Source organism: Urtica dioica, chromosome 10 (assembly GCF_054948205.1).
Source record: "Urtica dioica subsp. dioica isolate 48M chromosome 10, U.dioica_male_clone48M_v1_H2, whole genome shotgun sequence".
Lineage (NCBI taxonomy): Eukaryota > Viridiplantae > Streptophyta > Magnoliopsida > Rosales > Urticaceae > Urtica > Urtica dioica.
Window position 1 is genome coordinate 19265661 of NC_142765.1, and position 69675 is coordinate 19335335.

At 40.1% G+C, this 69675-nt stretch overlaps 7 protein-coding genes and 1 long non-coding RNA gene across 10 annotated transcripts; 3 read left to right on the plus strand and 5 right to left on the minus strand.

Moving 5' to 3' along the window:
- Positions 1-3620: 3620 nt before the first annotated feature.
- LOC149383766 (uncharacterized) lies at positions 3621-5610 on the minus strand. The gene is made up of 4 exons (XM_089627908.1): positions 5121-5610; positions 4364-4854; positions 4196-4280; positions 3621-3649 (listed from the first exon to the last, which is right to left on the minus strand). The coding sequence occupies exons 1-4, from the start codon at positions 5608-5610 to the stop codon at positions 3621-3623; spliced, it is 1095 nt and encodes a 364-aa protein (XP_089484034.1).
- Positions 5611-17102: 11492 nt separating this feature from the next.
- LOC149383767 (RING/U-box superfamily protein) lies at positions 17103-18980 on the plus strand. The gene is made up of 3 exons (XM_089628395.1): positions 17103-17412; positions 17560-17623; positions 17738-18980. Exons 1-3 carry the CDS (start codon positions 17335-17337, stop codon positions 18580-18582), a joined length of 987 nt encoding a protein of 328 aa, XP_089484521.1. The 5' UTR covers positions 17103-17334; the 3' UTR covers positions 18583-18980.
- Positions 18981-20556: 1576 nt separating this feature from the next.
- LOC149383768 (protein EDS1L-like) lies at positions 20557-23560 on the minus strand. Its single transcript, XM_089628394.1, has 4 exons — positions 23061-23560; positions 21586-22293; positions 21145-21512; positions 20557-21041 (listed from the first exon to the last, which is right to left on the minus strand). Exons 1-4 carry the CDS (start codon positions 23379-23381, stop codon positions 20756-20758), a joined length of 1683 nt encoding a protein of 560 aa, XP_089484520.1. The 5' UTR covers positions 23382-23560; the 3' UTR covers positions 20557-20755.
- A 1859-nt stretch (positions 23561-25419) lies between these two features.
- LOC149383769 (protein EDS1L-like) lies at positions 25420-28574 on the minus strand. The gene is made up of 4 exons (XM_089629122.1): positions 27956-28574; positions 26852-27619; positions 26419-26783; positions 25420-25900 (listed from the first exon to the last, which is right to left on the minus strand). Exons 1-4 carry the CDS (start codon positions 28271-28273, stop codon positions 25609-25611), a joined length of 1743 nt encoding a protein of 580 aa, XP_089485248.1. The 5' UTR covers positions 28274-28574; the 3' UTR covers positions 25420-25608.
- Positions 28575-42128: 13554 nt separating this feature from the next.
- Positions 42129-45079, plus strand: LOC149383770 (uncharacterized). 3 transcript variants are annotated; one of them, XR_016301658.1, is made up of 4 exons: positions 42129-42516; positions 43075-43239; positions 43596-43712; positions 44790-45079. It is a non-coding gene; the product is annotated as an uncharacterized LOC149383770 (long non-coding RNA). The 3 variants fall into 3 exon arrangements; XR_016301659.1 differs by having other exon boundaries at positions 43145-43239; positions 44790-45078; XR_016301660.1 differs by lacking the exon at positions 43075-43239 and having other exon boundaries at positions 44790-45076.
- Positions 45080-45157: 78 nt separating this feature from the next.
- LOC149383771 (uncharacterized) lies at positions 45158-46023 on the plus strand. Its single transcript, XM_089628340.1, has 4 exons — positions 45158-45195; positions 45275-45624; positions 45688-45810; positions 45897-46023. Exons 2-4 carry the CDS (start codon positions 45331-45333, stop codon positions 45960-45962), a joined length of 483 nt encoding a protein of 160 aa, XP_089484466.1. The 5' UTR covers positions 45158-45195; positions 45275-45330; the 3' UTR covers positions 45963-46023.
- Positions 46024-46185: 162 nt separating this feature from the next.
- LOC149383772 (uncharacterized) lies at positions 46186-50199 on the minus strand. Its single transcript, XM_089627909.1, has 8 exons — positions 49241-50199; positions 47848-49152; positions 47401-47416; positions 46915-47091; positions 46522-46829; positions 46357-46374; positions 46307-46313; positions 46186-46248 (listed from the first exon to the last, which is right to left on the minus strand). The coding sequence occupies exons 1-8, from the start codon at positions 50197-50199 to the stop codon at positions 46186-46188; spliced, it is 2853 nt and encodes a 950-aa protein (XP_089484035.1).
- Positions 50200-55446: 5247 nt separating this feature from the next.
- Positions 55447-58138, minus strand: RR5 (response regulator 5). The gene is made up of 5 exons (XM_089628626.1): positions 57623-58138; positions 57413-57489; positions 57074-57151; positions 56770-56840; positions 55447-56020 (listed from the first exon to the last, which is right to left on the minus strand). The coding sequence occupies exons 1-5, from the start codon at positions 57774-57776 to the stop codon at positions 55687-55689; spliced, it is 714 nt and encodes a 237-aa protein (XP_089484752.1). The 5' UTR covers positions 57777-58138; the 3' UTR covers positions 55447-55686.
- Between the last annotated feature and the right edge of the window lie 11537 nt (positions 58139-69675).

Here is a 69675-nt window from a genome sequence, read left to right on the forward strand (position 1 = left end):
GGTGATGATTATTTATGGTAGCAATTTTTTTTCCTTTTGTTGCAGGTGTGTATCGCGCGGGGGAAGAGAAGAAGAAGAAAAGAAGAAAGAGGAGAGAGAGAGAGAGAGAGAGAGAGAGAGAGATAGAGAGATTTTATATAGAAAAAATTAAAAATTAATTCAATATACTAAAAAATAATATTCTACCCTCAATTGAGGTAACATGTGACTAAAACGTGCGTATCTTATGGATGGTAACTGCTAAATTTTGACGGAAGGGGCAAAAGTTAAGAAAAATGATAGTTCATAGTAATTTTTGTTGAAAATCGAAATTGAGGGTGCACATTGTTAATCGACCAAGAGTTCAGGGTGTATTCTTGTAAATTATCCTTAATTTAACTTGGATGGAGAGAGAGAACCCATCCTATAAAGCTATGTGAGCATTGTTATCTACAAATGATTTTGGGCAAATTCCCTAGCATGTATAATTCATATTTAAGTAAATAATAATTTAAGAACTTTAATATATTATAAACGGACTAGATATCTAACTCAAATTAAGCTCTCCTTGAAAAAGCCTAACTATTGTTTTAATTAGGTAAATAGCCAAATTCACTAACCAACAATATAATATTCCTATTATGTCCTTAAGTGGCCGAACCCGACCGCCATTCTCTGAAACCAAATTCTCCAGACTTGTCCCATTCTCGGGATTTCAAAATATGGAATATCATATTCTCACGACAATCACAGTAAATCCAAAAGAGAAAAAAGAAGCTTATTAAATACGTCATTATTGACATGGTCGTAAAAGCAATCATCACCGGAATCTTCATCATCGTTGTGATCCGTATCCAGCCCCTAAAGTTCAGGCTCGGCAAGATCGGCCTCCAAAACCTAGAATATTCCGGCGATCCGAGTTCACCGTCTATCCACCTCGGATTTGGCGCCGAGTTAAGGATCAAGAACCCTAATTTCTTCAGGTGCTACCACGAGGTGGCGACGATGTCATTTTTCCGCGACGGCATCGTTTTGGGACAAACGATGGTCTCTTGGCTAGGATGGTCGGGCTGAAATCATCAAATGAGGCTCCGATTTCAGCAACGGTGACTGCAAATTTAACGGCGGAGGAGATCGGCGAAGCCGCTGTTCGAGATCGTTTTCGAAGAAAGATTGTCACAGTTAATCAGATTAACTATCACGGTTAATCCGCAGACTAGACTTGCGACCTTCGAACGGCCGGATCGGCGCAACCACTGGGACTCGCCGCTGTTAGAGATCGTTTCCAAATGAGGATCATCACAGTTAATCAAATTAACTTTCACAATTAATCATATTAACTATCACAGTTAATAGGCAGAACTGGGTTTGCGACCTTCGAGCGGTAGGATTGCCTTAACCGCTGGGGCTCGCCGCTGTTCGAGATCGTTTATGGAGGAGGATCATCACAGTTAATCAGATTAACTATAACATTTAATACGCAAAAACTCGTCATCTTCGCCTTGGCTGAGGCGAAGCCAAATCGTCGACGATTCGATCTATCTCCAGCTCGAATTGAGCCACCGCGACCTTTCGATCTAGCTGATCTCAACAATTCGATTTCCAAAGGAGAACTCGGATCTTTCGATCCGATGACGACGATGAGGCTAGGGCTCAAAGAGGCTCGTAGCGAACTCAAAGAGATCCCGGACTTTCCAGCGAGGTATATCCAAAACAGGATTGCGGTCACTGAGATATCGCGGCAAGTCATTGTTCTCCACGGCGAGGTTCGCAAATCCACAATGGTGGTTATGACCGGAGATAGAGAAGAGATTTGGTTATAGAATTCTAGGGTTCGTCACTTTCGATTTGTTCCAAGACATAGACCATGATTTTGTGGACTTCGTTAAAGCGTCTGCTTGAGGGTGTTTTAGGCACATTATAAATTATTTGAGTAATTGCTTAATATAACACAAACTTTGGCTATTATTTTAAAAGACTCCCCATTAGGTGACTACTTATTTACAAAACTCTATATTATATTGCTTTTATTACTAGTTCTCAATAGACAATGGTGAAAAAATGGACACTACAGAAATGTGATACATTGGTGAGTGCCACAGAATCTTAAGTCACTGGACCGGATCATTTTCTTGGGCTCACATAAAATCTGCGGGCCTAGTGGGCCACCCAAGCTACTTTCCACAAAGAAAATGGGAATATTTGGGAATTGGATCTCTAAGTATTAGCAAAATTGAATATATGTCCCAAAATCAACCAAAAGTATAATTACAATAAATGTAAGAGTGGACCCCGTAAATATATATCAACATCAGTTTTTATTGACATCGATATCATATATTATGAATCTGTTGATATATATATATATATACAAATTATGAGTTTATTAAAAAAAATCATTGATTTTGGAAAAAAAAAATCTTCAATTACTATTATTTAATTCAAGTCCCTATAAGTTTATATATTTGTATTTGAACATTATTGTTGAATTGTAAATAATAATCATTGACTTGTAAATTAAAATAAGAGTTAATGGCGACATAAATACTCAAAGTAGTGTCACTTTAATGCTTTATCTTTTTTTTTTCACGGGAAAAATACTCAATGTTCGTTTTGAGTATCTCCATTACTACCCCGGAGTTTATATTAACATATATCCTATGTGGCATTTTCGAAATGAGAAACAAAAATATGTTTTTAACTAAAAAATGAATTAATTTATATATAAAATAATTAAAAGAAAACAAACTAAATAAGGTGACTTTAAAAAGCCCCAATTTCATAGAATTAGGGTAGTATCTCATTTTTTTCCTGCGTGGTTCTTTCTTCTTTTCTTCTTTGGTGATTGCTTCTCCGAAATCGGAAATGGCTGATGAGCAGTGGTCGTCCTCATCGCATGGGAAGAATCGCAGCACAAGTAAGAGGATTTCGTCATAGAATAGTTTTTGTGGCATTCCAGTGACGGAGAAAACGTCGTGGACGATTTCGAATCCCGGAAGGAGGTTTAGAAGTTGCTACAAGAGAAAAGTGAGTTTTTTTCTTTTGAGTTTTTACAGAATTAAATGGATGTTCGGTTTGGAATGAGGTTATGTTAGTTTTTTTTTTTTAAATCAATTTTTTTTTTCTACAGATCAACGGTGGTTGTTCGTATTTTAGTTGGGTGGACCCGGAAATTTGCGACAGATCGAAGCAAGTCAGTCCCGGACTTTTGCGAAGATTGAACACTTTGGAACTCGAGAATGCAAAACTCAGGTGCGGTGTTGAAGACCGACGATGTTCGAACTGCCAAATGATAAATTAGAGATCATTTATGGCTGCTTTTATGCCTGGATTGTTGACTATTTTGTTTGTAATTTATATGATCGTCTAATAAAAGATTAATGATTTGAAGTTGTTGTATTTTTTGTTGTGTAAGTGGAATCTGTAGTGCTGGTGTTGTACTAAGCTTTATGATGATAATGAATTGGAGATTTTGTACTGAATTGTGACATACATCTTTTGATTTTGGAGTTCAAAACAAACTAGCTGAGCATGTCAAAACAGCTATAAAAAAACCTCTAGCTTCAAAACAGACCTCCAAATCAGAATATGCTCATAAATGGCTAGCTTTTAAAATAGCTTTCCATATCAGTAACAGAGTTTCACATATAGAGTTTCATTGTAACAGGACCTACATATAACAAAATAGAGCATGTTTCTAGTCATGTGTATGCTCTATTACATTAGCTTTTCAATAATTAAGTAGTCACAAAAAAGAGCATGTTTCTTGTCATATGTATGCTCTATTATATTAGCTTTTCAATAATTAAGTAGTCACAAAAAAATAGCAGTTTTAGCAGCTCTAAAACATAAAATGTTGCTGCTCATGGTGCTGCGTTTGATGACGAAGCCTCTCTTGCTTTCTATATCAACATTCTCTCTTTTCTCTTTACTGTTTCAGGATTAGGGTCACTTTTAGGTGGTCAGCCCCTCTTTGTTGTTGGTTTAATCTGCATAGTCACGAGCTAATGTTAAGATAAAGCAAATCAAACATAGTGACAAATCAATTTTAGGTTAAATTACATGCATGTTTTACAATTGGATCGGGGCATGTCTTCTTTGAGTGTCCTAGCTTCTTGCAGTTGCCACAACGATTTTGTTGGCCTTTCCTTGACAGTTTTGTGGCATGTTCGGGAGCAGACTCATCGTTGCTTCTGTTTCTCTCTTTCCAACTTACCATTACCAGCTTGTGTTGACTGACAATACTTGGCTTGTCCCTTGTTCTTCTCAATGACATCCATGATACGTTTTCCAACTTCGTGCTTCCATTTTTGAACCTCTAATTTTTATTTTTTTTGGAAAAATGACACATGAGCCAAAATCTTATCTTCTCAAGTAAGGTTACAATCGGCTTGTCTCTGGCAGACATTATTGCAGCAGTGAAGCTTTCACATAAGTTGTTCACTAGCATATCACATTTCACAGTGTCTCTGAAATGTGATTTTCTCCATTCTTTGGGATCCTTCTTCCAGAGCCATTCGTACGCCTTCTTATCTTCTTCCTTGAGCACACCCATTTTTCTACTAAACTCTACACGGGTCATTTCTTGAGCACAACCCCACAACATTTGCTTCAAAAGCAAGCCACTATGCTTCTGCTTGAAGTTAGCGTGAAGGTGCCTCACGCAAAATCTGAACTCAGCTCCCGGATAGACCTCTCCCAATGCATTTTCCAAGCCTTTTTGTCTGTCACTCATGAACGTGAATCTGCTTGGATTCTGAATAATAAGGTCTTCACTAAGCAACTCTAGAAACCAAGTCCAACTCGATGCGTTTTCCTTCTCAACCACAGCAAAAGCAACAGGAAATTGTGAATTGTTAGGGTCAATACATATTGCTGCCAAAAGCATACCCTTGCAATACCCCTTCAAGAAGCAGCCATCCAAGCCTATGATTGGCCGACACCCTTTATTGAACCCTTGTTTACAAGCTTCTAAACAGATGTATACCCTTTGAAATACTATTTTTTCATTAATTAGAGTTGTTTTCAGTATAGCACTTGAACCTAGCAGTTGATAACGCTCAAAATTAGTAATGAACATATCAACTTATATTAGAATACCATAATTAGTTAGAATTGAACATTCAAAGTTAGAATTGAACCTGAGTTGGTGGATGTTAGTTGCTTGCAATAGTCCGCGAGGATGGCATATTGATCTCTCACCGACCCCTCCAACATGTCTCTAGCGTTTTTCTTGGCCCTGTAGAACATAGTCTTCGTCACGTTTCTCAGTTTTGCAATGGCAGTCATGTCTTTGAAGCTCTGATAATCCATGTTCGGATTAAGCCAAAATTGCTCCAAAAAATGCTTCGCTAACCACAGGCTCGTCAGATGCTTATTTTCGAAGACTATCCCACGCTCGTGATTGTCTATCAAAGTATTCACCCTCACAGTATTGGTGTCTAATCCCTGAACCAGAGAATACAAAAGCCATTTGCATCCCTTTCCTTTACACTTAGCTCTTAGTCTATTTTGATCATTTGCCAAAAACTTGAATTCTCTATCTTCCTTTATAAACACCTCTCTCAGCACATTCCTTAAATCTTCAATAGATGGAAATTCCATTCCAAGCTTGAATGTGAAACCATCCATACCTGACCGTGGATTGTATTGTCTTCGACTCCGCCTCACGCCATCATATTCTTCTCATTCGTTGCACAAGCTATCAAGGTCACTCCTAGACCTGAAGCCATCATAATCTTCGCTTTCGTCAATATGTTGGTCGTTATTGCATACTTCATCGACGACCGTACGCTAGTCCGAATCATTCACCGTGTTCTGCGTGTTCGGCATTTCCTCTTCGTCGCCTTCGTCGCCGTACTCTTCCTCAGCCAACAGAAACTCTTCATCGTTCCCACTTCCATGTTCGTCTTCCATCTTTGTTCCTAAGCTCTTCTTCACGCTCGATTTCGATATTTAGCTTTTTAGATTTTTTGTTTTGTGCTGTCTATTTGGGATTTTTAGGTTTTTAGGTTTTTTTTTTATAACAGGTTTTATTTTATTAAGTTAGTAAACATGTTAATAATTAATAAATACGAAATTTGAATTAAAAAATTGAGTATTAGCATAATAATAAGGATAAATTACAAGAATACCCCCTGAATTCAAGGGTCGGTAACGAACTGCCCCCTAAACTCGAAATTTCCACAAAAATTGTCGTGAACTATTGTTTTGCTGCGGCGTTGCCCTTTCCGTCAAATTTATTCTAACTCTGTTAAAATTTTGGTGACGTGTATATCAAATGTGATTTAAAACATGTTTAATTAATAGAATCCTACAAGATATGGAATTAAAATATGGTATTAAACGACGTGGTATTAAGCAAGCGAAAAAGAGTAGAATTCAGGGCTATTATCGTCATTTCATTCATCATATTCGCCTTCTTCTTCTGAGATTCCACTTCAAGTCTTTGTTTCGAAGAAATCGATAGAGAGAGAGAGAGAGAGAGAGAGAGAGAGAGAGAGAGATAGAGAGAGATAGAGAGAGAGAGAGAGAATTCGCGGCGGCGGTGATAATCTAGAAATGGGAGAGGAGAGAGAAGACCCACAGGCTCTGAAGAGAATAGCGGCGGCGGCCTACGATTACGACAACGATCCACGATGGGCTGACTATTGGTCAAACGTCCTCATCCCTCCTCACATGGCCTCTCGCTCCGACGTCGTTTTGCACTTTAAGCGCAAGTTCTACCAGCGTTTCATCGTCCGTACTCTCCTCTCACCCATTCTAGGGTTTTATTATTGTTTTTCGCTTATAGTATCTTGATTGTTGACTGATATGAAATCCTTTTTGAATTGGCTCGGACATCGATTCGATTTCCTTTAATTTAATCGAGAAATTAGGCTATGTTAAAAATAAATTTGATATTCATGTACTGAAGTTTATCTATTTAAATACTGTATTGTTGGTTTTTTTTCCTTTCATTTTTTGTCTTGGTAATTCATAAATTTAATTTTTGTGTGGTATGCTCTGAATTCTGAGGTTTACTCAATGAAAAATCAATTTGTGGGAGTTGAAATCACCAAAAACCACCACAATTACAAACGCCATTCCAAAACCTATGATACCTATTCTTATCCCTCACAATTATCTCCCTCTCCAAAACTGTACTCAAGAACTCAAAAGCCCTATGGCAATCCCTGCAAATCCTCAAATTCTTGACAATCCTCACAGCCTTCCCCTTTGGAACTCACAGTCTCCCTGATCGTCGGCGGCGGTTCCCAGTCCGGCCAAGGCTCTGGAATCTCCGGCGCGGTGTTTAACCTCACGACGTCGATCGTCGGAGCGGGAATCATGGCTCTCCCGGCGACGATGAAGGTTCTAGTGTTAGGTTTGGGGTTTTATTTAAATAAATGATTTATTTAATTATTTAAGCAATATTATTAATTTTTCCTTCAAATAATAATCACGTGAGAGTCATGTGCTCATTTTAAGAGAATATTTTTGACAGAAGGGGCAATACTTTAACAGAACGAGAGTTCAGGTGATTTTTTGTGACTTTTTCGAGTTTAGGGGGCAGTTCGTTACCGACCCTTGAGTTCAGGGGGCATGAGTGTGATTTATCATAATAATAACTAATACGTAGGATATCTGTTAATATAAACCCCGGAGTAGCAACGGAGATACTCAAAACAAACATTGAGTATTTTTCCCGTGAAAACAAAAAAAAAGATAAAGCATTAAAGTGACACTACTCTAAAATAATGAGTATTTATGCCACCATTAACTCTTAAAATAATAAAAATAAATAGGTTAGCGGGTCAAATTTTGTGTCAGCAGCAAGGTTTGGAACTCATAGTATAGTAGTAGCGTGAACTTTTCGCCGTGTGTATATCAAGCCTAAATCTCAAAGTCGAACATATAATTTTAGTTGATGGCAAATTTTAACAACCTACATGTTCCCTGATGATGTTATACAATTAGGGCTCATGGTAAAGTTCAATACTTATTGCCATCATTTGATGTGTTAGGTGTCTTGTAGCATTACAAAAGATGTTTGTGACAATGTGAGTAATACTTTGTTGTTCTTGCCAAGATATGGTTGAAATTATTTGACTTGGATGTTGATGAGAAACGTACGCTTAGGAATATTACTTGGGTCCACAACAAGCTTGTGGTGAAGTGAAACTGAAATGATAGTCCAACTTCACATGATCTAACTTTGTTTTAGGGCTTCAACATCAAAAGCCTTGGGTTACAACCAGTGACGGAGCTAAGAAAAAACTAACTATGAGGGATAAATTTTTTAAAAAAACTCAGGAGGGACAAATTTGAAAAACAAAATCTTAGATGAGACTAATTTGTAAATTTTTAAGTTAAATTTTTTTAAATAAAATTTAGAAATGGGTCAAAAATGTAAATGTAAATAAAAAATTGAAGAGGTCACTAGGCCTCATGTAAATTCGTGCCTGGCTACAAGACAACGCTCACATAAGTGAAGGTGTCAAGGAGAGATAGGACTTTAACTTCTTGGGATTATAGCACAAGTATGATTTTTCCAATAATTTTTTTTACCAAAATTCAATAAGCCTATTGTAATCTAAAAGTATAATTTTTCATTTTGTGTATTTACCTTTTTATCCCTTTTCTTATTCTATCTCTCTCTCTCTCATGCATGTTTATAGTTGCTGAATCTTCACGGGGAATAAAACCGTTTGAAGATTTTTTTTTTCATTTGAAGAATATGGGAATTAAGATTTATTGATATTTTTGTCGATAAATCTTCAACAGACCCAAAATCTTCAAACGAATTCCCATAATCTTTGAAGATTTATTGACATTCATGTCAATAAATTAACAAAATGTCAATAAATATTCAAACGAACTCTCAGATTCTTCAAATGAAAAAAAAACATTAATAAAATCTTAAAAGAGAACGAAAGTGAACACCGTGAGGATTCAACAACTCAAAAACAAAAAAAAATCAGCCACGCATGAGAGAGAGAAGAAAATGATTAAAAACGTAAATACACAAAATCGATAGTCATACTTTTGGATTAAAATAGACTTATTAATTTTAGTAAAGAATTAATGAGAAAGTCACATTTATGGTATAATCCCTAGCTTTTTATAGTTGACTTTGGAATTGAGAGGAGAGCCAAATGGAATATGAAAATTTTGATTTATGGAAATTTGTAAATATTAAAAAAAAAAAAAATATATATATATATATATATATATATATATATATATGTAATTAACAAGAGCTTGGTCCTTTAACGGAAACGTATTTCATTTTTGCAGATGACGCTATTCTATACAAACTAATAAAAACAAATAGAACAAATTAGATGTATATATACACTACATTGAATTTCGTTTAGTGGTGCTTACTTTTAGATTTTTCTTGTATAATGTTATTCTTTATATGTGACGGCTAGAGAACTTCTAGACAATAGTGAGATGAAACTCAAGACTCCACATAATAGGAGAGTCATTCAAAGTCACTAGAAGATGAAGATAGAATTGTCGTGTGCAGGAAGCAATTGACGAGTAAGAGAGGAAGGCGCTTACATGCACATGAAGAATAATTGATTATGCTTAATCAAAGATGCGTTAGTGTAGTCTGTTAGCTATAATTGATGTAATCATAGTTAAAGTTAGTTAGAGTTAGTTCCTACAATATAAGTGATATAAAACTCAGATCGATTGACTGAATTAGTTAATGAAGAAAATCGTCATACAGTTCATCTTCATTCCTCTATATTCTTCCCCAATTCTCAAATCCTTTCACAACATAATTAGGATAAATTTTGGGATAAATTATTCCATAAATTTAAACGGACTTAATAGTAAGAAAAAGAAAATAGTGACCAATCCATCTGTTAAAGCTATTATTTGTTGTGATAATTGCTTTTGATAGCCGATTTTATATTTTTATCGTAAGTGCTTAATTTTTTTTTCTTCTTTAAATAGCATTTTTAAGTTGTAAATAGTAATTTTTCTCAATGCTTATAAAAAAATATTTGTTTTTTTTATTTTGGACTCTATTTAATTTATTTACTGTCTATAATTTTATTTATATAAAAAATAAGTATTTGTTGTTTGAAAAAATACTATTTTTCGAAGGATTTTAAATAATTGATATATTACAAATGTTGCACCTTAAAATCATTATTTTTGTAACTTTCCCAGTTGGGCTTCTTGAATGTAATATGTAGTAGACCCTTTGATTCCAGGCCAATTGGCCCAACCCAATATTTTTGTTGTGTCAGACGGTCTGAGCCCAAAAATAAGTCAATTTACTATTGAAATTTGGGAAATTCCACAATACATCATTTGAGATTTGAAGGATGTAATTATTTTAGAATAGCTCACACTTTTAATCCATTATAAACATCTCATTTTCATTTCAGATGATTTTTTCATTAGCCTAAATGAAGCTGTAAACAGTGTAAAAAAAGTTAAATAAATTATAAACAATAAAAAAAGTTAAATATAAATATAAATAACAAGGAAAACATAACAATGTAAAAAAGATACATATGAAATAAAAATAATAAGGTATATGAATATTAATTTTGAAAAGAAGGAACTTGATAATGTCCACTTCAAATTACAGGCTGACCGCTTGTAATAAAAGATGGTCAAACAAAGGGGAATCCATCTTTGAGCTTGAGCATAAAATAAAGGATATATTAGGAAAATAGTCAATTTAAATATTTGATATTGCTAAATAGCCAACGTTTGGTAAATTTTAGGTAAATAGTCATTTTCATATATTTACAAACGTAAATCTTAGATAAATACTCACCTATATTAGGTCACGTCATTATTTATGACTATTTATCTAAGATTTACCAAACGTTGGCTATTTAATAATGTCAAAAGTATAAATTGGCTATTTTCCTAATTTTTTGTAAAATAAAATACACATAAATATAAATTTCAAGCGATTCACCCAATAAAAAAGACTACATGCACTTGACCTTCAATGAAAAAATTCACTTATTAAAATAGAAGACTACAAGCTCGGATCTCTAAAGTTTCTCACTAGAAATCATAAATCTATAAGACGATAAATCTATAACGGCTTAAATACATAGGCTAATCTCAAATGGCCGAAGAACCATGTTGCCAAGGTTCAAGCGAGTCCCCGATGCTAATCGAAGATCGAATTCGATCCTCATGTGGTCCCCCAAGAAGTCTAGAGGAGACTTAGCGTGTATCACACACACACTCCAAACATGTTTTTTTTAAGGACTGCTTTGCCGTCAATGGGGATTGAACTTACAACCTCCACTTTGGAGGTAGTGTGAAATTACTAATTAAGCTATGTTAAATATCACACTCCAAACATGCGATAATGGAATTATTCGTCAATTGCCTTAACCTTGTAAAAGATTTTTTTTTTTTTTTTTTATGGTAACAAATGTCTCAAGGCGCAAATTATAGTGATAAGTCTTAAACTCACATAGAGCCTTGAGATTCGCCCCCTCATAATTATTACCAAACTATTTATCTGAAGCTCTAGTGTAAAATCAAAGTAATTAGTCGTGACTCGTGGCACACACTATTACTAAGTACGGATGTGTTGGGACGTTAGGGCTCACAACGTATCTTGTTAAGTTTTAGTCTATACCGAATGAAGACATCTTTTTCATTGTCATCATACTGCATTTGATTTGATCTCTTTCTATTAGTTATTGTGAGTCTTTTCGAAAGATTAGTTACAAATTTTAATGTTTTTTATATCTTTCGTTTTTATAAAAAAATGTGCATAAAATAACTGATCACCTGTTTTTAGAATTAAAATCATTATAACCTAAGTCCTTATCGATTTTTAGATGCTATGTTCTTGTATCTTCAAGTTTCTAGTGTGTTCTCTTAATCTAATAAAATACACCGTGCAATAAATAAAAACAAAACAAAATGTTTTGGTGCTTTTTTTTTTCTTATTTTCTTTTCTCTACATCTGTGTAAATTTTGTTATTTTTATATATTTTTTCATAACGTATAATACACAATTAATTACATTGAATTTTCATAACAAATTACAAAAAATTCAATAAGAAAAGTTTTATTAATGGTGAGTATACTCGGACAAGAAGATTTTCATGTCGTTTTGCTTAAGATATGAACCCTCACCGTTTGGATCCATTTTTGTAAACTCACTTTAAAATTGGAATCAATATTGTAATTTAACTTTGTCACATGATCACATCCAATCATCAAAGAGAGAGTGTGTGTCATGTTTATCCAAAACAACATTATCCTGAAATGAAAACTGCATACAGTTTCAGTTTAAGATTGCAAGTTGCTGCCATAAATTTTTGACTGAAAAGCGTCTACGAGGTACACTTTAATTTTAATTAATATTTATATCATATATAAAGTTTTTATTTTATATATATGCATATCTTACCTATACATTATTTGATACGGACTATGGATGATGAACGCTAGTCTAGAAGGGAATATATCACAGCTGAGTCACCACCAAAAGAGCCAATATATATTGTTACTTTTGGGTCAGAAGCTGGAAGATATTTATTTCTTTCGCTTTTCTGATACTTTGAAAGATAGATATTTTTTTCTGAGTGTGACACTTTTTTTTATCTTTTTTTATATATATATTTATTTTTTTCTGTTTGATTATCATAAGAAAGACGATTATCTGACATTTTGAAAACCTTAATTTATGAAAGAAATACTTAACACCATGTGATGTATAATATTTTTTTCTCATTAATTTTGAAAATGACACATATATACCTTATGTTTTAATGAAATATCGAGTTTCATCTTTGGTTTTCAAAAATGTCGATAGCATACCCTCTGTTTAACTAAAATGACGAATTTATACTCTGAAATAGACAACATTGCCACAAATCTTATTTTTATTGATTTTTCATTGACGTTGACTATAATATTTATATGTAAACACCAATTATCTTTATTCATTCGCGTCATATATGTAATTTACATAAAAACTAAAAAAATAAACAACAGTCTCTAAATCGTGAAGAATGCAAAAAAGAGGCAAAATTGTAAAAATCGACAGTTGATAATCATCAAAATTACAGATTCGAACAGAAAATCCATGATTCAGAGTTGCAATTCGAACACAGAATGAAGTCATCTCTTGGGAGATATGAATTTTATTATTTAATTTCAATTTAAAGTTATTTTTGTTTCAAAATTGGAAATTTGAAAGTTAGGATACTGTTTTGGATTTGATTTTGTTTTTCTTATATAAGAGTTAATATCAATGAAAGGGAGATTTGTGACACTATTTTTCATTTCAGTGTATAATTTCGTCATTTTAGTTAAACAGAAGGTATGATCTCGACATTTTTTAAAATCAAATGTTAAAGTCGACATTTCACTAAAACACAGGGTATAAATGTGTTATTTTCCCTTAATTTTGTCCATAAAAGAATTGGACAAAGAGTGTCGTTGTTGTCACGAGACTGGCTTTTTTTTCGATCAAAAAAAAAAAAAAAAAAAAAAGAACTGGCGTTTTTTTTTTTTTTTTGCCTCCCAAGTTTGGCAGTGGCAAAATCCCAGTTGCCATCATAAATTATATATTTGAGATTTCAAACCCCAAAAGGGATTTGAAGTCTTTGAATATTTTTTTTTACAAACTTTATTCATTATTTTTTTTATAGGAAATAAATAGGTACATATATGTATTTTTTTTTTCTTTCATTCTTTATTTCTTTCTGTGCATAATACATATGTGACATATGAATTTCTTAGTTGTACATTGGTGGTGCTTGTAAAATTATATATAAACTAACGAAACGGTAAACGTATCATAATTGGAACAAGTTAAAAGTTTGCATTTCCATCTCCTGGATTATAATGATAAAAAAAATTGGTTAGTCATCTTTTTAATATCCTTAACCTACTTTATGACATTACAATCTGAAGAAAGGGAGAAAAAAAATGAGCTGGTTGGACTTTTTGAAAGTTGACTATAGTTATTTATTTGACATATAAGTTTTATTTATTTTTGGCTAAGAGAGTATTCTATGTATCTATATATAAAATAAAACTATAAATAGCGTATTTATAGGAGCCTATCAATATATTGCCATAAAATTATTCTCACCAACAATAGAAGAACCATACACGTAAAAGCATCCGTGTCCTAGCGGACCTAGCCACACAAGACTTTCATTCATACTATAGTATTAGAGATTAATAAGAGAATAACTACATTTTGACCCCAAAAAAAAGTATAATAAATAATTAAAGTTTGCACAAAGCTAAATAAATATCCAATAACCAATTATTTTCCTTTTCGATAAAAAAAAAACCCAATTATTTTCCTCATTTTACCCTCGTTACTTATTTTGCCTAATCTCGTTTTAGTAATATGAGTTTGTTACATTTCAATTATGTTATATCAATTTTAAAACCTTTGATCTTTCAAGATGTGTAAGACAGTAAGAGCATCAATATTTAGTTCGGTCTATATCTTAAATGAGATATTTTCGTGTACCAAATTATCGGAAGCCTTTACTTTTCTCGGATATTTTTTTTCACTTCAAAATATTCACGGTCCTCACTTATAGGAGATTCATATTGTTTTATCAACGAGTTGAAAATCATATATAGTTACTATGTTTTAATTGATATTATATATATATATATATATATATATATATATATTCACAATTTATTTTCATTTTTTGGATTATTACTGTTCATGTATATCTTGTCATTTTGATATTGACATAACTTATTATTTCTTATTTTTGGATTTTTTTTGCAGTAACCTAGTCTATTGTAAGGATACGTGGATAGACAATAGTATGAAGCAATGCAATGGATTTCAGAGTTCCAAGTTGCACGCTTTCAAGTCCCCGATATCATAGAGATTGTTGACGGCTGAAAATTACCAACAATGAAGATTCAATTGGTAGTCGTAATCAAATGCTGAAATAATAAACATAATGAACACACGAAATTATAGAGGTTCAGAACGAATTATGGCTACATCCTATCGTATGCCTTCCTAGTGTATTTTGTCACTGTGTTCTAAGCGAGTATAAATATTTGAGTGCAAAAATCACTTAACCTCCTTTGTCATCCAAGCTTCAAAGGAGCCTTAAATAGACATGTAGCGAGAGTTACATTCCACTACTTGAAATAGATAACTAAATAGCTAGCTTTTGTGCGGTGTTCTAAGTATCTTTGGAGTTAGATGAGATAAGTGCTTATGAAGTAACCGTTGATGCTCTGTTATGCTTCGTTTGCGAAGTAACTCTCGATGTCCATATTTTATGTAGCCTCGACCAACTAAAGTACTAAAATTATTATTTCTTCAACTGACTGAGTTATCGAACATTGATTTTTCTTTAATGATCTCGGTTGTTTGAGCTCGTACAATTGAGTTTTGCCTCCTAAAAAACATGCTCGAATAAGATTGAGTTACATCGCAAAGAACCAAAGTTGGGGGTATCTTCGTTGAACATTAGCTCAACTTTATTACTCTTTGAGTCACTATAACATGTATAATGGACATTGACATCCCGACATGCCTCGATGGATACCAATCGATGGCTGATGATCAGGTTTGTGGGGTTGTCATGAATTGGTATGAAGCGATTTTGATGTTATCACGGAAGAAACTTTAGCAGTTAAGGAGGGGCTCCTCTTCACAAAATATTGCGATGCCAAATTAGAGTTTACCGAGTGGAACAACCTGATCATCACAAAAGTTATAAATGGAGGTAGTTTATTGGCTAACATTGAGTATGTCCTTTAAAGTACTGTAGATTGTTATTTGAGTTAAAAAGTGATATTTAGTTGTCGTCGTATTCTTCGCAAGAGTGATTTAGCCATTTTGGTTATTGGCAATTGAAACTTTTACTAGTTTGAGAGTCTAAAAATATTAATTATTTATAGTGCCTAACTATTTATTTTAAAATGTAATATTTGGCTTTTAATGTAATAAAGCTAACAAAATTACAAAATGCAATATATATTATAGTTGGATAGTTAGAAACTTTGAGATGCGATGCGACGTGAAAAGTTTACACTATAAAGGTCATATTTGTATCGTGTTAAAGTGATAAGTACATTTAAATTTTAAATATAATGAACTGGAATTTAGGAATACACGATGTAAAGTTGGATATGCAACTTAGATTAAGATGTAAAATTTGTTCTATACGACATGTTTACGTGGGATATAGTCTAGCCACAATTCCAAAGATAGATAAAGTTAGTGGGCTTGGCTTGGTATATAGGTGATATTTTTCTATTAAAAAAATAAATTAAATTGGTTGGCCTTTGGCCAATAGCTATAAAATATATATACATATATCACTCGGTCTAAATTAAAACTACAATTGGAAACGTTCATGTGAATAATGCTGACACATTTGTGCCAAAGCGCAAATAACATGAGAAAGAAGATTAGTTGTCTGTCATTTAACTTCTAATAATTCATTTTAGTTTTATATAAGTATTCAATACTTAGATTTAAAATTTATTTTTCAATACTTACACATTTAGAGTATTTAATTTGGTGCATAATCTATAGATTTTGTAACATTTTAATTACCTAAATAACTTTAAAAAAATTATAAACTAAAATATATCGTTAACATTATAAAATAAAGTAAGTAAATTATTTTTACACTCAAAACACTAAACAAAATTGAAACAATTTTAGATTATTATAGTATAATTTAATCTTGATGATACTTTGAAAATTATAAACAGATTATTTAGTTGTGTGTAAATTTTTATTTAATTTATATATGTGTAGATTATATTAAAAAAAAAACTACAGAATTGATAGATTAAAGACTATAATGTAAAAATATAACATTTAAAGACCAAAACAAATTAACTATAACAATTCAGCGACTATTTAGCGCAAAATAAAAAAAAAAACAGAAGCAAAAGTAAGAAAATTTTAAAATCACCGACGTTCTTTCAAATCGTTGAGGAGACACTAAAACGTCGTCGTACTGTCTCCCTTTGTATGACTTTACAACAAGAACCCTGATGCCTAACAAATATCCCTCTCGGCTTCTCACCCAAACCCTCCACGCCGCGTTGGCAAATCTCGCAAATTGAGCCGAAACTGAGGGTGTTTTTGTAACTTTCGGCTATATATATAAACTAATTCGGGTCCTGATTTTTCAGTGTCAAAAGAAAGAGGCGAGAGGAGCAGAGTTTTTTCCGTTATCCATTCACTTTCTCTCTCAAGAACACGAACACACAAACGCGCAATTTCTCTCTCTACATTAATCAATCTGTCTGTTCTTCTCCGATTTTCGCAAGGGTTTTTGAGGCGGATAATATCTTCTATCTTCTTCGAAGGAAATCTTTTGAAATTCGATTAATTTATCAGCCATGGTTTCCGATTCGATTGCGAACGCTTCGATTCCCTCGGCGGCGTTTAACTCGAAGGACATGGGGAAGAAGAAGAGGGTAATTCTCTCGATTTCAATCTCAATTTCGATTTCAATTTCATTATCGCTCTTTTCTTTATCGTTCTTCGAAGTTCTTGTCGTTCAAAGGTTCAATTTTTTTTTTTTTTTTTTTTCGTTTGCCTTGCTATATTGCGACTTTTTCCAGGCCAGGACCGCGAAATTGAAGCAGTGCAAGCTCGATGTTCGCCGCGAACAATGGCTCTCGCAAGGTACGATATTTGATCTAATTCGTCGTCTGTTATCTATTGCCTCCTCTATTGCGATTAAATTTTGGGGCTTTTTCCGGTTTGTCGTTCAATATATCATTTCGAATCCATTATCAGGAACCGCGAAGAACAACAAGTGCTGTAAGGACGATCCTAACATCCTCCGCGGCGACAGAGGAGGATCCAGAACGGGAAACAAAGAGAACAACCAATCCCTGGGGAATTTGGAGATCAGGCCGAGGGGCAAAGAGAGCCCGGAGAACCACAACAACAACGACAGCGATTCGGAGTCGCTCTCGAACAGCCCTACCAGTCCGGCGAGCAGCGTTTTGGGCGGGAACGACTCGGGGACGAACTTCACCGGCTCGTCCTCGTCCTCATCCTCGTCCTCGTCATCATTCAGCGGCAGGTTTTGCTCCGGAAGCATCAGCGCTGAAGAGGAAGAAGATGATGAGGACTGCTTGGACGACTGGGAGGCCGTGGCCGATGCCTTGGCCGCCGAGGACAAGACCGCCGCCGCCGCGGCCGAGGAGTCTCCGCCGGAGCCGAAGCCGGATTCCGGAACGGCGGCGGCGCCTCCGCGGAGGGCGTGGAGGCCGGACGACACGTGTCGCCCCCAGAGCCTGCCCAACTTGGCGAAGCAGCTCAGCATGCCGATATCCGATCACCACCACCACCACCGGCAACAGCAACACTACGGCTGCGCGGCGGTGCCGTCTTCGTGCCCGATATGCACGGAGGATTTGGACATGACGGACTCGAGCTTCTTGCCGTGCCTGTGCGGGTTTCGGCTCTGTCTCTTCTGCTACAAGAGGATCATCGAGGACGACGGGCGTTGCCCCGGCTGCCGTAAGCCGTACGATCACAACAACCCCGCTCAGGCGGCAGAGCAAGGAGGACGTGGCGGCGGAGGATTGGCGGTCCGGCTCGCGCGTTCTTGCAGCATGTTTACGAGGACTTAAGTGGGTCGGTCAGTTCTTTCCTTTTTCAGTAAAAAAAAAAAAAAAAGAAGAAGAAAATGTACCTTTTTTATGGGATTTTTTACTCTTTTTTTTTTTGCTTTCCATTGTCGGTCCTAGTTCTGTTTTTGTGCTGTGGCTTTGTGGTCTTTCTCAGACTTTTGATCGTCGTTTTTAGCTTTAGTTAGATAAGTGGGCACAACGGGTTTTGAGGACTTGAGAATTGAGCTGTGTTTCGCTCTTGAGTTTGGTTCTTGGTGTTCCTGGTTCTTATCTGTTTGGTACAATGTGCTACTAATGTAGAAGACTCGATGGTTGGTATGTGAATAGATATGGTGGTATAGAAATTCAATACATGATGGAACAATAATAATAATACGCTACGTTGTGGTTTTGTTTTACGTGCTCCTAGTTTCTATAAAGTGTTTTATGGATATTATTCTTCTTATTCAGTGCCGTTTTTTTCACCTTTTTTTTTTCTTAGTCTGGTGATTCTTTATCTGCTAACTTCAAATGATGGCATTCTTTTTTCTAACGGCTTGGTTGATGTTATAACACAGATATTAGATAGGCGAAAAACATATTTCTCATGTCAATCAATAGGCTATCCAGGCTGACTTGGATAATCTATCTCAAAGAGAGGTAGATAACATTTCCTATATATTTGAATAACTTTTTTTTCCCCAATTTCTATTTTTAGAGTTGTGACTCATTGCAGTTTGACAATAGTGGTGTTGACCCAGATGAGTATTTGAATATATCTCAATTCAGGTTTAGGAGTTGTGTCTTCTGGCAGTAAGGGTAATAGCTCGAAACTTGCGCGTATTTTTTGAGTTTTCTGCTTGTTTCTTACTTTTATCATGTTGGTTTTAAATCATTTAGGTTCGATGGATTAAGGTAGAGGCAATCGATTGTGACTCGTAGTTTATGTTTTAAATGAGAGGTATAAAATTTATGGAAACTGATGGTTTGGTAAATCTTTTTTCTTTTTCTTTTTCTTTTATTAAAAGAAAGGGTTGTCCGTAGGTCCCTCGGCTGAGCCCACAACATTGTGAACTGGAAAACCTAGCAATTTCTCTGGACATCTTGAATATAATCCGAAAACCTAACTACTAGACCAACATGTCTTAGGTATTGATGGTTTAGTAAACGACTTTATAGCAGTTATAAACTTATGGCAGTTACAAATGAGATGTGCCTTTCAGTGCCAATAGAATTGGGTTATATCTCAAATTCGAGTTAACTGTGGTGATCTGTTAGCTCTTCTATAGCATCAGAAGTATTTGATGTTCGCATCTATTGAAGGTCTGTCTCTGACATAAAATTTCATTTCAGCTATGTATGTCTTTGTCAATAATGTCTTTATTTTTTCCTAACAACCGTGGGTGATCTCTTTTCTTCTAGCAAAAAGCATAGAAGGCACATTAAAAACTAGGAATCAGTTCTGTGTCTCTGAGTGTCCAGGACTTCCCATCTTTCATGGTCCGGAAAACAGATATGGGAAGAGAGTAAAAGAACAAGAAGAAGAAAAAAAAAATGAAAGTGGGGTTTGTGTTGCATCTGTTGGTAGAATAGAAACTAGAAGCTCTGTAATGACGAATGGTAGTTTGTTTTTAAATGGACTCAACAAATGTAATCAATCAAATCAGTTAATTAGTGAAATTGGGGTCATCTCATTAGGCCACTGGGTACACAAAATTTCATTTCAGCTTTGGGAGTTGTCTCTTTAATAATATCTTTCTTTTTCCCAACCACCTTGGTTGATCTCTTTTCTTCTACCAAAATCATAGAAGGAACATAATAACTAAGAATCAGTCTATTGTCTCTAAATTACCAGGAATTTGAATGACGTCATAAGTAAGCTCTCTTGTAGTCTGAAACTTCCCTGCTTTCATGGCCCTGAAAAACAGGGTATATTTTTATTTTATTTTTTTATTTAAAAGGAAGTTGGGTTGGTAGAGACTAGAAACTCTGTAATGACAAACTAATGTACTCTGATCAGTAGTTAATGGAACTTGTCATCTCATGGTTGTGTTCAATATTCAGCATAATTGAACATTTTAAAGCAAAAAAGTAGCACAGCAAACACAAAACAATTCAGTAAGAGTACTTGAATTTTACACACGCAATATCTTATTTGGAATGAGATATCAGATATCATATGATATGATTCATATCAACCACCGAGCTTGAGCTCTTCAATCTTCTTCAAGAAAATGCCCCGTTCCGGACTCTCGTTCCACTGCAAAACATTGGTCCGCAGCTTCGACGCCTTCTCGGCAAAATCGGAAGCTCCACTCTTGAGGCTGATCGAGAGCTCTTCGATCTCGGCCCAGAAACACGACACCCCACACGACCCCTCTTTGGCCCTCAAGGAGTGCTCGAGCCACCTCTGAGTGAACCGGTAACGCTTTGGCCGAGCAGTGATCATGTACGGCCCAGTGTCCTCGTTCTTCAAGTGCCTGTAATCAGTGGCAGAGCCATAATTTTTATTCACTAGGGGCATCTTTGGTAAAAAAAATGTATATAAACTTTATATAAATGTAAATTTAGCTCTGCACATGCCTATAGTAATTTGCCACGTCTAGTGGCTCGACCAGGCAGCGGAATCGGGTCCCGAGCTTTATCCACTTATCCGAGCCCTCGAACTGGTCGGGGAGCTTGTAAAACTTGAGCATCTCGACGATCTCGTCCCACATCCCCGTGAGCTCGAGCCTCTTGACGTTCGCCTTGAAGTCCTCTTTTTCGCACTTCATGAGCTTGAAGGAGTTGAAATACTCAACTCCCATGTGCTCGCACGCCCTCTTGTACTGCTCCACGGCTTCCAGTGCTCGCTCGATATCAGCCACCTTCGAATCCGCTTTCCTGAGATTTCTAGTCTTTTGCTTCTCCGACTCTCCTGCCGCGAGTAGGCATAGCCTGCCTTGCAGACACTGCATACAACAATAAATAAGTCAACCGAAAAGTTAAAAAAAAAAAAAAAAAAAAAAGAGAATCGAGACTCACCAGTCCGAAATGTTCTGCGGCGTGAATAAGTACTCCGGTCATTTTTTCCTCTTCTGAACCCGATCCATGGTAAAACTCATGGTTCTCGATCCTCCCGAGCAGAGCCTTGTAGTGAGAATGATCCACGAAGCCCTTCTGCGCGATCGTCCGAAAGTCTTCTTCGTTCTCGGGTTGAATAGAGTAAAACAAGAACTGCAACGTCGCCTCCGAGTTGTCGAGCCACACGAGCTTCACTCCATCATTTTCTTCGTCGAGGAAGACGTGGGTCCCGAAAGGCCTGTAGGGACTTAGCTCGACGAAACCCGAGACTTTCTCCACGAGCACGTTCGTGCTCTCCATCAGCTTGCAAGCCGCGCGGCTCGTGACGACCAACGCGCTGCTGAGCACGTTGAAGAAGAGCTTGCCGACGTCTGTCAGGTGTGGCTCGACGCATTTGAAGGGCGCGAGGAAAAGCCGAGGCATTATGTCGTGCCTCGTGGCGATGTGGATAAAGTGGCGGGCCCAATTCTCGCGTCGGAGGGCATGGGAGAATATGTGGCAGCCGATTAGGGGCGACCCGAACGTGATGCATATAGGAGACGGGCTCCGAATTTGGACCGTTGATTTTGCCAGATCTTCTAAGAGCCAGATCGTGGCGAGCACCGCGATAGGACCGCCCGATGAGTGGCCCGTGAATACGATCTGTTTCTTGTGTTTCAGGGCATCTACCTTTGTTGAGTGAAAGAAGGAGCACAAGCCAAAAAAAGTTAGTACTAAAAAGAGTTTTTACAAAGGCTGGCTATTTGACATGAGACCAGCCAATGTTTTAATTGTTGAAGTTTTGATGCTATTGAAGGCAGTCTATAAATGAACAATTTGATGAACCAATGCATTTTCCTTGATCAGCAATTTTCATGATGTGTTTGAAACTAATTGATTAACAAAACAGCTAAAATTTCAAGTTTTTGACAAAATAGCAAAAATTATATTGCGTGTAGTTAATTTTTTGACGATTTATATAAGTAATTTATCACTTAAAAAAAATTAATGAGCATTATTATTGAAACCTGAAAATTGTACATTTTGACTATATAACATTAAAGACAAACCTAGACTATTTTGGAAATCAATTGAATTTTAATTAGAGATTTAGCTAAAATACCCTCAAATCTATTAATTTCAATTAGTTATTTAGCCTTAAATACTCTTAACTAATAGAAAAATTACATTAATTTATTTATTCCTACTTTGCTGAGCATAAAATATATCAATCAATAACATACTAATTATTTAGAAAAATTACATTAAATAATTTATTCCTTCTTAGGTGAGCATATAATATATCAATCAATAACATGCTAATTATTTACAGTACTACTATTGACTAACCCAGAAGCCTTTTGAAATCTGGTGACAAGTGACTAATTCCAATCCATCTCCTAAACACCATATTGACTTCAAAGATTAGCTTGAACACCAAATGCATAAATACATACCTTCTTCCGAAACTCTTCGTCGAGTACTAACTGAAATTTGTTCTGAAACGCTTGGTTGACTTTTGCTAGCTCGTTGACCCCGATGCTCCTCAGAGAAGGAAACAGTTCAGAGTTGATAGCAGTCTCCCCAAAAGGTCCTTTGAGATACCAATTAATTACATCCCACGACCCCGGGAAGCTGAAAATTACTTCTGAGCCATTATCTTGAACAAAGAACAGTTTCTTTGAGGGCTTGTGAGGTTTTGTGGCCTCAATACAAGCCCTGTTGATGAGCTCCTTTTTGCTCTCCAACATCCTTCCAATATTCTCTTCGATTTCCATATTTTTCCTCCTGAATTTATTTTTGTTTTTTGTTTTTTGTTTTTTGTTTTCTGGGATGTTGTTGTTTTGATTTAAGAAGATGAATGTGCAAAGGGAATCATTGCCCTTTGATTATTCTTTGGTAAATTTTTATTTGTATTTTTGGAGTACTATTTAATGGTTGAAAAGTTCAAGTATGGGGCCTAGTTATAAACTTACAAAGCCAATTGTCTTGAGGCTGTATTATTTATTTGGAAGACTCGTTGACTTGGTTGCTACTTGGCAATTACTTGGTTGCTACTTGGCAATTACTTTTTGTTAAGCCGATATTTGGATTAAAACTTATGCACACGTGGCGTGAGCGGCCGGACTTGGCCATATGTCTTCGAATCCGTGAGATTAGTGGTGAAATATTACTCTTATCAAGTGAAGAATATGATAATCGATTTTTCAAGCTCTTGGACACTTTTGTAGAGGGAATATAATTTTGCTTAGAAGTCTTTGTTTGTGAGAGAGAGAGCGAATCTCTCTTCTCCCACTCTAGAGAGAATGAAAGTAAATTGTTAATTTTTTTTGTATGAAATTGTGTGAGAAGAATGACTTTGATTTCTCTTTGTTCTCTATTTTTGTCTAAAATGTGTTTTTTTGTTAGAGAAATGGTTGAGTAGAGAATTTAACATAGTCTAATTAGAGAGAGAAAAAATCAACGTTTGACATGTGTTTGTCTTTGGTATTTATAGTGAGGAGATGAGAGTTAGGGTAAATCCGTCATTTGGCTATTGTTAGGAACTCCACTTAAAATGATCTTTGACCTTTTACCCTTGGTGCGTTGCACGGCCTTCTACTCTTAGCGTGTCGCATGATTTTTGCCTACGATGCGTCGCATGACTTTTGTCTTCGACGTGTCGCATGACTTTTGTCTTAGGTGTGTGGCATGACTTATTGTCCTGGATATGTCGTATGATTTTTTCCTTCGACACGTCGCATGACTTTTGTCTTAGGTGCGTGGCATGACTTCTTGTCCTCGGTATGTCGCATGACTCTTGTCTTCGACGCGTCGCATGACTTTTGTCTTAGGTGCGTGGCATGACTTCTTGTCCTCAGTATGTCGCATGACTCTTGTCTTCGACGCGTCGCATGACTTTTGTCTTAGGTGCTTGGCATGACTCCTTGTCCTCGGTATATCTCATGACTCTTGTCTTCGACATGTCGCATGACTTTCTCCTTCGACACGTCGCATGACTTTTTCCTTCGACGTGTCACATAACTTTCTCCTTGGACCCCGTCGCATGACTTTTGCCTTCGATGTGTCGAATGACTTTCTCCTTCGACGCGTCGCATGACTTTTGTCTTCGACGTGTCGTATGACTTTTGTCTTCGACGTGTCGTATGACTTTTTCCTACGCATGATTTTTGTCTTAGATGTGTCGCATGACTCTTGCCTTCGACGCGTCGCATGACTTTTTCTTTCGATGCATCGCATGACTTTAACCTTCGACTTGTCGCATGATTTTTTTCTTTCGACGCGTCGCATGACTTTTTGTTTCAGGCATGTCGCATGACCTTTTATTTTAGACATGATTTTTGTTTTCGACGTGTCGCATGACCTTTTCCTTCGTGTTTTTCCATGTTGTCTTGATCTTCTTTGGGAAGGGCCTAATGAGCTATCCTCCTTTCGTTTTGAGTTGGACTGTTAATTACTCCGTAACACTTTTTTAGTCTGAAAGCTCTACTTTTTTTATTCTTCTTTTTTTGTCCAATTGTAAGATAGAGACCACACAGCATAACCCATAATCGACGTTGATAATATGATTAATAATAATACTAAACATATTAGAATAAAAATAAAAAGGAACTATTCCTAGAATCCTAGTCTACATTACAAGGCATGCGTAGATATATTATAGGAAACTTATGTCTCCCTTTTACTGTACGACGTATTAACATACTTTTGGCCTTTTGTGATACCTGTTAACTGTCTATTTAATTATTATTATTATTATTATTACTATTAATAAATCTATTGCAAGTTCAAACGAAAGTCGGGGACTTAACAATATAGCTCAAACTTAAAAATAAAAATAAATTCTTTATTTTTGAAGCGTAATTTTTTTTAAAGCAATTATGCTTAAATATTTAAAGTAATTTGCAATATAATATGCATAATATATATAAGTGCTAAAGAACAGATCAATCTTAGAACCAATTTGCAATTTTCTTTTTTCTGAGTCAACGCAAATGATTCATATCAACCACCGCGACGGTGAACAAGCTCTTCAATCTTCTTCAAGAAAATGCCCCATTCCGGACTCTCGTCCCACTGCAAAACATTGGTCCGCAGCTTCGAAGCCTTCTCGGCAAAATCGGAAGCTCCACTCTTGAGGCTGATCGAGAGCTCTTCGATCTCGGCCCAGAAACAAGACACCCCACACGACCCCTCTTTGGCCCTCAAGGAGTGCTCGAGCCACCTCTGAGGGAACACGTAACGCTTTGGCCGACCACGGACCATGTACGGCCCAGTGTCATCGTTCTTAAAGTGCCTGCATTGCCACAATTTTTATTCACCAGGGGCATCTTTGGTAATATAAAAGAGACGAGAGCCTCCTCTCACGAATTGAACAGTGTTTCGTGATTTGTTTTTGAAGAAAAAATAAGAGATTGGACTATAAACACAAGTAGTGTTCATTCGTACTGGATTTTTTTTTTTTAACGGAAACATAAAAATGTTTTAAAAAAAACTTTAAATTCATTTTTTTTTTCAAACTTATATTTTTCTAAATGGAAATTGATTTTCGGCCCGATTCACGAGCCCCGAACAATCCACTCACGTGATGACACGTGGCAACAAACTGCCACGTGTCATCACGTGAGTGGATCGTTCGGGCTCGTGAATCGGGCCGAATAGCATTACTCTTTCTAAATACATCTCTATATATTTATTTTTCAAACTAAAATATATTAATTATTCAACAAAAACGCGCTGGGCATATATTGCTTGTAGATACATTTAAAGTAATAATAAACATAATTTGAAAATAAATTTTAGCTTTGCACATGCCTGTAGTAATTTGCCACGTCTAGTGGCTCGACATGGCAGCGGAATCGGGTCCCGAGCTCTATCCACTCTTTCGAGACCTCGAACTGGTCGGGGAGTTTGTAAGATTTGAGCATCTCGATGATCTCGTCCCACATCCCCGCGAGCTCGAGCCTCTTCACGTTTGCCTTGAAGTCCTCTTCGCTTTCCATGAGCTTGAAGGAGTCGAAATACTCGACTCCCCTGTGCTCGCACGCCCTCTTGTACTTCTCCACGGCTTCCAGTGCTCGCTCGATATCAGCCACCTTCAAATCCGCTTTCCTGAGATTTCTAGTCTTTTGCTTCTCCGATTCTCCTGCCGCGAGCAAGCATAGCCTGCCTCGCGGACACTGCATACAAAATAAATAAATAAAAATACGGAAAAGTAAAAAAAAAAACCCCGAGAATTATGACTCACCAGTCCGAACTTTTCCGCAGCGTCAATAAGTACGCCGGTCAATTTTTCCTCGTCCGAACCCGGACTAGTGAAAAACTTTGATTCCCCGATCCTCTCCAACAGAGCCTTGTACCGAGAATGATCCACCAAGCCCTTCCGCGCGATCGCCCGAGCGTCTTCTTCGGTCTCGGGTTGGATAGAGTAAAACAAGAGCTGCAACGTTGCCTCCGAGTTGTCGAGCCACACGAGCTTCACGCCGTCTTTGTCATCGTCATCGAGGAAGACGTGGGCCCCGAAAGGCCTGTAGGGACTGAGCTCGGAGAAACCCGAGAAGGTCTCCGTGAGCAGGTTCGTGCCCTCCATCAGCTTGCAAGCCGCGTGGCTCGTGACTTCCAACGCGCTGCTGAGCACGTCGAAGAAGAGCTTGTCGACGTCTAGGGCCGGGCCCGAGACCTTCTTATTGGGCTTCTGGGCGACGAACTCGAGGGCTCGAGCCAGGTGTGGCTCGACGCAGTTGAAGGGAGTGAGGAAAAGCCGAGGAATTATGTCGTGCCTCGCTGCCACGTGGACGAAGTGGCGGGCCCAATTCTCGCGTCGGAGGGCGTGGGAGAAGATGTGGCAGCCGATTAGGGGCGACCCGAGCGTGACGCATATAGGAGGTGGGCTCGGGATTTGGGCCTTTGATTTCGCGAGATCTTCTAGAAGCCAGATCGTGGCAAGAACCGCAATTGGGCCGCCCGATGAGTAGCCCGTGAAGACGATCTGTTTCTTGTGTCTCACGGCATCAACCTTTTTTTTTTTTTAATAGAAAGAAAGAACACAAGCCAAAAGGTCAGTGAATGTTTTCAAGTGTTGAGAAACTCTTGAGACAGTGCATTTCTTTTTTTGGACAAACAATGGATTTTACTTTTGATAGATATGTCACATGAATTCCTACTTTAGTGAGCGTGTATATCAATCAATAACTTGCTAATTATTGACAGTACTATTATTAACCAACCCAGAAGACTTTTAAAGACTTGATCAAATGACTAATTATAAATCAATCTCCTAAAATACACCCTATTGACTTCAAAGATGATGTCTTGGAACCATAAATGAATATATATATATATATATATATACCTTCTTCTGCAACTCTTTAACTAATGACTGAAATTGTTCCTGAAACGCTTGGTTGACTTTTGCTGGTTCGTCGACGCCGATGCTCCTCAGAGAAGGAAACAAATTGATGTCGATCTCAATTTCCCCAAAAGGTCCATGTTTATACCAATTATTTACAGCCCACAAACAAGGGAAACTGAAAATCACTTCCGAGTCACAATCTTTAACGATGAACGGTTTGTTTGGGAACTTGTGAGCTTTTGTGGCCTCAATACAAACCCTCTTGACGATACTCTTTTTGCTCTCCAACATCCTTCCAATATCCTCTTGGCTTCCCATATTTTTCTTCCCGAATTGATTTTTTTTTTTTTTTTTTTGCTGATTGTGTTTGGTTTTTCTGTTTTCTGGGATTTGTTGCTATAGATTTAAGAATATGAGTATGCTAAGGGAATAATCATTGCCTAGTAACTCTTTGGTCAAGTATTTTTGGAGTACTATTTGTGGTTGAAAAGTCTGGGCCTTTAAGAAAAGCTAGTTGTTTTGTGTTCTAGAGAGTCGCTGTATTATTTAATTGGAAGACTAGTTGACTTGGACTTGGTTGCTACTTGGGAATTACTTCTTTTAGTCTGAAAGCTTTTTGATTCGCTGCTCTACATTTTATCTTTTGTTTTCCAATTATAAGATAGAGACTACAAAACTCATTGTCGACGTTGATCAAAAGAATAATAACACAAAACAAAAAATAAAAATAAAAAACCTAAAAGGAACTATTCCTAGTCTACAAGGCACGCGTAAATTTTAGTAAACTTAAGTCTCCCTTGTACTGTACGACGTATTGAATACTTTTTGCCTTTGTGATAAGTGATTACTGTCTTTTTCTTTTTCTTTTTTTGAGAAAAGTGATTATTGTCTTTTTAAATAGAATAAATTGGTGTGCATCTTGATAAATATAAAAACGTAACAATTTTTCAAGATTCTATTCAAGCAATGACAGCCAGTTTTTAAAATATTGGGGGGCTGGAAATGTTCCATTTTTATACGGTTTTTGAGCCATTCTAGACGTCCGATGTAAAATTTGTGGTTTAAAAAAATTTCTGAAGTACATTAGAAACCATTTTGTGGACCAAGATTACATTCCACTTGATCTCTCGAGGATCGTGGAAGCTTTTTTTGATCTTTTCAAGGTATACGAGGCGAAACTCCTACCGCAATACCGAGCACAACCATCTCAATCACAGACGCAGTATCCGAGAAGACACCAATACACGAATGTCTTCGTCAACGCGCCCGCGTACAGCCCATCACCTCAACAACAAGAAGCTGGGACAAGTCAGACGAGGTCGAGCGCAACCGACGCACGGTCCCATCCGGAGATCCAAGAGTACGATCGGAACGATTGGGTCAGGACGGATGACGAAGCCATCGACCTCTTGGTTTGGTGGAGACAGAATGCGAGGAGGTTCCCGGTCTTGTCATCTATGGCACAAGACATCCTCACCATCCCTGTTTCAACCGTGTCATCTGAGGCGGCTTTTAGTAGCGCGGGCCGCATCATCGACGATAGAAGATGTAGCTTGAAACCGGAGTTGGTCGAAGCATTGACGTGCGGTAAAGATTGGATTCAACATAGAAATCGAGCACAAGAAACATTCATGTGCTTCGATATTCTTGACGATTTTGAAGTTGATTTCGCAAATGTAAACATAAATGGTTAGACTAACTTGTATAACTAAGGGATATCCCGACCCTTGTCCGGGATAAATTTTCAAATAATTAACGAGGAAAGGGGTGCTCTTTTTCCTCGCCGTCGCACCTTTTTAGGGGTCGGTGAGGTTTTTTAGGAGGCCCATATTTAATTTCACATTTTTTTTTATTATTTTTCTACACATTTACTTCAAAATCTTTTCAATTACGTCCTTGTATATAATTATTTAACTTCATTTAAATCTTCATTTCTACCCACTTAATTTAAATTTCTTTCAATTACATCCTTCTATTTAATTATTTAAATTATTTTAAAACGTTATTTTTTTTTTACACCTAACGGGGTCCCGACTTCCCGTTAGGCGAAATCCCGCTCCCGTCCCATTACATAACGGGACGGGACTCCCGTTTGATCAAATAACGGGAGGGGATCACTGGCGGTAGCGGGAGACGCGGGAGATCCCGCTAGGCCAGGTTTAAATGTGATACACAGAACTTTATTTTTATGCTTTTTTGGTATTCTAATTAAATTTTTTTCATTAATTTCAGTTCTTCCGTGAATTTTTTGGCCAAACTGTCAGTTAAGTGCTCACGTTTTTGGCACGTGTTCACTCAGGTTAGGGCAGCAATATAATATCAACTTCGACAGACACAAAAAATAATGTTTAAAATTGTTTTAAAATTCAATGAATTATGATAACATATTAAATGGAATTTGAAACGTTTAAATTATAATTTATTCACTTAATTTAAAAAGAACGTGATTCAGCGTCGTTTGGCTGGTTATGGTCTGGTTGATACACTTTTTTTACTGCTTCGATCAACATGCTTCAAGATATGTTAAGACATATTGCCTTCTGTGCGCAGACTGTATTTCTAGCAAGTTTCATGTTGTGCCAGAATGATTCGCAAAATTCTTTACTCGATGGATCTTCGCACGTGTATGAGTAAGGAAACCCTAAATTGACTTCTTGTCTTGTATGACTACTGTAAAAGCCGAGTGCTACACCCTTAGTAATTTTGACGCACACATTAAACTGTTAGGGTTCTTAGACGTGCAAGATTGGCAGACTGGGAAACTAATGGTTTAATTCGTGTGGTGTAATTCTCTAAACATTTTTCCAGCTATCTGAGTGCTTGCGAAATATTGAGTTTGTGATTGCGTGATTGAAGTCTTCACGTGCGTTGACATTGAAGGTGACCAGACATCGGGAGCGTGTTTGAAGAGTGGAATTGAGAGTGATCTCAAATTCAGGGGGAGACATGATTTGGTATTCACTGGTAGTAATAGGAAAAGGACATTGAGACTGGTGTTGTTAATATAAGTCCATTGTTATACTATCGAGTACTTATTGATTTAGAGAACTTATTTCCACTGGGTTGAGAGCCCCCCCAGAATAAGTGACGTTGCACCGAACTAGGTTACCACTATTTGTGCCATTTATTTTACGCACTGTTATTTTTCCATCACTTCATTGAAATAAGTTGTCGAACACATTGATTATGCATTGTGTGTGATATCTTGTCTCTTTCTAAACAAAATTTCACCTAGAATCTTGAGCTATAAAAAACTCTCTTCTAGCCCCTTTATGGATGCTAATGGGAAAATATGACCTCGTTTCTTTAGCGGTTGTACAAACGGGGAAGAGAAGTTCTTGAAAAAAGATGTCAATGAACAATGAGTCACGGCGATCGATTGAAGTGTCCAGAGACAAGTAGCTAGTCAACTCTCATTCTCTTCGATCTATCACCGTTTTAGACTCTGATCAAGCTGACTTATGTGCGAATTCTTTATCTTAGAATACCTCCAAAGTACATGTCTTTATGTGACCCACCACAAATAATTTTTTTTTCCGATACACAGATTGCTCTAAAATCGAGGAATAAAATAACGGATCAGTTGTCACCTTTGCAGCAACTGCGAATCTCGAACCCATGTCTTTTTTAGATGCATATGGTGAAGAAAATGATAAATCAACCCGCTTTGGGTAGAGAATGATGGACATTGTTGCTTAGAATGACTATGACTTCCTCTTGGCCTTTTTTTTTTTTTTGAGGGAAGAAGCTTTCATTGAAAATCACAGTAGGAACCGAATGTCTTTTTGGATACAAGGATAAAGCCACGCAGGGCAATCAATTGGCCTTTTGGAATCATCTTGCCTAGTATTTTTACAATTAATGAAGGGCTGGGATTCTTTAAAAAAAAAAAAAGATGTATAGTAATATTATAATTTAATTTGGCTTTTGCATATTTTCAGATTGCAATATTTTCAAAATGGCAGTTATTTTAAATCATTTTAAAAATAGCAATTTTTTAAATAATAAACAATTGTTTTCTTATAAATAAAAGGATAATTTACAAGATTACCCCCTGAACTCGTGCTTGATTAACAAAGCGTACCCTGTACTCGGATTTTCAACAAAAAATACTCTGAACTCAGGTTGATGTTGACTTTTGCCCCTTCTATTAAACTTTTTCAGTTACCGTCCAATTGAGGTGCACGTTTCACTCACGTGAGCTGAGTATGGAGGGTATAAAGGTATATTTGGCTATATAATTGTATTTCATTTATTAAATAACTCGAAAATATTAAACCTAAAGATTAAAACCGCCCAAAAAAGTCTGAAAAATAAAACCCCAAATCGCAAATTTTTAGGGTTTCTTCGAAAAAGGATAATTTCGGCGTGGATTCCTCCAGGTTGTTCGATGCGAAGCACTGGTGGTGGAACGAAGTCCCCGGCCAAGAAAAAGATGTCTCCGGCCAAGAATAAGATGAAAGGAAAGTCCCCGAAAAAGAGAGCGCAGTCTCCGACGAAGAAAAGGGATTCCAAAAGTAGCGCAACAACCCATAAGTTACCAAAATAGGGTGAGAAAGTGTTATTAAATAAGAAATGCAGTAGGGACCACTATGTACGGTGGACCTGAGATTGTTGTTGCGAAGCCTTAAATTCGAAACACTTGGGACCACATTTGATGTGTTTGTCTGATGTTAGTGGGTTTGTAGGTTTGAAGCTTCAATTTCGAAATAGTAGGGACCACTAACTTCAGTTTTTGGCTTTGTGTTGTTGGTTGTTCACGTTGGATTCATTGTGAGAATCCTTTGTTTATTGATTATTTAACCTCTATCAAATGTGTTTTATTTACTAGTTTATTGATTAATTAAACTTTGGATATCCTTAAACTTTATCTGATGTGTCCTTTTATTTAGGATCCTGTTATTCACTAGTTTAATGATTAATTAAACTTTATCTAATATGTTTTAGGATCCTATTTTTATTTACTTGTTTATTGATTAAGATGACTGTATGTAACGTGTTTTATTTACTTTTTTGTTTGATTACAGTGAATGGGTCTGGTAAGTTCACATTTCAAATTCACCATGGTGGTAAAATGAAATTGGTGAATGATCGGTCGTCTTACGTCGAAAACAAAGTAGATTTTGTAGACTACATGGACATGGATCGGTTATCGATAGTGGAGATCGACGGGATACTCATTAAAGACTTGGGATACTACGGTGGAGCAATGTATTACGTCATACCCGCGTATTCCGATGAGCTTGTATTGCTTTATTCAGACCAGGCCTTGATGTCCATCGTAGGCGAGCTAATTGAGAACACGTTTGAGGTGTTGTTGTACTTTGACCACCCCATTCAAGAAGGAGGAAGTAAGTCGGTGCTGCTATTAGATCAGAGTCAACATGATGACACTTCACGTCCAGTTGAAGAGACTCAGTCAGTAGTTGAAGGGAATCAAGGATCAACGAGTCCAATTCCAGAGAGTCAAGTTCTTGAGAGTCCAATTCCAGATAGTCAAGTTCCAGAGAGTCAACCTCAAGCGTCCCAGAGTCCACCTCAAGCGTCCCAGAGTCAACCTCAAGCTTCCCAAAGTCAACCTCAAGCGTCAGAGAGTCCACCTCAAGCTTCACAGGTTCCAACACAAGATACTCAAGTAGAAGTGGAAGCAGACGAAGAACCAGAAGTGGAAGAGCACAAAGAAGCAGAGATCGAGGAAGATAGCGGATTTGAGATGAGTGAGGACGACGTGATCGTTGACGGAGCGTTGACGGAGCAGCTATAGATGGAGGCCTAACAGGCAAAGGAAAAATGCATCTCAGTGATGAAGAACCACTATCTGATACAGATAGTGACTACAACGACGAAGATGATATAGACTTGAAGAACTCGGACGCGTCTAGCGAAGAAGAAGCGAAGACCGATAAACGTCGTTCAGTTTGGAAGAAGGTGCTTCCCAAATTCCAGGAGTTTAGACAAGACACGGATATGACACAACCGGGACTCAAACTAGGATTAACTTTTCCTAGTGGAAAAGTATTCAAAGATGCTATTCGAGAGCACTCTATCCGATCCGGGAAGGAAATCAAGTTTAAGGTCAACGATTCAAACAGAGTTAGAGCTGTTTGTAAAGATAAGACGTGCAAATGGTTATGCTATGCCTCTTTTCTCGGTAAGACAACCACATTCGCGATAAAGACGTACGTGCCTGAACACACATGCCCGAGAACAAATGAAAACCGGTTTGCTACGTCACGATGGTTGTGTAAAAAGTATATGCCAACCTTCACAGAAAACGAGTCTTGGTCTGCTATTGGCTTCATGAACAAGGTACAACAAGACTTAGTCTTGAATTGCTCAAGACAAAAGGCGTACCGGACAAAGAAATTCGCTGATGCGGTGATAGAAGGCTCGTACAAAGAGCAGTACGCTAAGTTGTGGGACTACGGGTCTGAGATCAGGAGATCCAACCCCGGTTCCACGGTTGAGTTTCTAACCGAGTCCGATGCAGAAGGTAATCCTATATTCCAGAGGCTCTATATTTGTTACGCCGATTGTAAAGCTGGTTTCGTTGAAGGATGTAGACATGTTATCGGTTTGGATGGATATCACATAAAAGGACATCACACAGGTCAGTTGTTGACGGCCATTGGCATTGATGCCAATAACAGCATGTTTCCTATAGGGTTTGCAGTGGTTGAGTCCGAGTGCAAATCGTCGTGGGCATGGTTTTTAAACTTTCTGCGAGACGATGTGGGCATACACAATGGACATCATTGGACATTTATTACTGATAAACAGAAGGGGTTGAAGGAAGCACTGAGTGGGATGTGGGAAGAGGGTTCTGTACAGGCAGAGCATAGACATTGTGCACGGCATCTGCAAAGCAATTTCACGAAGGTAATGTACTAATTTTCTGATATTATTAATTGATGTCTTGATGGATTCACTCACTTAAATACTGAATTCTTGATTCAATGTCAGGTTTTCAAAGGTCAATTTCTTAAGAACAAGGTAATGGCAGCGGCAAAGCAATATTCCGTCCCAAAGTTCTTTCAAGAAATGGAATTGATCAAAGCAGAGGATCAAGACGCGTATGATTGGTTACTGGATAAAAACCCCCGTAATTGGGCCAGAAGCAGTTTCAGAACAACACCAAAGTGCGACATCCTGCTTAACAACCTTTGCGAGAGTTTTAATGGAACTCGGGCCGTGTTGCTAGCTAGAGGAAGACCTATTCTCTCTATGTTAGAGAGAATTAGGATGTACCTTTTGCAGAGATTCAGCAAACAACGTCTAGCTGCGGAGAAATGGACGGGCGACATTGGTCCTCGGATTTACAAAATCGTTGAACATAATAAAATCAGCAGTGGTGCGAACATAGCAATCTTGTAATGTATAAACTTTTGTAAACGCTCGACTTGTGAATTTTAATAAAATGGACGGGTTTTATTTCAAATTTTTGTTGCATATGAGCATCCTTAAATTTTAAATATCTTGAAAAATGATAATATTTAAGGTCGATGAAATTTCGGAATGAGAATATTCGAGTGAACTCGATATTATTTCCGAATAAAACCATTCGGAATAGACTCGGAGATTTAAAAATCTCGAGAGTAAAAATAAATTCCGAGATCCCTTAAATATATTCAGGATAACGGGAAATAATAATAATTTTCTCGGTTATTTTTCAAGATTATTTTTAATTAATTAAGGAGATGATTGTGAGATTTTATTTTAAAAGGACTTAGGTGCAACAAATGAAGGACGAAATGTTAAAGAAAGTTGGAAAAATGGAGGGTTTGGCAATTAATCTGGTCATGCCACATGTCCACACGTGGGACCCGAGTATTATTCCACGTAGCTTCCTCTCTCTTCTTCTTCTTCTTATCATGTCCATCTCATGCTTCCTTCATCTCCATCGCGACCTGCAAAGAAAAAAAAAAAAAAAAACCCAGATGAACGATCACATCGTCGATCCTTATCACTAATCTCCATCTTCTTCTTCAACCTTCTTGCTCTTCCTTGCACGTCTTCCATCGAGAACCCTTCTGCGTACGTCGACCGAGTGAAGAAAACACCGTCGCCGCGAGCTCGCCGAGAACGTCGTCGCCGAGGAGGACCAACGTCGGGGAAGGGAAAGCTGTGAATCTCGCTATTTGGACGATCCTCGTCCTCGCGTGATCACCAAGCTCCAGCGGTGGACGCGTGCTCCGACCGAGACGAGCCACCACTGCCGCGAGCTCGCCGTGACGCCGGCTGAGAGGAAATCGCCGGAGAAGGAGTGTGTGAGCTCCGGGAACCACGAAACAAGGTGAGATTTCTCACTTGGTTTTGAAATCTGAAACCTAGGGTTTATGATTTCAGATTTGGGAGTTTTTGGTTTGTGATGGATTTGTGAAATTGAAGTGAGTTTGATATGGATTAGTAACCGAATAGTATGGATTTGTGCTCGGAATTGTTAAATTGAGAGCAATTGTTTGAATTTCTCATGAATTTTTGGACGAAAATGATGAATTAGGTTTATGTGTTCATGAGATTTGGGGGTTTTTATTCTGGACGGATTTGAATGTTCTTGGATTGATTTATGCTCGGATTTATGGTTATTTGAAATTGTTTTGAGGCCGTGATGAGTTGTTTGTGAATTTTGGATACTTGAGATTTGTTTGTTTTGTGGCCGAGTGTTGTCTTGGCCGAGGGCTGTTTGTGGCCGTGAGTTTGGTCTCGGTTATGTGTTTTGGTTCACTAGTTATGTTGCTAAACTCTAAGCCTCGAGAACGATTTACATTGAGCTTGTTGTGTATTTGTTGATGAGTCGGGAATATTTTGTGACAAATTGAGATTCGTGCTAGTTGTTCGTTTTCGGATTCTAGGTTTGAGTCGGGAGTTGGACTTTAGGAATTGACTCGATGTTCATTTCTGAATTTCACAGCTCAGTCGCAGATCAAGTCAAAGCGAGCGAGAATCGGCGGAAACTGAGCGCGTCGAAGCCGAAGAGTAGTGAATTCAAAAAAAGATTTTAAAGCTCGATCTCACTCGTGAGTCGTTTATCGCTCTATAGCGTTAGACTCGAGTTTTAATTTTGGATTTGATATTGTATTCAGGGATTATTAATTATTTATTTAAGAATGTTCGAGAATTTAAATTCTGGTTAATTAATTCAGAATTCTCGGTTTGTATGATTTCTCGGATTATTCATTTAATTTATTTAAGACTCGTGAAAATAATGATTTGGATTTTATTTCGTACTCATTCTCTGGTACGAACTCACATGAGTCTTGAATAAGTGAATTAAATTCTCGAACCCCTGAACCGACTCGCAGTGAATCCCGATAACGAACTTTAAGCTCGTCAGCTTCTCCCGAATCATTGACTAATGAGATTTCAACTTCAGGTTTTAGTTTCTCGACGCTTCAGGATGTGTTAACGCTTCAGGATGTGTAGAGTCTCGGGAAGCGTGAAAAGCAAGGAAACTCCGGAAGTCAACAAGTTTTCAGACGATCTTTTCCAGGTAAGTGTGGAGACATAAGTCAACTACATACCAAGGGAATAACCCTGTTTGTTTGTGCATTTATTTGCTAGTAAACAAGAGTAGGTGAAAGCCCTAAAATGAATAAACTTAAAAGTTAAGGCTTCGGCCACTCTTGCTTGAAAATTTAGTTCGGGTACGCCCGTTAGGTTCAAACGCTAACTTGAACCAGCCACGTTTTCTATGTGTATAGTTAGACCTCTCTTCTAACTCTAGGAAGTAGGTTAGAATCGAGAGGACGGAAGAGTGATAAGACTCTCGAATTCAATCGGGAGTAGAGAGTTCGAAAGTCACATTTCGAGCTTTCAGCTTAAAACACTTAACGAGCTTCAAAGGGAAATAATAATTTCTTTCGGGGTTTATCCCGTTACGCTCTTCCGTATATAAGTTTAACGTGTACGCTGCTAGCCGCAGAGTACCCAAACTTTAATTAAACTCGTGTCGGTGGTACCCACAAGTCAACGACTTGTGTTTGTGGCAGACCTAGGTGGTTTGTATGGCGCTGAATACTCAAAACTGGGGAGGACCCAACGGTAACGGGAAGTCGCCACGAGCGAACCCGATGGTAAAGGGCAGTCGCCTCGAGCGAACCCAACGATAACGGGCAGTCGCCACGAGCGAACCCGATGGTAATGGGCAGTCGCCTAGAGTGAACCCATTTAGCAATGAGCAGTCGCCTCGAGTGAACTCATTGTCGTGCCAAGGCGGCACACATGCGCCGACGTCAGATGAAAATGGTACCACTAGTGGATCCCAGACAATCTTAAAACACCCAAGCCGCCGTAAGACTGCTGCTCGAGGTCTGAAGATGGCTTATTGTCGTTGTGGAGATCGTAGCAGAAGAGGATGTACGATCTTGCATAACGACAAGTAAATAGATAGAGTGTGATGTCACGCGTCAGTCATGCTCTAATGTTATGTTCTAGCTATATCTAGCAATCATTCTGCATCCTTGTGTATTTGCTTGCACGTCACATGGCATTAGTCGTTTTACTTTATAGATAGACTCCCACTTACTGAGTCAATCGACTCATAGTTTTATGACCATTGGTAATGTAGATAAGGGAAAAGCTGGTAAGCGGGAAACGAGATTGAAGACCGAGACTGAGCGCGTATTGCCTTGACCTATGGGCTATGGGGTTTCTTAATCGGGGGTTAGTGTCTTCTGTTAAAACGTTCCGGAACATATTTGTATAGGAGTCGCTATAAGACTCTAAATTATAAAAGCGAAAAATTTCTCCGAATTTTCGCAAACTATTTTATTATGTTTGATTTATGTGTTTATATTATGAGTTATGTACAGATTTGAGTTGATCGGTCGCGGCTCGTGGGCGAGCCGTCGCTCATGGGTCGTGACAGATTTTGTGGTATCAGAGCCCCAGGTTTAGCCGTTTCTGTAGACTTGGGATACGTGTTCTCGGTATAGGTCACGAGTATGCCATGTGATAGTGTTGTGATTAGACTCGACCTGTCTAGAGATAGGTTCGACATGACGCAGGATGAGTTGCTAGGAGATAGATCTCTCATCCCCGGTGAGATTCGTATGTACCTCAATAGGGTCACGTGAATTCCTTCGACCGCAAGTACGTTCAGTGTCGTGGGAGACACCATCACTTAGGGACCGGTGGACCGGTCTGTCTTGTGGATGGATGAGTGTCATCTCGACGCTTCACTGCTTCCGTACGAGTATCGCGATGACCCCTCCTTATTGGCCAACGTTGAGTCGATGGACTCGTTTCACCGCTGACGGCATTAGAAGCCGAGATTGTGAGATGTTCTTAAAGGTGATACAATACACGTTCGGGGCCAGGGGAGATAGACTAGTGGGAGGAGTAAGCTTACGGATTCTACCAGCTCGGGATTGAATCGGTTGTCCGATGCGGAGACCGACTCGTCCAAGAAATTGTGGACCGGTGTCCGATGTGCTCGAGGATAGACTCCAGCGAGGTATCAAGTATTGGGAGCTGTGTGTAGAGCTTCAATATCTGATGCTTGAGTCTGATTGTCCCTCGTTCGCTGTCTTGCGAATGCAGACTGAGTTCCTCGTCGTGACGCGATGTGGTATATGAGTACCTCACCCCTAATGATTGCTTTTCCGGTGGTTGTTCCGCATGATGACGAGAAGGTTGACTGTGACGAGGGAGATTCCGAGAAGGATTCCGCTGAGCCTTCGGACAACCCAGCTGCGTAGACGTTTGCTTGTCAATCACGAGAGTGGTTGCTTTGTGTGCGTAACGAGAGAACTAGCATTTTGTGCTTAAGTCTCGTTTGACTAGCTCTTGAGAGGCTAGTCCAGGTTGGTTATGCATTCTCGATGATGTGACTTGGATTTTATCCATGCCCTTTTCAATGAGTAGAATGGAGCAGGCATGGGGCCTAGACGGGACCCGTTTAATGCCGAGAATGTTACAGCGGCGGATCTCACGGAGATCAGACACGCGCTGGAGAGACAAGCTGTTGATGCGACCTAAAGAGATGAGATGAATCGGAGGCTCGCGCAGTAGCTAGATGAGCAGAACCACACGATCGCAGAACTCTTAACGACGCTGAACGCGCCGCCTCAACAGCACCCAGCGCCTCCAGTTCCAGGAGAACGACTAGAAAATCCACTGCAAGTGCCTATGGATCCTCCTGAGGAGTTCAACATCCAGATTCCTGACATCGTTCCTCCTATGAGCGAGCCGGTATACGAGAGGTTCTGTGAGCAGAGCCTCCGACATTGACAGCCATGTTGATCTAGATGCAGCTGAGAACTGGGTCAAGAAGATGCATCAGATCTTCAACTACATGCAGCTATCTGTTACCGAGAGAGTGGCTTGCGCTGTGAATGAACTGGAGGATGAGGCTAGGGGCTGGTGGGAAGTGATGACGTGGTTCCATTTCCTCAAACTGTTCCATGGGAAGTATCTGAGTGAAGCTAACTTGTCGGACAAGTTCGTTATCGTGTTTATTGACAACATCCTGGTTTACTCGAAAATCAAGGCAGAACACCAGAAACCAGCAGGAATGCTGCAACCACTTGAGATTCCACAGTGGAAGTGGGAGCATATAACGATGGATTTCGTGTCAGGTCTGCCAAAAACCACAGCTGGTCACGACTCAATCTGGGTCATTGTCGATAGATTGACCATATCAGCTCATTTCCTGCCCATCAAAACCACTCACACCGTGGATAAGCTCGCTGAACTCTACATAAAGGAGATTGTACATCTTCATAGGGTTCCTAGCTCGATTTGTTCCTGACCGTGATGCTCGCTTCACATCCAGGTTCTGGAAGAGATTACAAGAGAACCTGGGAACTCGCCTGAAGTTTAGTAATGCTTTTCACCCGTAAACCGATGGTTAAAGCGAACGAACAATCCAAGTGTTGGAAGACATGCTCCGAGCTTGTGTTTTAGACTTCCAGGGCTCGTGGAGTCGTTATCTTCCGCTAGTTGAGTTCTCATACAACAACAGCTATCAGGCGACAATTGGCATGGTACCATATGAAGCCTTATATGGACCGAAGTGTCGCCCTCCAAATCACTGGGATGAAGCTGGTGAGAGCAAGTTTATTGGATCTGATATGCTTGAACAAACCACAGAAGCGGTTAAGAAGATCCAAGCTCGAATGAAAACCTTCTAGAGTCGTCAGAAAAACTACGCTGACAGGCGTAGGAGGCCTCTGGAGTTCGAAGCAGGGGGGAAAGTTTTTATGAAAATCTCACCATACGAGGAGTGATGAGGTTTCGGAAAGAAAGGGAACCTCAGCCCGAGATATGTTAGATCTTATGAGATTCTAGAACGAGTAGGTGAGGCAGCATATCGCCTAGCGCTATCACCATCTATGTCCAATCTCCATGATGTGTTTCACGTGTCCATGCTATAGAAGTACGTGTTTGACCCTTCGCATGTTCTACAAGAGCAAGAGTTTGAGATCTCTCCTGGAATCAGATATGAAGAGCTAGCCGTTGCGATTCTTGATCACAAAGATAAAGTTTTGAGGAACGAGACCATTCCTTTGGTCAAGGTTTTGTGGAAGAGGCATGTTGTAGAAGAAGCTACATGGGAGCTTGAGAGTGAGATGCAAAAGAAGTACCCTACTCTGTTTTAAGTTTCGAGGACGAAACTCTTCTAAGGGGGTAGGGATTGTAATGTATAAACTTTTGTAAACGCTCGACTTGTGAATTTGAATAAAATGGACGGGTTTTATTTCAAATTTTTGTTGCATATGAGCATCCTTAAATTTTAAATATCTTGAAAAATGATAATATTTAAGGTCGATGAAATTTCGGAATGAGAATATTCGAGTGAACTCGATATTATTTCCGAATAAAACCATTCGGAATAGACTCGGAGATTTAAAAATCTCGAGAGTAAAAATAAATTCCGAGATCCCTTAAATATATTCAGGATAACGGGAAATAATAATAATTTTCTCGGTTATTTTTCAAGATTATTTTTAATTAATTAAGGAGATGATTGTGAGATTTTATTTTAAAAGGACTTAGGTGCAACAAATGAAGGACGAAATGTTAAAGAAAGTTGGAAAAATGGAGGGTTTGGCAATTAATCTGGTCATGCCACATGTCCACACGTGGGACCCGAGTATTATTCCACGTAGCTTCCTCTCTCTTCTTCTTCTTCTTATCATGTCCATCTCATGCTTCCTTCATCTCCATCGCGACCTGCAAAGAAAAAAAAAAAAAAAAACCCAGATGAACGATCACATCGTCGATCCTTATCACTAATCTCCATCGTCTTCTTCAACCTTCTTGCTCTTCCTTGCGCGTCTTCCATCGAGAACCCTTCTGCGTGCGTCGACCGAGTGAAGAAAACACCGTCGCCGCGAGCTCGCCGAGAACGTCGTCGCCGAGGAGGACCAACGTCGGGGAAGGGAAAGCTGTGAATCTCGCTATTTGGACGAGCCTCGTCCTCGCGTGATCACCAAGCTCCAGCGGTGGACGCGTGCTCCGACCGAGACGAGCCACCACTGCCGCGAGCTCGCCGTGACGCCGGCTGAGAGGAAATCGCCGGAGAAGGAGTGTGTGAGCTCCGGGAACCACGAAACAAGGTGAGATTTCTCACTTGGTTTTGAAATCTGAAACCTAGGGTTTATGATTTCAGATTTGGGAGTTTTTGGTTTGTGATGGATTTGTGAAATTGAAGTGAGTTTGATATGGATTAGTAACCGAATAGTATGGTTTGTGCTCGGAATTGTTAAATTGAGAGCAATTGTTTGAATTTCTCATGAATTTTTGGACGAAAATGATGAATTAGGTTTATGTGTTCATGAGATTTGGGGGTTTTTATTCTGGACGGATTTGAATGTTCTTGGATTGATTTATGCTCGGATTTATGGTTATTTGAAATTGTTTTGAGGCCGTGATGAGTTGTTTGTGAATTTTGGATACTTGAGATTTGTTTGTTTTGTGGCCGAGTGTTGTCTTGGCCGAGGGCTGTTTGTGGACGTGAGTTTGGTCTCGGTTATGTGTTTTGGTTCACTAGTTATGTTGCTAAACTCTAAGCCTCGAGAACGATTTACATTGAGCTTGTTGTGTATTTGTTGATGAGTCGGGAATATTTTGTGACAAATTGAGATTCGTGCTAGTTGTTCGTTTTCGGATTCTAGGTTTGAGTCGGGAGTTGGACTTTAGGAATTGACTCGATGTTCATTTCTGAATTTCACAACTCAGTCGCAGATCAAGTCAAAGCGAGCGAGAATCGGCGGAAACTGAGCGCGTCGAAGCCGAAGAGTAGTGAATTCAAAAAAAGATTTTAAAGCTCGATCTCACTCGTGAGTCGTTTATCGCTCTATAGCGTTAGACTCGAGTTTTAATTTTGGATTTGATATTGTATTCAGGGATTATTAATTATTTATTTAAGAATGTTCGAGAATTTAAATTCTGGTTAATTAATTCAGAATTCTCGGTTTGTATGATTTCTCGGATTATTCATTTAATTTATTTAAGACTCGTGAAAATAATGATTTGGATTTTATTTCGTACTCATTCTCTGGTACGAACTCACATGAGTCTTGAATAAGTGAATTAAATTCTCGAACCCCTGAACCGACTCGTAGTGAATCCCGATAACGAACTTTAAGCTCGTCAGCTTCTCCCGAATCATTGACTAATGAGATTTCAACTTCAGGTTTTAGTTTCTCGACGCTTCAGGATGTGTTAACGCTTCAGGATGTGTAGAGTCTCGGGAAGCGTGAAAAGCAAGGAAACTCCGGAAGTCAACAAGTTTTCAGACGATCTTTTCCAGGTAAGTGTGGAGACATAAGTCAACTACATACCAAGGGAATAACCCTGTTTGTTTGTGCATTTATTTGCTAGTAAACAAGAGTAGGTGAAAGCCCTAAAATGAATAAACTTAAAAGTTAAGGCTTCGGCCACTCTTGCTTGAAAATTTAGTTCGGGTACGCCCGTTAGGTTCAAACGCTAACTTGAACCAGCCACGTTTTCTATGTGTATAGTTAGACCTCTCTTCTAACTCTAGGAAGTAGGTTAGAATCGAGAGGACGGAAGAGTGATAAGACTCTCGAATTCAATCGGGAGTAGAGAGTTCGAAAGTCACATTTCGAGCTTTCAGCTTAAAACACTTAACGAGCTTCAAAGGGAAATAATAATTTCTTTCGGGGTTTATCCCGTTACGCTCTTCCGTATATAAGTTTAACGTGTACGCTTCTAGCCGCAGAGTACCCAAACTTTAATTGAACTCGTGTCGGTGGTACCAACAAGTCAACGACTTGTGTTTGTGGCAGACCTAGGTGGTTTGTATGGCGCTGAATACTCAAAACTGGGGAGGACCCAACGGTAACGGGAAGTCGCCACGAGCGAACCCGATGGTAAAGGGCAGTCGCCTCGAGCGAACCCAACAATAACGGGCAGTCGCCACGAGCGAACCCGATGGTAATGGGCAGTCGCCTAGAGTGAACCCATTCAGCAATGAGCAGTCGCCTCGAGTGAACTCATTGTCGTGCCAAGGCGGCACACATGCGCCGACGTCAGATGAAAATGGTACCACTAGTGGATCCCAGACAATCTTAAAACACCCAAGCCGCCGTAAGACTGCTGCTCGAGGTCTGAAGATGGCTTATTGTCGTTGTGGAGATCGTAGCAGAAGAGGATGTACGATCTTGCATAACGACAAGTAAATAGATAGAGTGTGATATCACGCGTCAGTCATGCTCTAATGTTATGTTCTAGCTATATCTAGCAATCATTCTGCATCCTTGTGTATTTGCTTGCACGTCACATGGCATTAGTCGTTTTACTTTATAGATAGACTCCCACCTACTGAGTCAATCGACTCATAGTTTTATGACCCTTGGTAATGTAGATAAGGGAAAAGCTGGTAAGCGGGAAACGAGATTGAAGACCGAGACCGAGCGCGTATTGCCTTGACCTATGGGCTATGGGGTTTCTTAATCGGGGGTTAGTGTCTTCTGTTAAAACGTTCCGGAACATATTTGTATAGGAGTCGCTATAAGACTCTAAATTATAAAAGCGAAAAATTTCTCCGAATTTTCGCAAACTATTTTATTATGTTTGATTTATGTGTTTATATTATGAGTTATGTACAGATTTGAGTTGATCGGTCGCGGCTCGTGGGCGAGCCGTCGCTCACGGGTCGTGAAAAATCTGGTCCGGGGGTTTTAAGTATCAAATTCAGAACATGTATGGGAGCATGTACGCAGTTGACTTAGGCACAAGAACCTGTTCATGTTGTCGATGAGATTTATCAGGTACGTCATGAAATGTATCCAATATTTTAAGTAGTTACCTTATTACTTATATGGTTTCAACATGTCCGATCATCCATAGGGATTCCGTGTGCACATGCCATTGCATGTATATGGGAAAGATCGCAGCAAGTAGAAATGTATATCGACGATTGCTACAAAAAAGAGACGTACATGAAGGCATACAAACACCAAATCTTTCCGATGAATCCTATCGAGCAGTGGCCTAAGACAGGTCTAACACCTATGGGAATGCCGCCAAATAGAGCAAAGCCGGGAAGACCCAAGAAATTGAGGAGAGTAGAACATGATGAGGTTATTCCACCGGGTGGAACCAGAATGACTCGAAGATACGTCACGGTTACATGTTCTGGATGTGGAAAATCGGGTCACAACCTAACGACATGCTTTAGGAGGACACAAGAAGAACAGGTCATCTATTTTCTTAGCTACAAAAAAACTGTGAAGATTTTCTAATTTCTAATAAACTTGCAGAGGCAACAACAACGACATGCTAGAGATCAACATCAAGCTGCTAGACATGCTCACCGAGGTACTGCTGAAGGTGAAAGTAGTCAAACAGGAGGCAGTCAAGGCACTCAACAACCACAGCCTAGGGTAAGTCTATCATAACTGAAATACATTACCTTATAGATACCTTAAATAGCAATGTATCTAATCAATTGAAATGTATACAATTACAGCGTAGCCCGAGGCTCAACATGGTTCCAACGAGACGAAATGTATTAGAACCGAAGAATTTGTTCTGATTCTCGTGTTTTTGGACCACAATATTATGGTGAACAAGTTATGAAGTTGGATTACCGGTCTTACAATCATATTTTGTCCTTTTGGGTAGTTTTTTTTTGTGCATTTTGGTAGACTTGGCTCGTTTAGGTCTCGAAATGATGTAATTTAGTGTGTCAAACTTATGGTTTCTTCAGTTTTTGGACATGGAATGCAAAGTTTGTAATTTCTTACTATCTTGTTTGATCAAATTGAATGATAACTTTTGGTTGAAATGGAATGCAAATTTACCAGCAAAATACCATAAACCTATTACACATACCATTACACTTACACAGTTACACATACCATTGCACACATAAAATACCATAAACCTGTTACACATACCATTACACAGGATATCCCCATTACACATACCATAAACCTGTTATACTACTGCAAGTATATGATCACAAATAAAACTTTAACATTACACACAGCAAAATACAATTACACATACACAATTACACATACCATTAAACACATTCAGTTTGGGGCTATTTGAAACAAAACGCATAAATTAATACAACAACAATTATTAACATAATGTTCTTGATTTTTTGGGCTTCTGCAATCAGTTTCACACTCACTTCCTTCGCTTCCTTCATCTCACCACGGACTTGATACACAGCGGCGTTAATATTACGTACTTCTGCTAGAATCAACTGGCTCCCTTCCTTAGTCTCGCAACTGGCTTCATATACAATATTCTTCTTCGCGCCTTGATCACTCATTCCCTCCTCCTCCAGTTTATTTATTTTCTTCAATAAACCCGGGATAATTTGGAGAGACCTTTTACACATTTTCGAATCAATCCATTGTAACATGCCACAACCAGCTTCCACATTTTTCTGCGAATAAAACCCATCACCGTCTGCAATTAATCAAGTGATACGCAGACGACAACCAGGAATACAAATATTAATAAACCCTTACCTTGTATCTGGAACAACCATAAAACCTTCGACCTGGGTTGTCACACGTCCATGACGTGCGCTCGACACTCAACAGACCGCATTTGCAACGAGGACTCCGACGACTCTCCACTGCTTCGTCGACGCTTGCTGTAAATGCGCTATTCGACGACGAATCCTTGTGGAACAAGTATACAATCTGAGATTATGGGTTCGTTTTGGGTTGAGAAGATTGGTTTGAAGATCGACGACAACGCCCGATTTGGGTTTTAAAATTGAAGAGACCGCGCGATTTGGGTTTGAACACCGACGAGACGCGCGATTTGAGTTTGAAGACAGACGAGCCGCGCGATTTGGGGGTTTAGGGTTACACGGATTTTGGGATTTTGTAATTGTTTCCGATTATGTTCAAATGTTGACATAATTTATTTATTAGTTTTTAATAGTTTCCTAAGGGTATAATGATAATTTCAACTCCATACTCAGCTCACGTGAGTGAAACGTGCACCTCAATTGCACGGTAACTGAAAAGGTTTAACAGAAGGGGCAAAAATCAACATCAACCTGAGTTTAGAGTATTTTTTGTTGAAAATCCGAGTACAGGGTTCACTTTTTTAATCAAGCACGAGTTCAGGGGGTAATCTTGTAAATTATCCTAAATAAAATTATAAATAGGACTCAGAAGTCAGAACAGTAAAAAAAAAAAAAAAAAAAAAAAAAAAACTTTAAACTTCAAGAAATTAATTATCTATAACTTAAAAAACAATATGTATGCAATAAAAAATTTAAACATTCTATTTTTGCGACTAATAAAAAAATCGGCTACTAAAAATAATTACCATTATTAAAAAAAAGCTTCATTTTTTTCATCATTCTATACATTACATTCATTTGAATATTGAACCTATTTTCGCGTCATCGCTCTCACAAACAAGACCTCGATTCAAATCAAAACCCATCTTCCGACTCCGTCGAACTGAGAGACTTTTCCGACGCGAAGCTCGCCCGGAAGCTCGAGAAGAACGGCCTCCTCGGCGGCGATAACGGCGTCGGAGTTAACGGCGGCGACGTAACGGCGACATCGAACCCGAAGCCGAACCCGTTCCTCTTCTGCCGCAACTTCCTACTTATCTCAACGCAGACTTGGTCAACGACGTCAACGAAGTCCTTCACTATCACAAACAGCTCGAACGGGTTAGTCTTGGGGCTTGGGTTACTGAAACTGCTTTTCTTGCCCCTCAAGTCACCTCTCTCTCCGGCCTGGTAATACTCTGTCGTCCTCTTTACAATCTCCATAACCCTAATTTGCTCCTCTCTCGCCGCCATTATCTCTCTCTCACAGTTATCCACGAATCCGCTCATTTCCTCATGAAACCACGTCCCTTCTTGATTATCTTCCTCCAAACTCCTCCGAATCTCCGCCGATTTTGCCGCGAGTCCGTCGCAGAGAGAGACCAAACCGCCGTAATCAATCGCCGCCGCCCTCTTCACGCCGGAGAGTTCTCCGGAGCTCATCGCCTCTACAGAAGCAAGCCCTAGCGCCACCGGATCTTCCTCCTCCTCCGACCTCCGCCGCCGGAGATTCTCGCCCTCCGACCGAGCGACCTCCTCGACGACGAAGCGGAGGAGATTCGTCTCTCCGTCGTTGCTCTTCACGTCGGAGAGCTTCTTCAGCGCGTTGAGGTTGAATCCCTGGGCGTTCCCTCTCGGAGTCCCCTCGTTCATCTTGTTCCCCGCCCTGAGAATCGCCTCCAGAAGCTTCTGGAAGGTTCCACGGGACCTCAACTCTCCGCAGGCCAATTCCAGGGTCCGGAGAGACTCCCTGAACCCCGCCACGTCATCGCCGAACCTCGATCGGAAGAGTAAAGCCTCGAAGCGGGAAAAGGCCGAGGGAACGGCGCCGAGGACGTGGAAGAGGAACGACTCCGCGTCGGCGAGCTTGCTGGGATTTCCGTCGAATCGGAGGATCTTTGAGATCTCGTCTTTGGTCGGTGCGATCTTGGCGAGCCTCTCGAGAGTCTCGGCGCCGAGTTCGTGTCCCTCCTCGGTCACAGCGCCGAGGATCTCGCGGCGCGACGTGGCAAGCGATCTGAGAACGATTGCCGTGTTCTGCGACTTCCTCGGGTCCAGCAAGAAGATCTGCGTCGGCGGGCTCGAAGAGGCTTTCGTCAGCGCCGAGAAAATGTTGTCTCTCTCCGACGTTCCGGCGCTGTTCTTCGTGGTGTACCCGAACAGCCTCTCCATTAGTTCCTCATCGAATCTGGACCAACCAACAAAATAAAAAGAAAACGAAATCAACCCAAAGAGAATTCGATACTATCATCACCCCTGATTATTTTCAGTTATACCTGAACGATCCATTGTCGATTTCGTCCCAGACGGTCGAATGATCGGCTCCCGCGGGGACTTTGTCCCAATGCAGAGGCTTGAGCTTCATTTGGCCGAAACCCCTTTTCGCATTTGAGCTCTCCTCTGCTTTACCGGCCGCTTTTCCTCTTCCCGTGAACGACGTTCTCCGGGATGAAATCCAGCTACTTGACTTGGCTGCCGGAGAAAACTCCGGAGCCGCCTCCGCCACCGGCGGCGGAGGTGGCGGCGGCGGCGGAGGAGTATTTCGCTTTGGCGGCGATGGTGTTGAAGCTTGCGTAAAATCATTACTTGTTTGGTGAGATTGATTGGACGAGAAATTCAATGGAGCGAATTCAAAGGAGGTTTGAGTTTGCTCAATTACTACAGGCTTCGTTGGATTGTGCAAAAACGGATTATTATTATTATTATTGCTTTCATCACAAACTATCTTGACCTCAGATGGTTGATGATGAACCCTATTCATCATCATCATCATCATCGCTTCGTCCGTGGTCTTTTTGTCTCCCTCGGCAGCCGCGTCCAATACTCTCTTCTCCTCGGCCCGATCATCGTCGTAATCATCGTCGTCATAACGATCATCGTCGTAGCTCGGGTTAAACACGAACTTTGGGAAGCTAAGATCGCTCTCGCCGCTCGTCTTGACCTGCCCTTCTTCGACCTTCCTCAAGCTGAAGCCGTCGATGATGTCACCATCGCCGTCGTTGATATCGCTCCTCGGCCCGAAACCGTTTGGGGTTTTGGGCTTGAGCCCTTTTCGAGCCACGGTGATGTCTTCGCGCCGGAAGCTTCCTCTGAACCCGTCGTTTCCGCGGCGGCGGCGGCGAAGGACGAAGCATCTGTAGAACGAGATCAGGATCACGGCGGTCAAGGCTACGGTGACCGTGGCCGTGGCGGCGATGGTCTTCGCAACGATCTTTGTGTCTTGTGAATGAGACATTTTTTTTTCTTTGTAGATTGAGATAGAAAGAGAGAAACTTTTGAGTTGATTCTGAAGCCTGAATGAAAGAGCTTCGAAGAGGACAACACAATGATTGTGTGGTGGTTGACGTTTTTTTAATGAATGTTGTGATGATTGTTGGTTTCATAGATGATCAATGCTTTTTGTTTGTTCAAATAAGATAGATAGGTAAGTTATTGCTTCTTTTTTTTTCTTTTCTTTTTTGGCTGTCCTTCATTGAAATCATCAACGGCATAGAGATTGTATTGCTACTATAGTAGCTGTTTCATTGAATATGTATTAATTTAGACAACCTTGTTGGATATGTTTCTATTCCTGTATGAGCCAAAGATCATGTGAGCTATTTGAGTTGAGAGTTGGTTGAAGTAAATGTGGGTATTATTTGCAATTTGCTAAGCTCACTAGCCATCTTTATTGAGGACGTAATTAGTAGTATAGTGACTTGCTAATATATGCTTCTATAAATATATTCTAACTATAGCAAGGGCCTGGGCAACAAAATTTCTTCAAACCAAACTATATGTATAGTGAATGATGGGGTCAGTTTGAGAAGTCAGCCATTGTTGACCACTGATTAGCAAATCAAAATGAAATGATTATCAATACAGGCTTTGCATTCATAGATTTAATGAAGATGCTTTAAGATTTTGTGATAATTTGACTAGAAAAAGGCAAGCCAATGTTAATCACATGAAGTCCAAGATTGTCTATAATATTTTTTGTATATATATATATATGAGAAATTTCAATTTTTTTAGACCTCAAGTAGCAAAAAAATCCGTATATATACTTGTTACTTACACAATATTAAAATTAGACTTTATTTATGTTTTGGGATAAAAATATCCCTAAAACATTTTGGAATCATTCGAGAGCATCGGAAGTCGTTGAAAACCATGTTAAACCATCGGAGACCATCGACAAATAAAAGAAAAGTTTAAAAAGTTTTAGGGGTATTTTTTTCCAAAAAAGTTTTAAAAGTTTAATATTGATATTGTGTAGATTTTTTATACTTAATAGGATTAAAAAATGAAATTTCTCTATTATATTATATTATATATGCATTAATATAACTCTTAACTTTGTCTCGCACGAAATATGGATATAAAGATTACGAAACCTCATCTATATTATTTGGTTTTAATATTTAAAAAAAATGGACATGAATAATATTTTCTTCCATGTTTTATTTTATCGAATAGTCATTTATGATGGAAATCATCACAATTGACGTATATAAGATTATTAGTTTTGAAAAAATAAACTTAACATTTTAGTTTAAAAAAAAAAGAAAAAAAAAAAGAGAACACTGAGTCCAATATTATTCATGTCCACTCAAAAAAAAAAAATCTACTGTTGTGTTGTGAGCTCAATTTTTCTAATAAAGATCCACGTGAAAGAAATTGGACGTGTATGTCTTCATCTACCTCTATTTAGTGAAGAATACTGAAGATAGAGAAAAAGGTAATTGAGAAATAAATAATTATGATATCCTAAAAATATATTAAAGGAGAATTGACACAAATAATACCATCCGTGTTACTTATCAGATATAGCCCAAAACCAAAAAATTGACACATGTAGTACCTAGGCCATTATGTAAAAACAATTATACCCTAAGAAATCTTTTAAACGCATGCAAACCCATTCCCAGCTATTTTTCATGTTTTTCCAAAAAAAAAAAAAAAAAACCCTCATCTTCTCTCTCTTTCTCTCTCTCGCACGATCCCCCATTGTTTCTCAGTCAAAAAGTATCACTCGGCCAAAAACACCAGCCCACGGGAAGAAAGAAAAAAAAAAGAAGAAAAAGAAAGAAAAGAAAGAGAAAGAAGGAAAAGAAAAGAGGAAGAAGAGAACACGGGAGAGAGAGAGAGAGGGAGCCGAGAGAAGGAGACCGAGGGAAAGAGAGGGTGAGGATTGAGCGAAACCAAGAAGAAGGAAGAAAGAAGAGGAAGCTCGGCGAGAGAGCGGGGCGGAGAAACCGAGACCGAGCACCACTCGTGGGCGCGTTTCAGCCGAGGAAAAGAACCACCGCGCGCTGCCTAGGACGCCGGACTGAGAAGAGACGCCGAGAAAAGAGGGAGAGGCCGCCGAGGAGACCAGATTTCGGGGAAGCAAGGTAAGGAAATTCTTCTTCCCCAATTCTTAATTCGGATTCTAGGGTTTTGGAACTGGATTTGGGGGTTTTCGTTTGAGGGTGTTCTAGCTGCGATTCGATGATGATTTATGTGTTTTGATGTCAAGATTAGTTGAAATGTTTGTCTCCCATTCATTCCAAAGTTCCAACTGGATATTATGCTCTATTCTCCATTTTGTTCCTCGTTGTCCTCTGTTGGCCGACTATGTGGTTTGAGAAATTGATATTGTTGTTCCTTGTTTTGCGTTTGTGAATGTTTGGGGTTGGACGTGAAATTGGTTCAATGGTATTGCTGGCTGTTTCGTTGGTTAGCCTCGTGATGTTCTATTGTGCTAGCTACAAGTAATGGCTGGGTGTGATGTTTGGGTGTTTGTGTGTATTTGTGTTTGGGCGAGTGTGTGTTTGTGTGTATTTGTGTTTGGGCAAGGATGTGTTTGTGTGTATTTGTGTGTGTTTCGGGCTCGTGTGTATATTTGGTTGAAGAATGTTTGTGTTTGGTCTTGAAGTTGTTGAAAATTGGTGACTTGATTTGTTTTAGGTTTTATATTCAATGATGAATTCTAAAGGAACCAATGTCGCTGAGGCCTCCAAAAGTGTCCGAAGAAGTCCTAGGACGGCTTCGAAAAGGAAAATAATTTTGTTGTCCAAGCGTTCCGACGATGACGACGCGTTCATCGTCGCACCACCAAAGATGAAGAAGGTATAGAATAAAAATTAAGCGACTTAATTAGAGCAATGTATGGTTATTTGATTTTGTTTTGTGTTTGATATAGACAAAAAACAAGGCTGAGTCCTCGGGCGTTGCGGCCGCCTCGGAGAGTCCTACCACTGTTATTTCCCGAAATGTGAGTGTCACAAACTCATTTTGATCCTGGTTCGTGACAGATGTGTCACGGACTCACCCACTTCGTGACAGATATATCACGGACTCGCTGACTTCGTGACAGATGTGTCAACCATTTTAATTAAAGCATGCGTTTTTTGTTCCTTCAGAAATGATTGTGGCATGTTTATGATCAAGACTGCCGAGTTTTTGGCGCACGACCTTCCATTGTCTGATTTGAAACAGAAGGACATGCTCATGTATCGACAGAAGATGACCACCGAATTATACCGACACGGAGCGCTAAAATTACACATGCGTGGAAATGTCAATGTTGAGGCTACTTAAAATTATGTGTTTATGATTGTATGTATGTGTTTATAACTGTATATATGTGTGTTTAGAACTTTATGTATTGTCTTGACATCAATTAATATGTGTCACAAAGTGACCTCATTTCGTGACAGTTGTGTTTTATAAACCATTCTTAACAATAAACTCAATATCACAGACTGAGATCACTTCGTGACACATGAGGTGAAATATCACAATTCCAATATCACATTACACAGCCGAGTCCGACAAAAGTCAAACCAAATCAAATGTAATTTCATTTTTTAAACCATTCAATACATATCCGACTCATTTGAACAATAACACAATACCTATGAACAAAACAACAACAACCAGCATTTTAATCTTGAATAATTCAGATACAATCAGTTGTTCCAATTCATTGGCTTCAGTTGGTTCTTCGTGTTTAAAGTCTTCATCGACAAAAGATGGTATCTGGTTTTCCAATGAGTTTATCTTCCTTAGCAGTCCTGGAATGATTTGAATCGATCTTGGGCACATAGGTGGGTCAATCCATTCTAAAAACCCGTATCCATTTGATTTCTTTATCTGTCACAACCAAAAACCAAAGAATATTTATTTACAAACACGATTCTCCTTATTTATTAGATTTCTATACGGTTTCTAGGATAACGAGAAACATATTCAAACCTTATAATCGGGGCATCCATAGAATCGTCTTCCAGGGTTATCAGCAGTTCAGGAAGTTCGTTCAACTCCATTTAGACCACACGAACATGAAGGACGAGGTCGTCGACGCTCGGTACCACCTTCTATATTTCCTGAAACGCGCGGCTTCCGACGTGTTGACGAACTGCAATCACTCGACTCCATCGTGATTGTATCAACTGTTATTCAATTCTGAAAGAATAGAATAAAAAAACATCAACAACATGGTAAAATTGTTATTTCCAGTTCGTGACACTAGTGTCACGAAGTGAATCCAGTTCGTGACACCCTGAAAAAATCGGGAAGTGTCACAAACTGGATTCACTTCGTGACACCCTGGAAAAATCGGGAAGTGTCACGAACTGGATCCACTTCGTGACACTAGTATCACGAACTGATTCACTTCGTGACACCCTGGAAAAATCGGGAATTCAACAAAAAACGCCATTTTGACAAACAAATCACACTCAAACACAATGGAACCTATTTCAACATGAATAAAAACCATTAAACATGTTCTTGTATGTTAAAGATATGAAGAACTTACCAAAATTTGTTTGAAGAATTTTGGATCTTTGATTTGAACGAAGATGAGCTTGGATCTTTAATATTGAACAACCACTTTAATATTGAGAGTTGAGTTTCAAATGGGTTTCAGAGGAAGAAGAAGAGATTCCAGCGACAACATGTGCAGATTCCGGCGAGGAAGAAGAAGAAAAACGTTGAGTTTCAAATGGGTTTCAGAGGAAGAAGGAAAACAAAAAATATCATCTCAGTTTTGTTGGACATGAAGAAGAAGAAGGAAAACAAATGGGTCTCAGTTTTTTAGCGTGAGAACTTCTAGGGGTTAAGAATAGGGTGTGGGGTAGTTGGGTCAACATTTATTTCTCTCACTAAACTTTGGTATTACTTTTGTCAATTTTTTGGTTTTGGGCTAAATATGTTAAGTGACATTGAGATGATATTATTTGTGTCAATTCCCCTATATTAAATTGTGATAAAAATGTTCAAAGAAAACTTTAGTTAGCTTTTCTTAATGGGAAAACTTTCTTGGGAGGCCACTATAAGAGTTAAGCTTTGAATGGCTAGTGGAAAATGGGAATTTACCAAAGAAGACTTAAAATGTTCTGTTTAGCTTCAGTGCTTCACAATAGTTTTGTATCGCATGATATGACGCCGATTATACTATGCCATTAGCTTCAACGTTAACCCAAAAAAAAAAAAAAAAAAAAAAACAGCAATATTTTACATCAAATTCCAAGTACTTAAATTCACCTCATCACAAAATGTAATCGCCAATAAAGCCAACGATTCAAGTAAATTACACACGGCTTGGCTCTCCTATATACTTCTTTGCCCATCTATATGATCCTATTTTAGCTTGTAATGTAAAACATTTACATGGCACAGATAGGTGACAAAACATAAACCCAAAAAAAAAAAAAAAAAAAAAAAAGGTCAACTTATATTTTCCTTCTAAAAGTCAATTAGTTGTTTGCAACTTCATCCGTTTTACGGCACGATTCGGCGACAAAGGAGATTCGGGGCGAAGTTCTTGTGGCCCCGCATCGTTGAAAGAATCTCGATATGACGTTATCGAATTCTTATTATCGTCTTGATATTTTCTCTTTTTGACAATTTTCTCTTCGCCCAATTGTATTTTTATGGAATTAGCGTCGTCTCGAGTCTTTACCTCCTCAACAATATTATCTTCGTTTTCTTTTCCCTCTCCCTTTATTAGAGAACTCTTCAAGCGTTTGACATCGGAGAGCTTCACTGGCTTCAATATAAATTCCTCCGCACCTTCTTCCAAACACCTATAAAATTACAAACAAGAAACTTATTATCTTAGGTAAAATTAATAGTGACAAAAAAAAAAGATGAACATCAACAAATAGTGACTAAGATTGGCACGCTTGGTTGATAATTGGGGAGATCAATCCCTCAATCTCACCTTTGATTCATGACAAAATACACTTTATTATTTCAGATCTAGGTGGATGATTAGCAAAGCATAATTTGGTATATTATTGGAAGATCAACATCTCAAAGCTTAAATCTTTGATTTCTTTTTAATTAAATAATGTATGGTTATGAATAATCAAATAAAATAATGGTTGTCCTTTATCCGAACGTCCTTTTTTCCCTTATTAGATACATATCAAGTACAACATGATTACATAAACAAGATCTAGGTGATCAAATATGATCTAAAAAAGATCTTGAATGAACATATTGTACTATATATAGCACATGTCACGTTTGTTGGGTCCATCTGATTTGATGTGACCAACTAATGAGACAACTACAAAGATCATATCAAATCTCATCAAGAATTTTTCAACACAAAGAGTTAGGTAAGCTGTGTCCTCATGCATATTAAAACATGCTCAATATCATAATGAATTGTGACAATAGAGTCAGAGAAAGAGAGAGAGAGAGAGAGAGAGAGAGCACATCTTTGGATTTTGATTTGATCCTTGATTATCTCGTTGTGAATGAATGAAAAATAATTATAAAATAGTAGATAAATAAATAAATGGGATGGTTAGAGAATTTAGTTTACCTATCGATACGAGTCATAATGTTCTCTGAAGACATTATCACCACTGGAACTTCTCTAAAAGTGGAAGATTCCTATTAAAATTAAAATTATGAAATCATTATGTAAATATATAAAATAAAATAAAATAAAATCACCGCAAAGATTGAATTCAACAAATAAATTTATTTATTCCAATTTCGAGATTCTATAATCTATGGAAGGCTGGCGAATTAATTTTTAGTTCTTCCACCATTAAATATATATATATATATATATTAGATTGAAAAAACAAAAATAAAAATAAAAATGGATAAAAAATACAAACCTTGATTTTTTTGAGCAATTCATACCCAGTCATCCCTGGCATCGAGTAGTCCGTGATAATGAGATTCACCTTCAGACCCTGAAATATCCGGACAAATTACAAGCTGTAAGCCAAGCCTCAAAAGGATAAATTAAAATAAATATAAAAATATTGTAGATGCTATAAAAAATAATTTAGCCAACAATTTCTGAAATAAAACAAAATTAAATAGAACTTGAATACTCAAATGGAAGAAACCAAAAAATATTCTAGAGATCTAAGGCCTGAATGTTTTTCCTTATTCAAAACAAATTTAATAGAAAAAAAAAATAAAAAAAAAGTTATAACTAAATCACTTACATTAATCCCAACTGAATTCTTCTCTCCATCCAAACCCAAATATTGCAGAGCTCTAGCCCCACTCTCCACAGCAGTCACTACAAAATAACAATAAATAAACAACAAAGGTCAATCAAATTTTAATAAGAAAATACTGAACAAAAAGGAAAAAAAATATGCTCCCGATAAGAAAAACAAATAAATAAGTAAACCCATGAAGGACTTTTATACCTTTACAAGAAGAATTCTTAAGCAATCGCTCAATGACCTTTCGATCCACAAGACTATCGTCAACAGCAAGAACATGAAGCTCTGCCGATGAGTCACCGGAAAACTCAATATTTCCGGGCAATTTTGGCCGGATAAACTCGCCGATGGCCGCCATTGGTTGATCCGCTCAAGTGGGTTGTTTCAAAATCCGGTGGAAAACAAAACCCACTTCTTTGAATCCAATGTATATGAACACCGAAAAAAAAAGCCTCTCTCTTTCTCTCTCTAAAAGTATTTTATGTGTTATATTTAATTATTAGAGTACAGTGCAGTTTATTTCAGGATGTGTTGTGTTCTTTCTTTTTTGGGGACGAAATTGGGTGTTTTCGGAAATGAAATGGCTGCTTTAGTATTTATAAAGCAAAAGAGATAAAGAAGAAAAAAAAAAGTAAAATATTTATTTTTGTAATTATATAAAGCTGAGATTCCGAGGATCCAATATATCTGAGAGATTTTCTTTCTCTGTTGGCAAATCTTGCAGGAGAGATTATCCCTCCACTTGTCCCTTGTCCTGTCAATTACACCGCTATTTATTTTCATTTATATTTTTATTCTATTTCGTTATTATTAGTAATTTAGTACTTGTCATTCAATAGTCAAGAGAGAGAGAAGAGAAATCGCATAACGTTCGCTTTTTCGAAATTAAAACATTTAAAATATTGACTTTGGTGGATGTGCCAAAGGATGAAATTTCTCGTTTGGAATCTCAATCTTTTTTCTTTCTTATCATCTCTCTCACTCAACCCTTCTATTTTTTTTTTTTTTTCCTATTTTGATTTTTTGAAAGCTTTATGTGCTTTCCAACCAAAATAATAAAAGTTAGATTGAGCTGTTATGAAGATTCGAGGCAGTTCTTGTAAAACTCGATCGCCTTGATGAATCATATCACCTTCGTATCCACTTCTATTTATTATTATTTTTAATTTTGAACTACGTATTCCACATTTTGTATATATTATACACATATTTTATTTCTTCGAAATATATTTAATTCATTTTACTATTTCAGTAGTATATCTTTAGATGTTTTTTGCCTAGTGGGTAAAGAAGCTATATATTTCCAAAACGGTAAAAGTAAATCTTAAAAAAAAACGGTAAAACTAAATAAACTAACCGATTTCTTTGAAGAAAAAAAAATTGAACGTTTTAAAGTTATAAAAAACTGTAAAAAAAAAGGTTATCAAAAATAAATTTTAAAACAGTCGATATTAACATTTTTAAAAAACTACTTACCAATTAATGTCAAAAAAAGGTTATCAAAAATAAATTTTAAAACAGTCGATATTAGCATTTTAAAAAAAAACTACTTACCAATTAATCTTGTATCTCATTTTTAAATGGTAAGTAATCCAGCTGATAGTTTGATTGTAATATTATCTTTGTCGTCTATGATTCAAAATATTTAACCAGGTTTTACAGTGAATTTGCTCTTGTTTTATATTTTTAATAACTTTTTATTACAACTTCCAAGAGTCTTTAACAACAAAATAAGTTAAGTTCAGTGGTAGCTAGCTTGGTCTAGCGGTAATCTCACACACACCTCGACGGAGAGGTCATGGGTTCAAGCTCCCATGGGATGCAGAAATGCATGCCCCCTAGGATTTATTCTAATAAGTATGTAATCTTGGCCAGTAGTGCCACCTACTATGTAATCTTGGCCGATAGTGCCACCTGCGCTTTGCACTGCTAATATATCATGTAATCCTGGCCGATCGTGTCTCTACTAAAAAAAAAATAAGTTAAGTTCATCCTATATTAATTCTAACAAAAACATGATTATTTATTATTTTCCGGTCCATAAATAACAATAAATCAACCAACCAATAATAGGTAGACTTTTAATTAACACAATATATGCACAGTTCAAATCAAGACAATATAAGGAAATGATATAACTTGGGCTACTCCGAATAAGTATGTATTTCATAGTGTTGGATATAAAAATGGAATGATACATGAATAGTATTTTAAAAATACAACATTTCTAAAATAGTAGGTGTTTGTAATCCTTTCAGTAATATTTTTTGTTGGTGTGAGACTTTGTCTTATTTGGACTCGGTCACGCACGTGGGCACAAAGAGCTTGGGTCCATCTCGAAATTGTTAACTAATGGGCCTCAAAGGTTGATAGATTAACGTTTTCTTACAGACCACCTTGGAAACTCCATAGGGGCGAGATGACAAATGCCTCACCTCGGGCACGGAATTCTCAGGGAGATCACAATGCGATCTCTTCAAATGTGACGAGTTCAATGGTCAAATCACGGAAACGAGCCATGCTCGCGCGAACCGGAGACACGTGGAAAATGTTACAAATTCAAAAGAGATGTTGCTTTCTCTTCACGCGGGAAGATCAATTCAACACCACGTGTAGCAAGATCCCTCAAGGAAGGCAGATCGTGAAGACGTGATACCGAGGACCGCGGAGGACGTGGAACAATAGGACGACTATAAATACAACTTCCATTCCCATAAATCGCACGACTTCTGACTCTCAATAGCCAACCAGTCCATTTATTCACATAATTCTCTCACACCTCTCTCATTATTCAATACTTAGATATTGTATTATTACATGTTTATCGATAAAGCTTAACGTATTATTTTTACTTATTCGTTTCTTCATGTGGATAATTACATTTAAATCCATTGATGATATTTAAGACCCGTTGTTTCTCTCCACCAACAAATCTAAATATAATAGAAATCTCGATTTTGACATCTTGATAGGTGAATCGAATCCCGTTTCATCAACGCTCTTTCAAAGTTTAAAATATAAGCACTAATTTCCTTTATAAATGAAATTGTAAACATGAAACAAAGTTATATGAAGTCAAGTGAAATTACGTAATCTGTGCGTATGTCACAGAATATGTTGTGACTGATTCTGTGACAAACACTAAAATTCGAGTGATCAAACAGAGAAATGATGTAAGTGCGGAATTATAAAGAACACATAGATTGGTAACCCAGTTCGCCAATTCGTGACTACGTCTGGAGGGCCTTTGCCCGATGGAAAACAATTTACTATGATAACGTGGTACAATAAGGTTTTACACTCAACGACTCTCTCGCTAGCTACCCAACCTACGTCTATCCTCTTCAACAGCAACTTAGGCTCCCCCTAAGCTCGAGATCCCCTCGATTCCCACAGAATATCTCTCCCGAGACTTCTAAACGTGTTTCCCAACAAAAACACTTGAAAAACCTAACCTCTAGCTTCTATATAATCACCCGTATATAGGCAACAAAACAGAGGCAAAAGACAGCTTAAAAGCTTGAAAACATGTCGTTCTAAACTCTGCTAAAACACTAAAAAATAAATCTCTCAAAAAGTGTTTCCAAAAGCGTCAAAAAGATCTATGAAATGAGGACGCCACTTATAGTCTTCGACGCCAATCAGGGCGTATCAATTCAGTTGCTGGCATCAGGGATATCAAATCTTTTGACCCCTGGAAAAATCTCGCGGATATTTGATGACTCCGAGAATGTCGCAGAATACGTCGCTACAAAATCTCTAACAAATCAAATATTCTCCGTTGCGTGAAGACTCTACATCAGCAACAGATATCCTCCTTTTATGAGCAATTTTGCCAATTAAACATCGTCAATAATTGCAAAGTAGTTGCATCAACATCAAGAATAGTAAAATTAAATAAAAATTACAGACATTATAAAAAAGAAATGATTGTTTCCAACTTGTAAAGATTTATCTTTGTATTAAAAAAATTTACATAAATTATTCACCGTATGTATTTCAAAAAAGCATTGCTTGATGTGCAATCAAAGTAAATACACAACTTGTTGTCGCACGAAAATGAACAACTATTATATACCTCGGGCGGTTCGATCTAAGGCCGGACCAAGTGATCGCACCAGGGCCAAGGTATATAATAGTTGTTCATTTTCGTGCGACAACATTTTGGCGCTAGAAGGAGGGGACTTCCCGACCTGTTCAGCCCGAAATCCCTTCTGTTCGTCTTCTTCTTTTCTTCTACAAACTCAACTTTCTCGAACTTGAGAAACGATGATTAGCCAACCACCCGTACGTTCTGAGGGCGTGAACAACCCCGATAACGTCACTGGGACCAAAAAGTACTTCTTGCGCTCCCGAGCGCATGGTGACGAAGAGTCGCTCCACGAAGAGAGCTCGACCCGCTCACCATCTCCATCTCCAGATAGCAGGGACGACCGCATCATGGAGTTGGAGGAGAATATCCGCCAACTAAAGGCGAAGAACGCGAGGTACCACAGCCGACTGGCTGCTAAGCAACCCGCGCATGACACAATGACCCCCAACGGGGATCCTGAGAACCTCAACGAGGAAAGCCACGACCGCGACCCTAATTATGAGGGTGCTGGCAATTCGGAGGATATCGAGACTTCTCTCACGAAGGATGGGGAACACCTCGCCGTGTTTAAAGCCGGTCCTTCGAATCCCCTACCCCGGACAGGCGACGCGCCGGCTGCTTCTCAAGAGGGAAATTCCCGACGTTCGGCCCTCGACCGACTAGGTCAAAGGGAGAATGTTGCGGAGAGTCAGGGCACGCGGAGAGCGCGCCGTCGCAAACGAAGCCTGCACCTCCGTACGACAAGCCCTGATCTAAGGGACCACCTCACTGCTCAACGCATCGAGCGTGGGGATGACCTAAGAGAGCGACTATGCTCTCGGCCAAACATCCCCGTAGCAGCCCCAACTAACGGGAACCGCCGCACGGGTCAAGGGTCATATGAAAGGCAACAGGTAACTCCTCCCGAACAGGGAGTTACTCCGACTACCGGTCTCGATGTGATCACTATGATCCACAATCTTCGAAATGAAGTACGAGATCTCCGAGAACACGGAATAGGCGGAAGTGCCTATGGGGTCGTCGAGGAGAATCCATCGCCTTTCACGGCTCAAATACTGGCCGAGGTATGCACGGGAAATTTCAAACTCCCGAACCTCTCTCCCTATGATGGAAAAGCAGATCCTGCTTACCATATCCAGCATTATGAAACCTGGATGACAATGCAGGGTGTCACTCCCGGCGCTATGTGCCAAGCTTTTAGCCTTACCCTCGCCGGACCCGGTTTCGAGTGGTTCAAGAACTTAAGGCCAGGAAGCATCCACTCGTTCAAAGACCTGAAGGACATGTTCCTAGCACGGTTCGCTACATCTATGGTCCAAAAGAAGACCAAGATGTACCTGTGGTCAATCAGGCAAGAGGATGGCGAGTCTCTTAGACGATACCTCGCCCGATTCACTGAAGAATCGAATAAGGTCGACCGCTTTGACGACAAAGACGCAATCACTGCCATCATTGAAGGCTTGCGCACAAGTGACTTCCTTAAGTCCATCGTCGGCCGTGTCCCTTCTACCATGGCCGAGTTAATGACTCGAGCCAAGACCTTCATGGGAGTCGAATATTACCTCGATGGTCGCAAGGGCAATGATCAAAGCCCTCACCACCGAGACGCGCCTAACAACGAGCAAGGCAGCTCCCGTAAAAGGCGAAACAGAGGAGGTCAGACTTTTAATAGCCGACCTCCGATGCCCCAGAAGCCGCGACTTGCGGAAGACTTTAAGGGCTACTCGTCGTTCACACCGTTGAACACGACGCCGGATCAAATCCTTGCTTTGGCGCGTGACAAGTTCACTCCCCCGGCTCCAATGAGCAAAGACCCCGCGACTCGCGACCGGTCTAGATATTGCGAGTTCCATCAGGAATACGGTCACCTGACCTCCGAGTGCCACAGTCTTAAAAGGCAGATCGAGGCATTGATCCAACGGGGTGAGCTGAAAGAGTTCGTGTTACGCATGATTAGCGCTGCGGGCCCCACCTCGAACAGACCACAGTCTGGCAAAGGAGGAGGAACAGCCGCTTCTGCCGACCGAACCACGGCTACTGCCAATGCCAATCCACAACTCCACGTTGTGACCACCATATTGGGAGGTCCACAAGATGGAGATTCGGCCCGACAACGGAAAAAATTCCTAAGGGCCGTGGCTCAAGAAGACGCTGTGCACGTCAACCTTACGTATAAAGAACCTCCGTCCGTGCCTCACGAGACGATGTATTTCACCAATGAAGAGGCCAAGCGAGTTGTGCATCCGCACAATGACGCGATCGTGCTCAAAGCCCAAGTGGCTAATAACCTGGTGAAAAGGGTTCTCATCGATAACGGCAGCGCTGCCGACATAGTTTTCAAGTCCACCCTAGAGCGCATGAAGCTCGGGGGGCTACGTCCAACTCCGACCCAAACGCCTTTATTCGGGTTCACTAGGGAGAGAGTCATGACCGAAGGCATCATCGATGTACCGGTCACCTTCGGAACTCCCGGAGGCATTGAAGTCGTTCACATGGTCCCATTCCTAGTGGTCGATCAAGAGTCACCCTACAATGTAATCATTGGGCGACCCACGCTGAACCGACTAAGGGCTATTACTTCAAGATACCACCTACTGGTGAAGTTCCCAACTGAGGATGGAATCGGCATCATGGCTGGAGACCAATCCCAAGCCAGAGTATGCTACATCCAAGGAATTGATGGAAAGACCGCTAGAAAGACGGTTAACACGATCTCCCAATTCAGAGATAGCGTCGAGTCGACCAAGGTCCTCCGCGAAATCCACGAAGACCTCTGCATGACACTCAAGTGCAAGGCGCCGACGTCTTCATCCCAAACAGGGAGGGACCCCACAAAGTCTGCCAAGTCATACATGACGAGACACGCTACATCAAATACACGGACACCGATCCGTCGCCTGTGGAATGCGGAACACTTGAGAAAGTACTACCAGTAGCCAGCGCTTCCCCCCATTTTATTTCTTTGCTTTCCAACATTCAATAAGGCCTACGAGCCAATGTTTTAGGATTTCCTATCTTGGCAATATTAATAAAGTTCGACGTTTTTCTTTCAAAATCCACTTTATCAAAGATTTTCAATCATCAAAGATTACACTTGTAAACCCAAAACTCGGGGGGCTAGTGACATAGGCAATGGTAAGTACGCTCAAAATCCTCAAGAAAGTACGCTCCACAAAAAGAAAGCACGCTCCATCAAAACAAAACACCCGAACATAAAACGGGAACAAGCGTGCACGTAAGACGCCTCAGTGGCGCGCCGTAAGACATCCCCGAGATGCAGGCTAAAGACGCATCTGCGGCGTGCCATAAGCCATCCCCGAGATGCAGGCTAAAGACGCCTCCGCGGCGCGCCGTAAGCCATCCCCGAGATGCAGGCTAAGACGCCTCCGTGGCGCGCCATAAGCCGTCCCAGAGATGCCGGCTAAGACACATCCGCGGCGCGACACAAGCCATCCCAGAGATGCAGGCTAAGACGCCTCCGCGGCGCGCCATAAGCCGTCCCAGAGATGCAGGCTAAGACGCCTCCGCGGCGCGCCATAAGCCGTCCCAGAGATGTCGGCTAAGACGCCTCCGCGGCGCGCCACAAGCCGTCCCAGAGATGCAGGCTAAGACGCCTCCGCGGCGCGCCACAAGCCATCCCAGAGATGCAGGCTAAGACGCCTCCGCGGCGCGCCACAAGCCATCCCAGAGATGCAGGCTAAGACGCCTCCGTGGCGCGCCACAAGCCATCCCAGAGATGCAGGCTAAGACGCTTCCGTGGCGCGCCACAAGCCATCCCAGAGATGCAGGCTAAGACGCCTCCGCGGCGCGCCACAAGCCATCCCAGAGATGCAGGCTAAGACGCCTACATGGCGCACCTAAGACGCCTACATGGCGCACCTAAGACGCCTACATGGCGCAACCAAGCCGTCACTCGTGACGCACCTAAGACGCCTACATGGCGCACCTAAGACGCCTACATGGCGCACTAAAGCCGCCTACATGGCGCACCCAAGTCGTCCCTCGCGACGCACCTAAGACGCTTACATGGCGCACGTAAGACGCCTACATGGCGCAACCAAGTCGCCACTCGCGACGCACCTAAGACGCCTACATGGCGCAACCAAGTCGTCCCTCGCGACGCGCCTAAGACGCCTACATGGCGCACGTAAGACGCCTACATGGCGCAACCAAGTCGTCCCTCGCGACGCACCTAAGACGCCTACATGGCGCACTTAAGACGCCCACATGGTGCAACCAAGTCGTCCCTCGCGACGCACCTAAGTAACCTACATGCCGCATCTAGGCCATCCCTCACGACCTGCCTACGATGCCTAAAACAACATACAGAGTCGTCTCTAACGACGCGCTCTAAGTCACCACAAGGCATTGCATATGATGACTAACCGCAACGCACATGAACCGCCACACTAGGCACAGCTCATGCTATCTCCGCCACCGCCGACTGAGCACGATCACACCCGCCTTGGGAGACTCTCCATTCCGTGCGAGCTAATCAAAGCTTCTCGTAAAAACTCGCAAACTCCGCCTTTGAGAGAGAACCTCGCTCAGCCTGAGCTAGCTGAGACTTCACTCGAGCAAGCTCCTCCTGGAAGAGTCCTAGGCGACAAATGAGGTCGTGTAGAACCTCCTCGAGTCGAGTCATTCTCCTCGAGTCGAATCTCGCTCCTTGAAACGAGTCAATCTCCTTGAGTCGAGACATGCTCCTCGAGTCGAGTCATTCTCCTCGAGTCAAGCTTCGCTCCTCGAGTCGAGGCACGCTCTCCTTGAGTCAGGCCTTGCTGCTTGAGTCAAGTCATTATCCTCGAGCTGAGCCTTGCTCCTCGAGTTGAGTCACTCTCGCCAAGTCAGTCTCCTCAAGTCGAGCATCGCTCCTTAAGTCGAGTCGCCCTCCTTTGGTCGAGCCTTGCCCCTCGAGTCGAGCCATTCTCCTCAAGTCGAGCATCGCTCCTCAAAGTCGAGTCGCTCTCCTTGAGTCGAGTCTTGCTCCTTGAGTCAAATCATTCTCCTCGAGTCGAGCCGTGCTCCTCGAGTCGAGTCATTCTCCTCGAGTCGAGTCATTCTCCTCGAGTCGAGCATCGCTCCTCAGAGTCGAGCACTGCTCCTCGAGTCAAGTCATTCTCCCCGAGTCGAGCATCGCTCCTTAAGTCGAGTAGTCCTCCTTGAGTCGAGTCTTGCTCTTCGAATCGAGTCATACTCCTCCAGTCGAGCATTGCTCCTCGAGTAGAGTCATATCCCTTAAAGTCCAGCCAATCTCCTTGAGTCGAGCCTAACCCCTCGAGTTGAGACTTGAGTCGGCTCCCCGAGTCGAGCCTAGCCCCTCGAGTTGAGACTTGAATCGGCTCCCCGAGTTGAGCTTCGCTCCTCGAGTTGAGACTTGATTCAGTCTCCTCGAGTCGAGCTTCGCTCCTCGAGTCGAGCCTTGAGTCAGTCTCCTCGAGTCGAGCTTCGCTCCTCGAGTCGAGCCTTGAGTCAGTCTCCTCGAGTCGAGTACCGCTCCTCGAGCAAACACCGGGAGCGACCTGAAGAACAGGTTAGCCAAAGCAGAGACCCGCACTCACGTCTGGGGAATAAAAGCCGATCTTCCGAACGCAGACGGAGAAGCGTCGCCAGGGCTGGGATGGCGGATGCCCCGTGAGACCGACTTATGCTTTGTGCGCGGTCAAACTTTGAGTGTTGACCCCCGAGCAGTCGAAGCCCTCCGGTGCGGCAGAGCCTTCCGCCAGGTACCACTCCGTCTTCTTGGAGCATCGGCCCACAGCATCAGCCTCCGTCTCCGAGACCTCGGAACGAGCACGCCTTTGCGAAATGCAAAAGTGCAGTCGCCTTCCAAGCTGGCCGAGATGGACGCCATGATCTTCCCCTAATTGGTCACGATTACACGATCGTCGCCCTGCTATTCACAATCGAGTCCCACGGAGTCCGCTTGAAAATATCCTTAAACAAAACGTGACTTCACCAAAAGACCAACATACCGCGACACGCTGGTACGCCTCTGCACAAATGCACGCCCTACTTGCGCGTGCATATCCCCGTTGCTCCGGGGCTAGAGCGACGGACGCAAGCGCGTTCGCCTCGCCCACGTTGAGCTATGCCTCCTATCCGCTTGGATCCTCCTCCACGTGTCGATCACACACTCGTGTCGAGAGAGACGGAAAAGCACTTACAGTTGTGAGACTATTCTTTTATAATCACAAAGGCTTCGCAACAGTGAAGCTCTGGGAAGTCTATTTCCCTCAAACACCCGGCGGAAACAACTAAAAGTTCACCGCCCGGGGCCTCCCGAGCAATGAACTTAGGGGGCTAATGTTGTCGGTCGTTTTCGGAAAACCCGAGACGCCAAGAAGGCACGTCGCTCAAAGGGCCGATGGTCAGGCCGGAGGTCCTGAAGAGCGGAAAGTCTTCAAGCCCTCGCCCAAACTCTTGACTCCTTGAGTCGAGCCTAGCCCCTCGAGTTGAGACTTAAGTCGGCTCCCCGAGTTGAGCCTCGCTCCTCGAGTTGAGATTTCATACAGTCTCCTCGAGTCGAGCTTCGCTCCTCAAGTTGAGCCTTGAGTCAGTCTCCTCGAGTCGAGCTTCGCTCCTCGAGTCGAGCCTTGAGTCAGTCTCCTCGAGTCGAGCTTCGCTTGTCGAGTCGAGCCACTCTCGTCGAGTAGAGATCTCTATATTTTGCGTGGCAAGAATGGTATTCGAAGACCCCTAAAGGCCCGCAAAAGTCCGGCAAGACGAGCCATTCACCGCGCGCACAGCACACTGCGCCAGCCAGCCGTGCAGCAAGCAGCGCGCCGCGCCAGGCAGGCGCGCGCCGCGCCAAGACGCGCCCGCGCCGCGCATCCTGCGCCGTGCGTCCTGCGCCGCGCATCCCGCGCCGCGCGCTCCGTGCGCCTCCAATTGATGCCGCGCGCGTTCCTAGTCCTACATGGACAAAAAAGAAGCCTTCTAAGGCCCCCAAACACCTATATAAACCCCCTCCCATTGAGGGGAAAGCCATCCCTTTCATTTTCAAGGAACTTGAGACTTCTCTCTGCTTCTCTGGATGTCATCCTTGGCCTGAAGCAGATTCTCCTCGATTTCTCGTTCTCAGAGATTCTGAAGCGCTTTTCGGGGACTCCCGAGCGCCGCCTCTCTTGATCGAACAATTAATCTTGAGCCCACGAGTGCTCTAACGGTTTTCGACTGAAAATCGCCTACGCGTTAGCATCCTAGACGCGTCCACCATTTCTGACAAGAAATCGCCTACGCGTCCGGCATTTCCAACTAGGAATCGCCTACGCGTCCGGAATCTCCGCCACAACAAGGAACTCTTGACTTAGAGTCTTCCACGTCTCCAAAAGAGAGAAAACACACATTCTCTCTCGCATACGCGATCTCCGAAGTTCTGAGACGTCGCCGAGGACTCCTCCGCGCCTCGTCTCCTTCGTTGAGCACGCCTATCCACCAAGGCTCCGCGCCTCATACTGCGTCTCACACGCTTGAACTACGTTCTGACCTGATCCCACACACGGGTATGTAGGCAGCCGACACCCAAGGCACGGTCACTCCTCCTCCTCACCCCCTACCTCTCCCGAGAAGCGGGTTGATCACTTGGTCCGGCCTTGGATCGAACCGCCCGAGGTTTTTAATAGTTGTTCATTTTCGTGCGACAACACAACTCATACTTAAACTTTAAGGGAACGAGAAGAGAATAAGAGCTAGTTGAATAAGAGGAAGCATAGTTTCCAAAATCTCTCAAACAATAAATTCCAGAATTGATTAAAGGATGTGAGCTAGTTATGCTATTTTTTTTTAGAGATATGTGCCTTGAAAATTGATCCAAGTGTTAAGAGCCCTTCATAACGCTATTTTTTGGTGCATGATATTATTTCCATTTTTTACTATAACTTTTTGCTAGGATTACCAATATTCTTAAAAGTAAAGAGGCATTGTAGATCTTATATCAAGGTTTGTATATAATGCACTTATTAATTGCCATTATTTTGTTTTGCTATTTCGTGGGTTGAATTCCAAACGTTGCATTTGTGTAATTTAATTACATTATCGTGTTTAATTGCGTTTATAAGATCTAATGAGGCTTTTGATAAACCTAGTATGTAAACTTATTCATGCCTATAAGTACGCTTTCATATGAACAAAAAGGAATTCATAATTTTGATGAAAAATGAGT

Bases quoted from the DNA above. Each gene is read 5' to 3' on its own strand.
- LOC149383766 (XM_089627908.1), bottom strand. From the start codon at position 5,610: ATGGATGGTTTCACATTCAAGCTTGGAATGGAATTTCCATCTATTGAA. The intron at 4,855-5,120 runs GTTCAATTCTAA...TGCTTTTGGCAG, and splicing joins ACTAACATCCACCAACTCAG to CAATATGTATTGACCCTAAC. The intron at 4,281-4,363 runs GTAACCTTACTT...CAAAAATGGAAG, and splicing joins CTGCCAGAGACAAGCCGATT to CACGAAGTTGGAAAACGTAT.
- LOC149383767 (XM_089628395.1), top strand. From the start codon at position 17,335: ATGGTTTCCGATTCGATTGCGAACGCTTCGATTCCCTCGGCGGCGTTT. The intron at 17,413-17,559 runs GTAATTCTCTCG...GACTTTTTCCAG, and splicing joins ACATGGGGAAGAAGAAGAGG to GCCAGGACCGCGAAATTGAA. The intron at 17,624-17,737 runs GTACGATATTTG...ATCCATTATCAG, and splicing joins CGAACAATGGCTCTCGCAAG to GAACCGCGAAGAACAACAAG.
- LOC149383768 (XM_089628394.1), bottom strand. From the start codon at position 23,381: ATGGAAATCGAAGAGAATATTGGAAGGATGTTGGAGAGCAAAAAGGAG. The intron at 22,294-23,060 runs GTATGTATTTAT...CACTCAACAAAG, and splicing joins ACGAAGAGTTTCGGAAGAAG to GTAGATGCCCTGAAACACAA. The intron at 21,513-21,585 runs GTGAGTCTCGAT...TGTTGTATGCAG, and splicing joins CCGCAGAACATTTCGGACTG to TGTCTGCAAGGCAGGCTATG.
- LOC149383769 (XM_089629122.1), bottom strand. From the start codon at position 28,273: ATGGGAAGCCAAGAGGATATTGGAAGGATGTTGGAGAGCAAAAAGAGT. The intron at 27,620-27,955 runs GTATATATATAT...AAAAAAAAAAAG, and splicing joins TTAAAGAGTTGCAGAAGAAG to GTTGATGCCGTGAGACACAA. The intron at 25,901-26,418 runs GCATGTGCAAAG...GTGGCAATGCAG, and splicing joins GACGTGGCAAATTACTACAG to GCACTTTAAGAACGATGACA.
- LOC149383771 (XM_089628340.1), top strand. From the start codon at position 45,331: ATGTATATCGACGATTGCTACAAAAAAGAGACGTACATGAAGGCATAC. The intron at 45,625-45,687 runs GTCATCTATTTT...ATAAACTTGCAG, and splicing joins GGAGGACACAAGAAGAACAG to AGGCAACAACAACGACATGC. The intron at 45,811-45,896 runs GTAAGTCTATCA...ATACAATTACAG, and splicing joins CTCAACAACCACAGCCTAGG to CGTAGCCCGAGGCTCAACAT.
- LOC149383772 (XM_089627909.1), bottom strand. From the start codon at position 50,199: ATGTCTCATTCACAAGACACAAAGATCGTTGCGAAGACCATCGCCGCC. The intron at 49,153-49,240 runs GTATAACTGAAA...TGGTTGGTCCAG, and splicing joins ATCGACAATGGATCGTTCAG to ATTCGATGAGGAACTAATGG. The intron at 46,830-46,914 runs GTAAGGGTTTAT...TTTTATTCGCAG, and splicing joins ATGGTTGTTCCAGATACAAG to AAAAATGTGGAAGCTGGTTG.
- RR5 (XM_089628626.1), bottom strand. From the start codon at position 57,776: ATGGCGGCCATCGGCGAGTTTATCCGGCCAAAATTGCCCGGAAATATT. The intron at 57,152-57,412 runs GTAAGTGATTTA...CGGATATTTCAG, and splicing joins AGAATTCAGTTGGGATTAAT to GGTCTGAAGGTGAATCTCAT. The intron at 56,021-56,769 runs GTAAACTAAATT...GTAATTTTATAG, and splicing joins ATTATGACTCGTATCGATAG to GTGTTTGGAAGAAGGTGCGG.